This window comes from Ascaphus truei, chromosome 2, assembly GCF_040206685.1.
Source record: "Ascaphus truei isolate aAscTru1 chromosome 2, aAscTru1.hap1, whole genome shotgun sequence".
Lineage (NCBI taxonomy): Eukaryota > Metazoa > Chordata > Amphibia > Anura > Ascaphidae > Ascaphus > Ascaphus truei.
The window spans coordinates 352489896-352561984 of NC_134484.1; the positions used below are offsets into that span (position 1 = coordinate 352489896).

The 72089-nt window shown below is 48.5% G+C and overlaps 1 protein-coding gene across 4 annotated transcripts; it reads left to right on the top strand.

The window, feature by feature from the left end:
* Window positions 1-35992: 35992 nt before the first annotated feature.
* On the top strand, window positions 35993-47174 carry PRR15 (proline rich 15). Of its 4 annotated transcripts, none has more exons than XM_075586862.1 (2): window positions 35993-36067; window positions 42788-47174. In XM_075586862.1, the coding sequence occupies exon 2, from the start codon at window positions 42849-42851 to the stop codon at window positions 43251-43253; it is 405 nt and encodes a 134-aa protein (XP_075442977.1). In that variant the 5' UTR covers window positions 35993-36067; window positions 42788-42848; the 3' UTR covers window positions 43254-47174. The 4 variants fall into 4 exon arrangements, with proteins under 4 accessions (XP_075442977.1, XP_075442975.1, XP_075442973.1 ...); XM_075586860.1 differs by lacking the exon at window positions 35993-36067 and adding an exon at window positions 36098-36164; XM_075586858.1 differs by lacking the exon at window positions 35993-36067 and adding an exon at window positions 36233-36663.
* Window positions 47175-72089: the final 24915 nt, after the last annotated feature.

The window sequence follows — 72089 nt, forward strand, 5'->3', positions numbered from 1 at the left end:
TGTGCAGTTTTAATCAAAGCTGTTTTAATCAATTGTTGCACTGTTACTGCTAAGTAATTTGTGTCACGGTGAGATTATGGCAGGCTGTATAAGTCACACATAAATATATATATAACAGATGATATATATTTATCACTGGGTCTGAACTGGGGCGAGTCTTACAGTAGATATAATAAAGTATATTTATTCCTTTGGATAGGTGAACACACAAATAATACAGTAACAGACAAGAAGTACACTTACTTTGGGGTTGGGGAATGAGAAGTATATAGCATAGCAATTCTCTCGCAATCAGGTAGCCATCAGATGATAAATTGAATACAAAGGATACAGGGTGAACATAAGTTTATAAACCTTTTGTGCCCTATCCTTAACCTTGAGTACCGTGGATTGGTTTTCAATTAACTCCAGCCAGTGGTTAACGTGGGAACACTTTTTGATCCATGCCCCCCGGCTGGAGAGTACATGCGCAGTAGAGCTCTGGGGTCCCATTTCTATAACCCCTCCTCTATATCAGGAATGCCAGCTAGTCTACCAAATGGAGTACCTGGCAGGAAATCCTTTGTTGTGATGTGTGAAATGGAACACTTGAAGACTGCTCTGGTTTGAGTAGTCTCCACCCTCATGCAAACAGTGGAGGTGACAAAATCCTTTGAAATATACTCAGGCCCTAGACATTGGGTCGCCGTTCCGGCCATATGCTACCCTGGTATGCAAAGGAATTTCCTCTGAGTTTTACCCATATCTCAGAATACAGTATGTTGGATAAAACATGAACATATTAAAATATCCGGTTCCTTTGGGTCCAGCAGGTCCAAACTTCCCAGTTCTCAATGCCGGAACTGGGACACCCTATGGTCCAATTTGCGACCTGCTACAACCTGGGAAACCGGAGATACACAAATACACTTAAAACCGTTTTACATTTTAATACATAAAACTCCGCTGTAAATCAAATCACGGTTTTTCACTAAATCCCCATTGAAAACAACGGGTTCCGCCGCCATAGACTTTCAATGGCAAACCGCCGCCATTGGCGGCTATGGGAATCCCCGCCATAGACTTTCAACGGGGCGATGCCGCCATTGAAGTCAATGGGAGTTTTCCGCCGTAGCCGGTCAATGGGGTTTGGCCACCATTGAAGTCTATGGGAGAAATCCCGAACTTTCAAGGGGGTCCATACTCCGTCGGGTTGGTCCCAGAGGGTCAAGGATGGTTCTGCAGCGATGCCGGAGCAGTGGCTACAGATACCCCAAACCCTGACTCTCTGGACCCTCTGGAACCGGAGCTATGGAATACCAAATTTCTGCATTTGACACTTAGCCGTTTTCCTGAGCTGTTTCTGCCGCCGCCATTGGAACCTATGGCGCGGCCCGCTCTTCTTGGTTCAACCCTTATCGGGGGTCCAGGATACGGGGACCCGGTTGTGGTCGAGTGGGGGGAGGTCTAGGAACTAGGGACAGAAAGAATTTTATTCCTAGGGGCCCTAGAACTGTTTATTCCCATGCCACTTGTCGTTGAACTTGACTTGTAAGTGATCAAAGCTCTCCTATTGAAAATGTATCCGCTTTGCGGTTAAGCGGTTTGGACGGCAGCCAACTCGTTCCTGGAAAGCTCTCTCGAGGGTTTCTCCATTGAAGTCAATTAGCTCATTGACTTTCAATGGGAAACCGCCGCTCTCCCTCTCGGACGCCATCTGCTGGTCTTCTCAGGAACCGGACTCCCCAGCAAGATTCACCATTATGAAGCATTGAGCCCTAATGGCGGCCTATGGGAACCTGCAAAATGGTGCCTGAAAAGGCGGGAAAATTACACAAAGGGCTATAATCACTATACAATTATTAACCCTTGTGCTCCCGGATGGATCCCAGTGTGTGTGTGCTGAAGACCAGATGTTACAATAAAACAGGGGAAACAGGGGAATACACATGCACATGTCATTACAGGGGTTAAATCACCATTCTGGGTCTTAGCCCAGTTAACCCTTTGACTCCTGTGCGAGGTCAGGGGATGGCCAAATGGGGTGTAACCCCTTTAATCCCGGGCCACCCCCTTTCTCCCTCTACACTTTGCATCAACTTTTTGTCATGCTGCCCCAAAATATATTTTGACGTGTAACCACCGTGATGTTTAACTTCTTGAGTTTCACAGGGGACATCCATGCGCTACTTTGTTTGGGAATGTACTGATGTCCCCTCTAGCACTCAAAATGTCAACGCACTGCATTCATAGATATGATAGCTAGCTGTTCTACAACTGAGAGGTGTAATGTCACATAGCCTGTGAGGTGAATTTCAAGGGGCCTCTTATTAGGGAAATGTTTGCAATCAAGTGTTATCCCATCCTGTCCTTATTAGAGAACCAATAAAGATAAGGGGAGGTGGGAAGTGGGGACTATGGGTGTACCAGCACTGGCTGAACACACAATGACATCAAATACAAGGAAGAAGCCAGAGGACATAAAATCATTATAGGTGTCAGATTTAGCTAAAAAAAGTATCAATTACCCAGATGAGACCTGGTAAACATGTTACCGTAATTAGTTCACATTGGTCCTAAGGGGGATTGCCCGTTTAAGTGGTTAAAGCACTCAATGCATGGATATGATGCAATGCTATGTAATGTACTAAGCCAATTTTGGAACAGGATTGAGTGTTATTTTCCTCTTACGTGTCACTGTATCAAGGCCCTTTGCTCCGATGAAATACATTCTAACATGTGCCTTGTGCATCATATTTTACTCCGATTTGCACCGATTCTATTCACCTTTTTAGCATTAAAAAAATCTATTACGTCTGTGGTAGTAAAACTTTTCTGGATAATATTTGATACTAGATATGCATCAAATGCACCAGCATTACCAACTTTTTACATTAATCGTTCACCCCAAGAAGGATAACGTTCGACTTACTTCTATTGATGTTTTTATATTTACGTTTTTAAGGTGAACTAAGGAATAGGTACATGTGAATGTAGCACTAACGGGCAGGATGTGCATTGGCTTGGGATGTGTAATGACGACCCAGCAGCACTCATGTAAATATCATGATATTTAAAACTATTATATGTGTTGGTTGACCTTACCAAAAAAAGTGTGGCCCAGTCCCTTTTACCTTGGTATTGTTGGATGAAATAAAGAGAAACCACTTACACATGTAACATACTTACTCTTGTTTCTAAAGATGCAGACCAAGCAATATCCTACATGTGTTTTTTTTTTAAATAAATCAGTTCTGTACTATGAGAAAATACTTGTAGCGTTTTTTTAAACAACTCTGAATTACATTTTTTATTAATTATAATGTAACAAGCATTTTTTTGTTTCTATAGTAACCATTTACAAAGTCATAGCCCCTTCCTCTAGTGAAACAGGCTCTGAGGCTCTGGCACGCCCCTCTTTGAGCCCCGCCCTCTCTCTACCAGTGCACCAATTGTATCTGGTGGCTGCCTGGTCACATGATCCTCCTCACAGAACTTTGCCATATTAATATACAAATGCTTTCCACTGACTGCAGAATATTCCTCTGCAGCCATTTAGTGAACCCCCGAGCCGAATCTTCGCCGATCGATCACCGGAGAATGAATCGATCGGCAACTTGGCTAATGACTTATGATTGTGTGGATTGTATTGATGCACATATTAAAGGTAAAAAAATATAAGATAAAATGTAAAAAAAAAACAGCAGCGGGGGCTGCTGCTTTAACGTTTGCTTCCCAGCTCAAGATATTAGCTTTTCAGGCTAAGGCCGGGTCCCCAGTGGACACGGCTGCATACGCGATGACACGCGCACTGCACACAAAGCACAGCCCTCTATGGGGCAGGCCCCAATCGGCGTGCGTGCACAAGCCGCAATATGCGACCGCCTTGGCCAAAAGACAAGATTTTTGTCTTGGCACGGACACATCTCGGCGGCGGTTCAGCCAATTAGGGCGAACCAGCCGTGTGACATCATGGCCCCCTTCCCCCCCCCCCCCCCCGTTGGATCTCCTGCTCTTCACTGCAAGCACAACCGCAGACCACAGTTCGTGGCTGAAAAGGGTGCACGCCCCACCAGACGCCCTGGCGCACATGCAGCCGTGACCACTGGGTCCGTAGCCTTGGGCATGGAAAGCTTGCTGCTAATGGTGCCGGAAGGAAGTTGAGTTTGGCACAAAGACGTTTCTCAAAGTAGGTTTTGTTTAATAACACAGCGCTCTATTAGGATTAATAGTGCAGTGTTGCCTCAGTGTGATGAGACACACTGGTCTATACAAGAAATCTTTCCCAAGACACGAGTATATCTACTGTACCTGCAAAAAAACATTATCCCTATTTCATTCTCTCATTATTCTGCTCATGTGCATTGCTCTCACCTCTGTGATCATTTTCCCATACATGCTTTATCTTCTGCATTCATTTGGGGGAATGTGTATTAGGGGAATTCTTCTTTCCATTGTCAAGTCTTCACAGCTAGTAGCTAAATCGTGTATTTGGTGTCTATGGCTACAGCCCCAGTGGTCATGGCTGCATGCGCACCGGAGCGCCTGGCTGCGCATGCACTCATTTCAGCCGCGACCTGTAGTCGCAGAACAAGGGATCCGACGGGGGTGGGGAGTGGCGGGGGCGCGGCCATGATGTCACGCGGCTGGTTCGCCCTTATTGGCTGAACCGCCGCCGTGACATAGCCAATGCTCGGCCGCCTGCTGGGGATGTTGCAGGACCCCTCTGCAACATCCCCAGCAGGCCCCCTCTGCAACATCCCCAGCAGGCCCCCTCTGGAACATCCCCAGCAGGCCCCCTCTGCAACATCCCCAGCAGGCCCCCACTGCAACATCCCCAGCAGGCCCCCTCTGCAACATCCCCAGCAGGCCCCCTCTGCAACATCCCCAGCAGGCCCCCTCTGCAACATCCCCAGCAGGCCCCCTCTACAACATCCCCAGCAGGCCCCCTCTGCAACATCCCCAGCAGGCCCCCTCTGCAACATCCCCAGCAGGCCCCCTCTGCAACATCCCCAGCAGGCCCCCTCTGCAACATCCCCCGCAGGCCCCCTCTGCAACATCCGCAGCAGGCCCCCTCTGCAACATCCCCCGCAGGCCCCCTCTGCAACATCCCCAGCAGGCCCCTCTGCAACATCCCCAGCAGGCCCCCTCTGCAACATCCCCAGCAGGCCCCCTCTGCAACATCCCCCGCAGGCCCCCTCTGCAACATACGCAGCAGGCCCCCTCTGCAACATCCCCCGCAGGCCCCCTCTGCAACATCCCCAGCAGGCCCCTCTGCAACATCCCCAGCAGGCCCCCTCTGCAACATCCCCAGCAGGCCCCCTCTGCAACATCCCCCGCAGGCCCCCTCTGCAACATCCGCAGCAGGCCCCCTCTACAACATCCCCAGCAGGCCCCCTCTGCAACATCCCCAGCAGGTCCCCTCTGCAACATCCCCAGCAGGCCCCCTCTGCAACATCCCCCGCAGGCCCCCTCTGCAACATCCGCAGCAGGCCCCCTCTGCAACATCCCCAGCAGGCCCCCTCTGCAACATCCCCAGCAGGCCCCCTCTGCAACATCCCCAGCAGGCCCCCTCTACAACATCCCCAGCAGGCCCCCTCTGCAACATCCCCAGCAGGTCCCCTCTGCAACATCCCCAGCAGGCCCCCTCTGCAACATCCGCAGCAGGTCCCCTCTGGAACATCCCCAGCAGGCCCCCACTGCAACATCCCCAGCAGCCCCCTCTGCAACATCCCCAGCAGGCCCCCTCTGCAACATCCCCAGCAGGCCCCCTCTGCAACATCCCCAGCAGGCCCCCTCTACAACATCCCCAGCAGGCCCCCTCTGCAACATCCCCAGCAGGTCCCCTCTGCAACATCCCCAGCAGGCCCCCCACTGCAACATCCCCAGCAGGTCCCCTCTGCAACATCCCCAGCAGGCCCCCACTGCAACATCCCCAGCAGGCCCCCTCTGCAACATCCCCAGCAGGCCCCCTCTGCAACATCCCCCGCAGGCCCCCACTGCAACATCCCCCGCAGGCCCCCTCTGCAATATCCCCAGCAGGCCCCCTCTGCAACATCCCCCGCAGGCCCCCTCTGCAACATCCCCAGCAGGCCCCCTCTGCAACATCCCCAGCAGGCCCCCTCTGCAACATCCCCAGCAGGCCCCCTCTGCAACATCCCCAGCAGGCCCCCACTGCAACATCCCCCGCAGGCCCCCACTGCAACATCCCCAGCAGGCCCCCTCTGCAACATCCCCAGCAGGCCCCCTCTACAACATCCCCAGCAGGCCCCCACTGCAATATCCCCCGCAGGCCCCCTCTGCAACATCCCCAGCAGGCCCCCTCTGCAACATCCCCAGCAGGCTCCCTCTGCAACATCCCCAGCAGGCCCCCTCTGCAACATCCCCAGCAGGCCCCCTCTGCAACATCCCCAGCAGGCCCCCTCTACAACATCCCCAGCAGGCCCCCTCTGCAACATCCCCAGCAGGCCCCCTCTGCCACATCCCCAGCAGGCCCCCTCTGCAACATCCCCAGCAGGCCCCCTCTGCAACATCCCCAGCAGGCCCCCTCTGCAACATCCGCAGCAGGTCCCCTCTGCAACATCCCCCGCAGGCCCCCTCTGCAACATCCGCAGCAGGCCCCCTCTGCAACATCCCCAGCAGGCCCCCTCTGCAACATCCCCCGCAGGCCCCCTCTGCAACATCCCCAGCAGGCCCCCTCTGCAACATCCCCAGCAGGCCCCCTCTGCAACATCCCCAGCAGGCCCCCTCTGCAACATCCCCAGCAGGCCCCCTCTGCAACATCCCCAGCAGGCCCCCTCTGCAACATCCCCAGCAGGCCCCCTCTGCAACATCCCCAGCAGGCCCCTCTGCAACATCCCCAGCAGGCCCCCTCTGCAACATCCCCCGCAGGCCCCCTCTGCAACATCCCCCGCAGGCCCCCTCTGCAACATCCCCAGCAGGCCCCCTCTGCAACATCTCCAGCAGGTCCCCTCTGCAACATCCCCCGCAGGCCCCCTCTGCAACATCCGCAGCAGCCCCCTCTGCAACATCCCCCGCAGGCCCCCTCTGCAACATCCGCAGCAGCCCCCTCTGCAACATCCCCAGCAGGCCCCCTCTGCAACATCCGCAGCAGGCCCCCTCTGCAACATCCCCAGCAGGCCCCCTCTGCAACATCCCCAGCAGGCCCCCTCTGCAACATCCCCCGCAGGCCCCCTCTGCAACATCCGCAGCAGGCCCCCTCTGCAACATCCGCAGCAGGCCCCCTCTGCAACATCCCCAGCAGGCCCCCTCTGCAACATCCCCAGCAGGCCCCCTCTGCAACATCCCCCGCAGGTCCCCTCTGCAACATCCGCAGCAGGTCCCCTCTGCAACATCCCCCGCAGGCCCCCTCTGCAACATCCGCAGCAGGTCCCCTCTGCAACATCCCCCGCAGGCCCCCTCTGCAACATCCCCCGCAGGTCCCCTCTGCAACATCCGCAGCAGGTCCCCTCTGCAACATCCGCAGCAGGTCCCCTCTGCAACATCCCCAGCAGGCCCCCTCTGCAACATCCCCAGCAGGCCCCCTCTGCAACATCTCCCGCAGGTCCCCTCTGCAACATCCCCAGCAGGCCCCCTCTGCAACATCCCCAGCAGGCCCCCTCTGCAACATCCCCCGCAGGCCCCCACTGCAACATCCCCAGCAGGCCCCCTCTGCAACATCCCCCGCAGGCCCCCACTGCAACATCCCCAGCAGGCCCCCTCTGCAACATCCCCAGCAGGCCCCCTCTGCAACACCCCCAGCAGGTCCCCTCTGCCACATCCCCAGCAGGCCCCCTCTGCAACATCCCCAGCAGGCCCCCACTGCAACATCCCCAGCAGGTCCCCTCTGCAACATCCCCAGCAGGCTCCCTCTGCAACATCCCCCGCAGGCCCCCTCTGCAACATCCCCAGCAGGCCCCCACTGCAATATCCCCAGCAGGCCCCCTCTGCAACATCCCCCGCAGGCCCCCTCTGCAACATCCCCCGCAGGCCCCCTCTGCAACATCCCCAGCAGCCCCCCTCTGCAACATCCCCCGCAGGCCCCCTCTGCAACATCCCCCGCAGGCTCCCTCTGCAACATCCCCAGCAGGCCCCCTCTGCAACATCCCCAGCAGGCCCCCTCTGCAACATCCCCCGCAGGCCCCCTCTGCAACATCCCCAGCAGGCCCCCTCTGCAACATCCCCCGCAGGCCCCCTCTGCAACATCCCCAGCAGGCCCCCTCTGCAACATCCCCCGCAGGCCCCCTCTGCAACATCCCCCGCAGGCCCCCTCTGCAACATCCCCAGCAGGCCCCCTCTGCAACATCCCCCGCAGGCCCCCTCTGGAACATCCCCCGCAGGCCCCCTCTGCAACATCCCCAGCAGGCCCCCTCTGCCACATCCCCAGCAGGCCCCCTCTGCAACATCCCCAGCAGGCCCCCACTGCAACATCCCCAGCAGGCCCCCTCTGCAACATCCCCAGCAGGCCCCCTCTGCCACACCCCCAGCAGGTCCCCTCTGCCACATCCCCAGCAGGCCCCCTCTGCAACATCCCCAGCAGGTCCCCTCTGCAACATCCCCAGCAGGCCCCCTCTGCATCATCCCCAGCAGGCCCCCTCTGCAACATCCCCAGCAGGCCCCCTCTGCATCATCCCCAGCAGGCTCCCTCTGCAACATCCCCCGCAGGCCCCCTCTGCAACATCCCCAGCAGGCCCCCACTGCAATATCCCCAGCAGGCCCCCTCTGCAACATCCCCCGCAGGCCCCCTCTGCAACATCCCCCGCAGGCCCCCTCTGCAACATCCCCCGCAGGCTCCCTCTGCAACATCCCCAGCAGGCCCCCTCTGCAACATCCCCAGCAGGCCCCCTCTGCAACATCCCCCGCAGGCCCCCTCTGCAACATCCCCAGCAGGCCCCCTCTGCAACATCCCCCGCAGGCCCCCTCTGCAACATCCCCAGCAGGCCCCCTCTGCAACATCCCCCGCAGGCCCCCTCTGCAACATCCCCCGCAGGCCCCCTCTGCAACATCCCCAGCAGGCCCCCTCTGCAACATCCCCCGCAGGCCCCCTCTGGAACATCCCCCGCAGGCCCCCTCTGCAACATCCCCAGCAGGCCCCCTCTGCAACATCCCCAGCAGCCCCCCACTGCAACATCCCCAGCAGGCCCCCTCTGCAACATCCCCAGCAGGCCCCCTCTGCAACATCCCCAGCAGGCCCCCTCTGCAACATCCCCAGCAGGCCCCCTCTGCAACATCCCCAGCAGGCCCCCTCTGCAACATCCCCAGCAGGCCCCCTCTGCAACATCCCCCGCAGGCCCCTCTGCAACATCCCCCGCAGGCCCCCTCTGCAACATCCCCAGCAGGCTCCCTCTGGAACATCCCCAGCAGGCCCCCTCTGCAACACCCCCAGCAGCCCCCTCTGCAACATCCCCCGCAGGCCCCCTCTGCAACATCCCCAGCAGGCCCCCTCTGCAACACCCCCAGCAGCCCCCTCTGCAACATCCCCCGCAGGCCCCCTCTGCAACATCCCCAGCAGGCCCCCTCTGGAACATCCCCAGCAGGCCCCCTCTGCAACACCCCCAGCAGCCCCCTCTGCAACATCCCCCGCAGGCCCCCACTGCAACATCCCCAGCAGGCCCCCTCTGCAACATCCCCAGCAGCCCCCCACTGCAACATCCCCAGCAGGCCCCCTCTGCAACATCCCCAGCAGGCCCCCTCTGCAACATCCCCCGCAGGCCCCCTCTGCAACATCCCCAGCAGGCCCCCTCTGCAACATCCCCAGCAGGCCCCCTCTGCAACATCCCCAGCAGGCCCCCTCTGCAACATCCCCAGCAGGCCCCCACTGCAACATCCCCAGCAGGCCCCCTCTGCAACATCCCCCGCAGGCCCCCTCTGCAACATCCCCCGCAGGCCCCCTCTGCAACATCCCCAGCAGCCCCCCACTGCAACATCCCCAGCAGGCCCCCTCTGCAACATCCCCAGCAGGCCCCCTCTGCAACATCCCCAGCAGGTCCCCTCTGCAACATCCCCAGCAGGCCCCCTCTGCAACATCCCCAGCAGGCCCCCTCTGCAACATCCCCCGCAGGCCCCCTCTGCAACATCCCCAGCAGGCCCCCTCTGCAACATCCCCCGCAGGCCCCCTCTGCAACATCCCCCGCAGGCCCCCTCTGCAACATCCCCAGCAGGCCCCCTCTGCAACATCCCCCGCAGGCCCCCTCTGGAACATCCCCCGCAGGCCCCCTCTGCAACATCCCCAGCAGGCCCCCTCTGCAACATCCCCAGCAGCCCCCCACTGCAACATCCCCAGCAGGCCCCCTCTGCAACATCCCCAGCAGGCCCCCTCTGCAACATCCCCAGCAGGCCCCCTCTGCAACATCCCCAGCAGGCCCCCTCTGCAACATCCCCAGCAGGCCCCTCTGCAACATCCCCCGCAGGCCCCCTCTACAACATCCCCCGCAGGCCCCCTCTGCAACATCCCCAGCAGGCCCCCACTGGAACATCCCCAGCAGGCCCCCACTGCAACATCCCCAGCAGGCCCCCTCTGGAACATCCCCAGCAGGCCCCCACTGCAACATCCCCAGCAGGCCCCCTCTGCAACATCCCCAGCAGGCCCCCTCTGCAACATCCCCCGCAGGCCCCCTCTGCAACATCCCCAGCAGGCCCCCTCTGCAACATCCCCAGCAGGCTCCCTCTGGAACATCCCCAGCAGGCCCCCTCTGCAACACCCCCAGCAGGCCCCCTCTGCAACATCCCCCGCAGGCCCCCACTGCAACATCCCCAGCAGGCCCCCTCTGCAACATCCCCAGCAGGCCCCCTCTGCAACATCCCCAGCAGCCCCCCACTGCAACATCCCCAGCAGGCCCCCTCTGCAACATCCCCCGCAGGCCCCCACTGCAACATCCCCAGCAGGCCCCCTCTGCAACATCCCCAGCAGCCCCCCACTGCAACATCCCCAGCAGGCCCCCTCTGCAACATCCCCAGCAGGCCCCCTCTGCAACATCCCCAGCAGGTCCCCTCTGCAACATCCCCAGCAGGCCCCCTCTGCAACATCCCCCGCAGGCCCCCACTGCAACATCCCCAGCAGGCCCCCTCTGCAACATCCCCAGCAGCCCCCTCTGCAACATCCCCAGCAGGCCCCCTCTACAACATCCCCAGCAGGCCCCCTCTGCAACATCCCCAGCAGGTCCCCTCTGCAACATCCCCAGCAGGCCCCCTCTGCAACATCCCCAGCAGCCCCCCACTGCAACATCCCCAGCAGGCCCCCTCTGCAACATCCCCCGCAGGTCCCCTCTGCAACATCCCCAGCAGGCCCCCTCTGCAACATCCCCAGCAGGCCCCCTCTGCAACATCCCCAGCAGGCCCCCTCTGCAACATCCCCAGCAGGCCCCCTCTGCAACATCCCCAGCAGGCCCCCTCTGCAACATCCCCCGCAGGCCCCCTCTGCAACATCCCCAGCAGGCCCCCTCTGCAACATCCCCCGCAGGCCCCCTCTGCAACATCCCCCGCAGGCCCCCTCTGCAACATCCCCCGCAGGCCCCCTCTGCAACATCCCCCGCAGGTCCCCTCTGCAACATCCCCAGCAGGCCCCCTCTGCAACATCCCCAGCAGGCCCCCTCTGCAACATCCCCAGCAGGTCCCCTCTGCAACATCCCCAGCAGGCCCCCTCTGCAACATCCCCCGCAGGCCCCCTCTGCAACATCCCCAGCAGCCCCCTCTGCAACATCCCCAGCAGGCCCCTCTGCAACATCCCCAGCAGGCCCCCTCTGCAACATCCCCCGCAGGCCCCCTCTGCAACATCCCCCGCAGGCCCCCTCTGCAACATCCCCCGCAGGCCCCCTCTGCAACATCCCCAGCAGGCCCCCTCTGCAACATCCCCAGCAGGCCCCCTCTGCAACATCCCCAGCAGGCCCCCTCTGCAACATCCCCCGCAGGTCCCCTCTGCAACATCCCCAGCAGGCCCCCTCTGCAACATCCCCCGCAGGCCCCCTCTGCAACATCCCCAGCAGCCCCCTCTGCAACATCCCCAGCAGGCCCCTCTGCAACATCCCCAGCAGGCCCCCTCTGCAACATCCCCCGCAGGCCCCCTCTCCAACATCCCCCGCAGGCCCCCACTGCAATATCCCCAGCAGGCCCCCTCTGCAACATCCCCCGCAGGCCCCCTCTGCAACATCTCCAGCAGGCCCCCTCTGCAACATCCCCAGCAGGCCCCCTCTGCAACATCCCCAGCAGGCCCCCTCTGCAACATCCCCAGCAGCCCCCCTCTGCAACATCCCCCGCAGGCTCCCTCTGCAACATCCCCAGCAGGCCCCCTCTGCAACATCCCCAGCAGGCCCCCTCTGCAACATCCCCCGCAGGCCCCCTCTGCAACATCCCCAGCAGGCCCCCTCTGCAACATCCCCCGCAGGCCCCCTCTGCAACATCCCCAGCAGGCCCCCTCTGCAACATCCCCCGCAGGCCCCCTCTGCAACATCCCCAGCAGGCCCCCTCTGCAACATCCCCAGCAGGCCCCCTCTGGAACATCCCCCGCAGGCCCCCTCTGCAACATCCCCAGCAGGCCCCCTCTGGAACATCCCCCGCAGGCCCCCTCTGCAACATCCCCCGCAGGCCCCCTCTGGAACATCCCCCGCAGGCCCCCTCTGCAACATCCCCAGCAGGCCCCCTCTGCAACATCCCCAGCAGGCCCCCTCTGCAACATCCCCAGCAGGCCCCCTCTGCAACATCCCCAGCAGCCCCCTCTGCAACATCCCCAGCAGGCCCCCTCTGCAACATCCCCCGCAGGCCCCCTCTGCAACATCCGCAGCAGGCCCCCTCTGCAACATCCCCCGCAGGCCCCCTCTGCAACATCCCCAGCAGGCCCCCTCTGCAACATCCCCAGCAGGCCCCCTCTGCAACATCCCCAGCAGGCCCCCTCTGCAACATCCCCAGCAGGCCCCCTCTGCAACATCCCCAGCAGGCCCCCTCTGCAACATCCCCAGCAGGCCCCCTCTGCAACATCCCCAGCAGGCCCCCTCTGCAACATCCCCAGCAGGCCCCCTCTGCAACATCCCCCGCAGGCCCCCTCTGCAACATCCCCAGCAGGCCCCCTCTGCAACATCCGCAGCAGGCCCCCTCTGCAACATCCCCAGCAGGCCCCCTCTGCAACATCCCCCGCAGGCCCCCTCTGCAACATCCGCAGCAGGCCCCCTCTGCAACATCCCCCGCAGGCCCCCTCTGCAACATCCCCAGCAGGCCCCCTCTGCAACATCCCCAGCAGGCCCCCTCTGCAACATCCCCAGCAGGCCCCCTCTGCAACATCCCCAGCAGGCCCCCTCTGCAACATCCCCAGCAGGCTCCCTCTGGAACATCCCCAGCAGGCCCCCTCTGCAACATCCCCCGCAGGCCCCCACTGCAACATCCCCAGCAGGCCCCCTCTGCAACATCCCCAGCAGGCCCCCTCTGCAACATCCCCAGCAGGCCCCCTCTGCAACATCCCCCGCAGGCCCCCTCTGCAACATCCCCAGCAGGCCCCCTCTGCAACATCCCCAGCAGGCCCCCTCTGCAACATCCCCAGCAGGCCCCCTCTGCAACATCCCCAGCAGGCCCCCTCTGCAACATCCCCAGCAGGCCCCCTCTGCAACATCCCCCGCAGGCCCCCTCTGCAACATCCCCCGCAGGCCCCCTCTCCAACATCCCCCGCAGGCCCCCACTGCAACATCCCCAGCAGGCCCCCTCTGCAACATCCCCAGCAGGTCCCCTCTGCAACATCCCCAGCAGGTCCCCTCTGCAACATCCCCAGCAGGCCCCCTCTGCAACATCCCCAGCAGGCCCCCTCTGCAACATCCCCAGCAGGCCCCCTCTGCAACATCCCCAGCAGGCCCCCTCTGCAACATCCGCAGCAGGCCCCCTCTGCAACATCCCCAGCAGGCCCCCTCTGCAACATCCCCCGCAGGTCCCCTCTGCAACATCCCCCGCAGGCCCCCTCTGCAACATCCCCAGCAGGGCCCCTCTGCAACATCCCCCGCAGGTCCCCTCTGCAACATCCCCAGCAGGCCCCCTCTGCAACATCCCCAGCAGGCCCCCTCTGCAACATCCCCAGCAGGCCCCCTCTGCAACATCCCCAGCAGGCCCCCTCTGCAACATCCCCCGCAGGCCCCCTCTGCAACATCCCCAGCAGGCCCCCTCTGCAACATCCCCCGCAGGCCCCCTCTGCAACATCCCCAGCAGGCCCCCTCTGCAACATCCCCCGCAGGCCCCCTCTGCAACATCCCCCGCAGGCCCCCTCTGCAACATCCCCCGCAGGCCCCCTCTGCAACATCCCCCGCAGGTCCCCTCTGCAACATCCCCAGCAGGCCCCCCCTGCAACATCCCCCGCAGGCCCCCTCTGCAACATCCCCAGCAGGCCCCCTCTGCAACATCCCCCGCAGGCCCCCTCTGCAACATCCCCAGCAGGCCCCCTCTGCAACATCCCCCGCAGGCCCCCTCTGCAACATCCCCCGCAGGCCCCCTCTGCAACATCCCCCGCAGGCCCCCTCTGCAACATCCCCCGCAGGCCCCCTCTGCAACATCCCCAGCAGGCCCCCCCTGCAACATCCCCAGCAGGCCCCCTCTGCAACATCCCCAGCAGCCCCCTCTGCAACATCCCCAGCAGCCCCCTCTGCAACATCCCCAGCAGGCCCCCTCTGCAACAGCCCCAGCAGGCCCCCTCTGCAACATCCCCAGCAGGCCCCCTCTGCAACATCCCCAGCAGGCCCCCACTGCAACATCCCCAGCAGGCCCCCTCTGCAACATCCCCAGCAGGCCCCCTCTGCAACATCCCCCGCAGGCCCCCTCTGCAACATCCCCAGCAGGCCCCCTCTGCAACATCCCCCGCAGGCCCCCTCTGCAACATCCCCCGCAGGCCCCCTCTGCAACATCCCCCGCAGGCCCCCACTGCAACATCCCCAGCAGGCCCCCTCTGCAACATCCCCAGCAGGCCCCCACTGCAACATCCCCAGCAGGCCCCCTCTGCAACATCCCCAGCAGGCCCCCTCTGCAACATCCCCAGCAGCCCCCTCTGCAACATCCCCAGCAGGCCCCCTCTGCAACATCCCCAGCAGGCCCCCTCTGCAACATCCCCCGCAGGCCCCCTCTACAACATCCCCCGCAGGCCCCCTCTGCAACATCCCCAGCAGGCCCCCTCTGCAACATCCCCCGCAGGCCCCCTCTGCAACATCTCCAGCAGGCCCCCTCTGCAACATCCCCAGCAGGCCCCCTCTGCAACATCCCCAGCAGGTCCCCTCTGCAACATCTCCAGCAGGCCCCCTCTGCAACATCCCCCGCAGGCCCCCTCTGCAACATCTCCAGCAGGCCCCCTCTGCAACATCCCCAGCAGGCCCCCTCTGCAACATCCCCAGCAGGCCCCCTCTGCAACATCCCCCGCAGGCCCCCTCTGCAACATCCCCAGCAGGCCCCCTCTGCAACATCCCCAGCAGGCCCCCTCTGCAACATCTCCAGCAGGCCCCCTCTGCAACATCCCCCGCAGGCCCCCACTGCAACATCCCCAGCAGCCCCCCACTGCAATATCCCCAGCAGGCCCCCTCTGCAACATCCCCCGCAGGCCCCCACTGCAATATCCCCAGCAGGCCCCCTCTGCAACATCCCCCGCAGGCCCCCACTGCAATATCCCCAGCAGCCCCCCACTGCAACATCCCCAGCAGGCCCCCTCTGGAACATCCCCAGAAGACGCCCCCTCTGCAACATCCCCAGCGGGCCCCCTCTGCAACATCCCCAGCAGGCCCCCTCTGCAACATCCCCCGCAGGCCCCCACTGCAATATCCCCAGCAGCCCCCCACTGCAACATCCCCAGCAGGCCCCCTCTGGAACATCCCCAGAAGACGCCCCCTCTGCAACATCCCCAGCGGGCCCCCTCTGCAACATCCCCAGCAGGCCCCCTCTGCAACATCCCCAGCAGCCCCCTCTGCAACATCCCCAGCAGGCCCCCTCTGCAACATCCCCAGCAGCCCCCTCTGCAACATCCCCAGCAGGCCCCCTCTGCAACATCCGCAGCAGGCCCCCTCTGCAACATCCCCCGCAGGCCCCCTCTGCAACATCCGCAGCAGGCCCCCTCTGCAACATCCCCAGCAGGCCCCCTCTGCAACATCCCCAGCAGGCCCCCTCTGCAACATCCCCCGCAGGCCCCCTCTGCAACATCCCCAGCAGGCCCCCTCTGCAACATCCCCCGCAGGTCCCCTCTGCAACATCCCCAGCAGGCCCCCTCTGCAACATCCCCAGCAGGCCCCCCTGCAACATCCCCAGCAGGCCCCCTCTGCAACATCCCCAGCAGGCCCCCTCTGCAACATCCCCCGCAGGCCCCCTCTGCAACATCCCCAGCAGGCCCCCTCTGCAACATCCCCAGCAGGTCCCCTCTGCAACATCCCCCGCAGGACCCCTCTGCAACATCCCCAGCAGGCCCCCTCTGCAACATCCCCCGCAGGTCCCCTCTGCAACATCCCCAGCAGGTCCCCTCTGCAACATCCCCAGCAGGCCCCCCTGCAACATCTCCAGCAGGCCCCCTCTGCAACATCCCCAGCAGGCCCCCTCTGCAACATCCCCCGCAGGCCCCCTCTGCAACATCCCCAGCAGGCCCCCCTGCAACATCTCCAGCAGGCCCCCTCTGCAACATCCCCCGCAGGTCCCCTCTGCAACATCCCCAGCAGGCCCCCCTGCAACATCTCCAGCAGGCCCCCTCTGCAACATCCCCCGCAGGCCCCCTCTGCAACATCCCCCGCAGGTCCCCTCTGCAACATCCCCAGCAGGCCCCCCTGCAACATCTCCAGCAGGCCCCCTCTGCAACATCCCCCGCAGGCCCCCTCTGCAACATCCCCCGAAGGCCCCCTCTGCAACATCCCCAGCAGGCCCCCTCTGCAACATCCCCCGCAGGCCCCCTCTGCAACATCCCCCGCAGGACCCCTCTGCAACATCCCCAGCAGGCCCCCTCGGCAACATCCCCCGCAGGCCCCCTCTGCAACATCCCCCGCAGGCCCCCTCTGCAACATCTCCAGCAGGCCCCCTCTGCAACATCCCCCGCAGGCCCCCTCTGCAACATCCCCCGCAGGACCCCTCTGCAACATCCCCAGCAGGCCCCCTCGGCAACATCCCCCGCAGGCCCCCTCTGCAACATCCCCAGCAGGCCCCCTCTGCAACATCCCCCGCAGGCCCCCTCTGCAACATCCCCAGCAGGCCCCCTCTGCAACATCCCCAGCAGGCCCCCTCTGCAACATCCCCAGCAGGCCCCCTCTGCAACATCCCCAGCAGGCCCCCTCTGCAACATCCCCAGCAGGCCCCCTCTGCAACATCCCCAGCAGGCCCCCTCTGCAACATCCCCAGCAGGCCCCCACTGGAACATCCCCAGCAGGCCCCCTCTGCAACATCCCCAGCAGGCCCCCTCTGCAACATCTCCAGCAGGTCCCCTCTGCAACATCCCCCGCAGGCCCCCACTGCAACATCCGCAGCAGGTCCCCTCTGCAACATCCCCAGCAGGCCCCCTCTGCAACATCCGCAGCAGGCCCCCTCTGGAACATCCGCAGCAGGCCCCCTCTGCAACATCCCCAGCAGGCCCCCTCTGCAACATCCCCAGCAGCCCCCTCTGCAACATCCCCAGCAGGCCCCCTCTGCAACATCCCCAGCAGGCCCCCTCTGCAACATCCCCCGCAGGCCCCCTCTGCAACATCCCCAGCAGGCCCCCTCTGGAACATCCGCAGCAGGCCCCCTCTGCAACATCCCCAGCAGGCCCCCTCTGCAACATCCCCAGCAGGCCCCCTCTGCAACATCCCCAGCAGGCCCCCTCTGCAACATCCCCCGCAGGCCCCCTCTGCAACATCCCCCGCAGGTCCCCTCTGCAACATCCCCAGCAGGCCCCCTCTGCAACATCCCCAGCAGGCCCCTCTGCAACATCCCCAGCAGGCCCCCTCTGCAACATCCCCCGCAGGCCCCCTCTGCAACATCCCCAGCAGGCCCCCTCTGCAACATCCCCCGCAGGCCCCCTCTGCAACATCCCCAGCAGGCCCCCTCTGCAACATCCGCAGCAGGCCCCCTCTGCAACATCCCCAGCAGGCCCCCTCTGCAACATCCCCAGCAGGCCCCCTCTGCAACATCCCCAGCAGGCCCCCTCTGCAACATCCCCAGCAGGCCCCCTCTGCAACATCCCCAGCAGGCCCCCTCTGCAACATCCCCAGCAGGCCCCCTCTGCAACATCCCCCGCAGGTCCCCTCTGCAACATCTCCAGCAGGCCCCCTCTGCAACATCCCCAGCAGGCCCCCTCTGCAACATCCCCAGCAGGCCCCCTCTGCAACATCCCCAGCAGGCCCTCTCTGCAACATCCCCAGCAGGCCCCCTCTGCAACATCCCCAGCAGGCCCCCTCTGCAACATCCCCAGCAGGCCCCCTCTGCAACATCCCCCGCAGGCCCCCTCTGCAACATCCCCAGCAGGCCCCCTCTGCAACATCCCCAGCAGGCCCCCTCTGCAACATCCCCAGCAGGCCCCCTCTGCAACATCCCCAGCAGGCTCCCTCTGGAACATCCGCAGCAGGTCCCCTCTGCAACATCCCCCGCAGGCCCCCTCTGCAACATCCCCAGCAGGCCCCCTCTGCAACATCCCCAGCAGGCCCCCTCTGCAACATCCCCAGCAGGCCCCCTCTGCAACATCCCCAGCAGGCCCCCTCTGCAACATCCCCAGCAGGCCCCCTCTGCAACATCCCCCGCAGGCCCCCTCTGCAACATCCCCAGCAGGCCCCCTCTGCAACATCCCCAGCAGGCCCCCTCTGCAACATCCCCAGCAGGCCCCCTCTGCAACATCCCCAGCAGGCCCCCTCTGCAACATCCCCAGCAGGTCCCCTCTGCAACATCCCCCGCAGGCCCCCTCTGCAACATCCCCAGCAGGCCCCCTCTGGAACATCCGCAGCAGGCCCCCTCTGGAACATCCGCAGCAGGTCCCCTCTGCAACATCCCCCGCAGGCCCCCTCTGCAACATCCCCAGCAGGCCCCCTCTGCAACATCCCCAGCAGGCCCCCTCTGCAACATCCCCAGCAGGCCCCCACTGGAACATCCCCAGCAGGCCCCCTCTGTGGATGAGGATCATGTTAGTGTTTCCGGCAGGGGTGTCCGGACCCCTTTACTCACTGGGCTCAGGACAGGGGTCCCAAACAGAAGGCCCTGTTGACGGCCCTGAGTAGGTCATATATTTTGTTCAACAATCAACTTTATTAATGGTTTTTTTTTGCACATTAAGAAATATTAAGGAATGCCAGGAACACGGAAAGAGGAAGCTAAGTCCCAGCTAAGGCAGCAGGAAATAAAACAAAAATACTTTGTGGACACCCATTTAATTACAAAAGATAGACTGACAAGTATTCCAATCTGAGGTAATAGCCATTTGCTGCTTATCATGGACTGAAGCTCTAAATAGCCCAATGCTACATCCAACATGACAGAAATACACAGTAAAATACTTATATATTCTCTTGAAAAAGGGTAATTACACCTGTTAGAGGTATATTAGTATTTTATCTGGTAGTGTTAGGACTTGCGAACAGGTGTCTGCCTTGACGTGGCTCGCAAGCTTACAATGCTTTGGCCAAAGGGTTAAACTAAATTACCCTTTTTCAAGAGAATATATAAGTATTTTACTGTGTATTTCTGTAATGTTGGATGTAGCATTTGGCTTCTCTGTCATCTGTTGTATACATATGCCACGCTCAATAGCACTCCATTTTGACACTTAAATACATACATATACATATTTTGTGGGGGCTGAGGGGTTCCCAAAAAGAGCTTGCTGGGGTTTTGTGTTCTGTTAACCTATTCTCAGCTGTTTAGCTGTTGGAGGTTAGTGGCTCTCATGCCCAGGTTTTAAGACCGCCCCTCCCCCCTTCCCTAGTTTGCAGGTCCTTTCACTCTGCTGGATATAGATCCAATGTGGTCTTTCTCCCTCCTAAAAGAGGTAAATGAGAATTTTAATCCTAATAGAGTTATATTAGTATTTTATCTGGTAGTGTTAGGACTTGTGAACGGGTATCTGCCTTGTCGTGGCTCGCAAGCTTACAACGCTTTGGCCAAAAGGTTAAACTAAATTACCCTTTTTCAAGAGAATATATAAGTATTTTACTGTGTATTTCTGTCATGTTGGATGTAGCATTGGGCTTCTCTGTCGTCTGTTGTATACATATGCCACGATCAATAGCACTCCATTTTGCCACCTAAATACATACATATATTTTGTGGGGGCTGATGGGTTCCCAAAAAAAGCTTGCTGGGGTTTTGCGTTCAGCTAATATTCTGCAAGATATTCATCCTTGGCATCTACTGTTCCCAAGAAATATGACCACACTATTAGAACTCAAACTTTCATTAGCACTGAAAAGTTTCATACTGGAGCAACTTGTGAGTTAGAGTTATGAATGTCTGAAAAGAGGACCGGCAGTGCTGAACTACCTGTGACGATATCTGCACACATGCATATTCTGACCAATATAAAAATATGTATGCATAAGCAGTCAAAGAAATGACTGCAAGCTACTGGAATGGTTTACAATACATTTACATGCTGTGTCAATAGGAAACAAATTTACCCACACCCCTGGGCTTGGTGCCTTTACACTAAGGCATGGATTTCTAAGGTGCTGCTGAGATGAGAGGGAAGGGACAAGTCACTAAAGAATGCTGTTCTCTCAAGATTCAACTCACCCATTTCCCAATCTGGGTCATGAGTGATTTTGTTAAGTAGAGTGCAATATTTATAAGTCATGAGATGTCCTGGTCCTCTTACACAAGGCAAAGCCATGCAACCCACCAGTTATGGATGATTTGGACGTAACGCTAACCTTGCAATGTTTCTGTAGCTCCAAACATTGCCAACGATGGCTTTAACTCATTGTATATCATAATCTAACAGGGGATATATGTGTGAAAACCCTCTTTGCAAAGACAAATGGAGATTCCCCCTGAATTGTAGTGTGTGTATGTGATGGAGTTATGGGGAATCAACGTGCTAAAATCTCCAGGCCCAATTTGAAAGATCTTTGTATGGAAATGTAATGTTTGGCCAGAAGCAATGTCTTCAGGGTTGATTAATAATCAAGATCAGGGCTGCCGACAGATTTCATGGGGCCCAGGACTAGAGGTTAGACCGGGGCCCCTCCCACGTGTCGGCGGCCTTGCGAGCTGCCACCGTTCACACCCTTGTGAGCCACCTCCTCTATTTTCCCCTCTCCACGTGTATTTCTCACACTCTCCCCCATCCCCCAACCTCCTCTCTCCGCTATCACTTAATTACCCCCCTTTCAGTCAATTCTGCTCCCTCAATCTCCCCCACAATAATTACCCCCACTCCCACACATGCAAAATGCAACACACATACCAAACATTACACACACACAAAATGCAACACACAAATGCATTGCCTACTGCAAAAGTATAAAACTTGCAAAAACTCAAACAGCTGAACTTGTCTTTTCTTATGTATTAGTAATGGGTCTCAACTGCAGCGTGGAAGAGCAGACATGAGCCGGTTACCCCCTCCCACTTTCGTCACTCCTTTTCAAAACTCACCCAATCCTCCTTTTCATTTTATTACATACAGTCATACGAACTTTCCCCTCACAATGAGCTGTGCTGGAAGGTGAGCACTACATTCTTTCATGTGCATGTGAAATGTTAATAATACAGCATTTGTTTACAGTGAATTATATATGAATAAATTGCATATACTTCTTGAAAGACTGCGGCATTCTAAAACCATAAAACCATAAAACAATATAAACAATATTTATAGGATTAACAAAGAGTGGTAGCCACCCACAGATAAGAATAGTCATGAAGTGCTCCCAGGTTGAGACACAACAAATATTTTGCTCTTCTTGTCCTTCCAGTTCTCTTAATTCCATATAATATTATTTATAAATTTTAACCCTTGGCATAAACTCTGGGTCAGATTGAAAATGAGGATGGTTTACATACCATTAAAACCCAACGACCTCGGAAGCACATATATTTTCCACAACATACTCATCACTGATATGGAACATAAGTGTTGCCAGGGCTGCCAACAGGGGTTGGGAGAGTCAGGACTACGGCTGCGGGTGTCCAGCCTCCCCCCTCCTACCTTCTGTAGCAGGCTTCTCTCTCCCCATGCAGTGAGCCTCCTGTGCAGGCCCTGCACACGATCCCAATGTTGGGCCCACCTTGAAGTTGGGCCACCTGACCGGTGCGGTACCAGAGCCTCCCTTCTAAGTGTGTTTGTATGTTGAATGGTGGGAGGGAGGGTTATTATGTGAATAGAGGGAGCAGGCTTATTATGTGAATGGGGAGAGGAGAGGATTCTTATGTGACTGGGAGAGGGTGGGATTGGTTATGTGTATTGGGGGAGAGAGGTGGGAGAGAGAGAGAGAGGAGGGGTGTGAGTGAGGTGAGGGAGAGAGAGGTGGGACGTGAGGGACAGAGCAGTGGGGGCATGAGGGAAATAGAGGTGGGGGCGTGAGAGAGAGCGAGAGAGAGTTGGGGCTGAGGGAGAGGGAGTGAGAGAGGAAGGAGGGTGAGAATGAGAGGGAGTGCAGAGATGGGTTATGAGAGATAGAGGGGGGCCTCCCAAGGCTGCCTACACTTGGGAGGGGCCCAGTGGAAAATATAGTTCTGGGTCCCGGGAAAGCTGTCTGCGGCCCTGGGTGTCAGAAAACATCTACCAAATGTCCTGTGTAAACCTTGGTCTGCAGAAAAGCATAAATAGGTCACTGTAATTATCATAGAAGGCTTGTTAAAAGCACCCAAACTCTATGTTTGTAACTGTCTAAACCAGGCCTGCACAACTTGTAAAGCGAGAAGGGCCGAACTGCTCCAAGGAAAACAGATTCGGGCCGCACGGGTAAAATCATCATCATCATCCTCCTCATCATCATCATATCTCCCCCAGCACCTCTCATCATCATCATCATCCTCATATCTCCTCCAGCCCCCCTCATCATCATACTCATATCTCCTCCAGCCCCCCTCATCATCATCAACATCCTCATAACTCCTCCAGCACCCCTCATCAATCTCTCCCAGTACCCCTCCTCATCCTCATATATCTGACCCAGCACCCCATCATCCTATCTCCCCCAGCACCCCTCATCATCCTCATATCTCCCCCAGCACCCCTCATCATCTTCATATATCTCCCCCTGTACCCCTCATCATCAACCTTTGCGAGACTTACCCTCTATCTCACACCCCCATCTCTCCCCCTCACCCATACACAAGACTCCCCCTCCACATAACACACAATAAACCCCTGCGGACCACACACATCCCACCCCCCTGCACCTCACCCCCCCTGCACCTCGCCTCACTCTCCCCCCTGCATCTCAATCACATCCCTCCCCTGCACCTCACATCACCCCCCTGCACCTCACATCACCTCCCCCCCTGCACCACACCTCACATCACCCCACTACACCTCCCCCCCTGCACTTCACCTCCCCGCCCTGCACCTCACCTCACTCACTCTCCTGCACCTTACCTCCCCCCCTGCACCTCACCTCACTCACCTCCCTCCCTGCACCTCACCTCACTCCCCTGCACCTCACCTCCCCCCCCCTGCACCTCATCTCCTCCCCCTGCACCTCACCTCCCCCCCCCTGCACCTCACCTCCCCCCCCTGCACCTCACGGCGGCAGAGCAGGCAGGACTAGCACACTCGTGCAGTCCTGAGAGCAGACTCGAGGAGGAGGAGTGGGAGAGCGGCTCGCGGGCGGGAGAGAAGGGGGAGAGCGGACAGTGCCCCCCCTTTCCTTGGCAGTTCTGCCAGCTAGCTGTATTTGGATGTTACTTTCCTTACAGTTTTACTCCCAGTGCAGATGGAATGGATACATTATGTTGCCTTTTTTCCTTCCAGTCTGTCACACCCCTGGTTGCCCTGGCAACATCTCCAGTCCTCCAAGTTAATGGGCTTTCTCATTCCCCCCCTGTCCCTGCTGACAGTTAGTTTAGCCTGACCCCTATCCCTGTGTCACAAGCAGTACCCACTGTCTTTACTTCCTGACATTGGCAGAGTGAGTACATTTATGTTACACCCTTATGGCAAGGCCAATTCTTTTCACCTGCCCTTAATTACGAAGCACCTATAGAGAAGCACTCTCACAACACCATTGCATCCACAAGTGCCTGTATATACTGCTCCTTTCCTAATAAAGTGAAGAAAATATAACAGGACTTGGTTTGCTTTGGAAAGGGGGCTGAGTTGAAGCTATCTGGGTTCATTCATACCCTTGACATGACCCTGGGTCCAGAATAGTGAAAAGAAGACCGTGTGTCTTGGGGACACACATAGGAACTGCCACTCACAACCCTTATGCTATACAGAATAGGCTCTGCACTCCAGACAGAGCAGCAGGCTTTATACCAATGAGCACAGACCTTCTACAGCAAAAGCCTTACAAACAGCAAGCAGTTTACACTGCACACAGCCTGCAGCAGTACATCATGCAGCTCACACTGCACACATGTAGGAAATTGCTTGGTCTGCAGCTTAAAGGGGAGTTGCAATGAGCTTGCTATCAAGAGAGATCATTTTTTTTTGGACTGCAATCCATGTTATTGATATTTATTTATTTTTTGCCCCCCCCCCCCCCCCCCCTCCTGGGAGAACTTGGGTAGGCTACAGCTGATGTAGTGCTGAATACCTGCGAGGGCACAGGAGATGAGTTGCCCGCGATAGTGTGGGGGCAAAAGACAGTCTTTTAGGGGATCTGCTGGTTCTTCTCCTCTTGGTGTCAGCGCCTCCAAACATAGTGGGTTCAGCAGAGCTGAAGGCAGTCCTACCATGACAACCTTTTACCCACAATACCTCTGTCACTCAGGAAGTCAGCATGAGGAGGGGGAAAACCCCATTGGATAGCCTGTCACTGTCTACATCTTATTAGAACTTACGTGACAGGGATTGTAGAGAGATAACTGGACCAACCATGGCTATACTATATTGCATGATGATCCTGAATATACCACATACCACGACTGATACAGGATCACATTAGTCCAATATATGCAGATGTCTTTGTTCAGATACTTACATAAAATGGGCCTGTGAATGGGGATTTCTAGTCAAAATCTGATATATGAAGGCTATATTGGCACATCCATAACTTTGTGTAAAGTTACATACAGTACTGATGATCAGTTACACGCAAATTTGCATCACTCCTCGAAGTGTATCCTCAGAGCTAATGCACATTGCTTTTTTCCATTAAAGAGCTGATATTATGGATTTCTTGGGCCAACATACATTTTTTTGATCACCATCAGCAAAGAATTATCCAAGTAAGAAGGATACGAGAAAACACTTATTGGGTTTCCTCATAAGGAAGTATTGCAGAAGGTTTTCATTTCTCGTCATCACAGAAAATGCTCATATTATATTGCCAACTTTCACAGGCCAAAATCAACATTGGGAGTGTTGTTCCACCCAATACCAAATTACTTGTTGCCTTTCATTTTGCGTCTACTGGGTACATCCAAAGCTATACACAAAACCTGCAGATTGAATTTAGAAGACTTCTATTTGACAACTACATAAATAAGCCTTGATGGATTTTCTGAGACAGATTAATCTATTTATTGTTTTTTATTTATCTGCTCATACACGGTTTCATTTAGACATACAAAATCTTAGCATGCTCAAACCCCAGTCAAAAGTATTATCATTTTCTATACTGAATTGTGCCAACTACAGTGTAACTGGGAAAAGGGACCTCAAATTTACAGCAGTAAACAAAGAAGCCCGAATGCACATCCAATATGACACATTATTTGATTCATTTCTATATGTTTTTTTTCTTCTCAGAAATATTGGTAATTTAGTTAATTCTTTCGACCAAAACATGTTACGCCTGCGCCCACGTCAAGGCAGACCCTATCAACAGGTACCTACACTACCAATTCTATACTGCGTCCTTTGTATTTACTCCACTGCATAGAGAAAAGCGGAGCCTAAGTGGTTACAATTTAGGAGCCCTATGTGTGCTATGTATGAGCTACAGTGCAGATGAACTGGTTAAAAGAAAATAGTAGTGCCCTAATACAGGGGGGCGCAAACTTTTTTCCCTGCACCCCCCTGCCGGCGGTTCCCTCCTCTCCGCACCTCCCCCACCCCCGCTTACCTCGGCTCCGTCGGCATGACGTCGTGTTGCCAGAGCAACGTGACGTCACATGACCTTGCGGCGTCATTTGACGTCGCGTTGCCATGGCGACACGTCTAAGAAGCAGCCGGAGCCAAGGTAAGTCAGAGGTAAGCCTCTGTAAACCCCGTGTCCCCCCCCTTGCAGTCAGTCTCGCGCCCCCCAGTTTGCACACCACTGCCCTACGACATAAAAAAAATTACAATTCTATGAAAGTGCAAGAAAAAAATATATATACTTCCCAAGCTTATAACAACCCTTTTCCAGGGGGAAGAAATCTCTCAATGACGACTACAACTATGCATGTGTACGTGGACCTGCTAATTAAATAGGGGTGGGATGGGTGGGCTTATACTAAAAGGGTCACAGGCTTAACATTTTTTGGCCAAAGGATTGAACTAAATGAATGACCCATAATTCTGAAAAGAAAAAAAAACATATAGAAATTAATCAAATAATTTGCCATATTGGGTGTGCATTGTGGCTGCTTTGTTTACTGTTGCATATTTCAGGTCACGTTCCCAGTAGTAATGCAGTTGACAGAATATATATTACTGTAGGATTGGGTTTTGAGCTCGCTAAGATGGTGTATGTCTAACTGTAAATTGTTAGAAGGTATGTGGCCCCGTCTCTTAGTTTATGCTCACCCATCCCACCTCTATTAAATCAGCAGGTCCAAGTACACACAGGTAACTGTAGTAATTGCCCCCAGGAGAAAGGTTGTTATAACCTTTGCTGCCAGTAATAAGCTTAGGATGTGTGTGTGTGTGTGTGTGTGTGTGTGCGTGTGTGCGTGTGTGTGTGTGTGTATACATATATATATATAAAGTATAGATATATAAAGTATATACTGTATCTATATATATACAGTGTTCGACAAACCTATACATTTTCTCGCCCCGGGCGAGTGGATTTAACCCCCGGGCGAGTAAATATTGGCCCAAGCAGCACACGTTTGGTACTAGGTGGCGAGTAGATTTTTTTGTGTGGTGAGTAGATTTTTTGGTGATTTGTCAACCACTGTGTATATATATATATATATATATATATATATATATATATATATATATATATATATATATATATATATATATATATATACACACACACACACAGTTGTGTGAAAAATAAAGTACACGCTCTTTGAATTCTATGGTTTTACATATCAGAACATAGTAACAATCATCTGTTCCTTAGCAGGTCTTAAAATTAGGTAAATACAACCTCAGATGAACAACAACACATGACATATTACACCGTGTCATGATTTAATTAACAAAAATAAAGCCAAAATGGATAAGCCATGTGTGAAAAACTAAGTACACCTTATGATTCAATAGCTTGTAGAACCACCTTTAGCAGCAATAACTTGAAGTAATAGTTTTCTGTATGACTTTATCAGTCTCTCACATCGTTGTGGAGGAATTTTGGCCCACTCTTCTTTACAATGTTGCTTCAGTTCATTGAGGTTTGTGGGCATTTGTTTATGCACAGCTCTCTTAAGGTCCCACCACAGCATTTCAATCGGGTTGAGGTCTGGACTTTGACTGGGCCATTGCAATACCTTGATTCTTTTCTTTTTCAGCCAGTCTGTTGTAGATTTGCTGGTGTGCTTGGGATCATTGTCCTGTTGCATGACCCAATTTCGGCCAAGCTTTAGCTGTCGGACAGATGGCCTCACATTTGACTCTAGAATACTTTGGTATACAGAGGAGTTCATGGTCGACTCAATGACTGCAAGGTTCCCAGGTCCTGTGCCTGCAAAACAAGCCCAAATCATCACCCCTCCACCACCGTGCTTGACAGTTGGTATGAGGTGTTTGTGCTGATATGCTGTGTTTGGTTTGTGCTGTGCATTATGGCCAAACATCTCCACTTTGGTCTCTTCTGTCCAAAGGACATTGTTCCAGAAGTCTTGTGGTTTGTTCAGATACAACTTTGCAAACCTAAGCCGTGCTGCCATGTTCTTTTTAGAGAGAAGAGGCTTTCTCCTGGCAACCCTTCCCAACAAACCATACTTGTTCAGTCTTTTTTTATAATTGTACTGTCATGAACTTTAACATTTAACATGCTAACTGAGGCCTGTAGAGTCTGAGATGTAACTTTTTTTTGCAATTTCTCTGAGCATTGCACGGTCTGACCTTGGGGTGAATTTGCTGGGACGTCCACTCCTGGGAAGATTGGCAACTGTCTTGAATGTTTTCCACTTTTGAATAATCTTTCTCACTGTAGAATGATGGACTTTAAATTGTTTGGAAATGGCCTTATAACCCTTCCTAGATTGATGGGCAGCAACAATTGCTTCTCTAAGATCATTGCTGATGTCTTTCTTCCTTGGCATTGTGTTAACACACACACCTGAATGCTTCAGACCAACAAACTTCTAAAACTTCAGCTTTATAGAGGTGGTCACACTTGCTGATGATCAATTAATCAAGGACATTTGATTAGCAGCACCTGTCTGCTACTTAGCATCTTAATTCCTATGGAAGCAGTCAGGGTGTACTTAGTTTTTCACGCATAGATTCTCCATTTTGGCTTTATTTTTGTTAAATAAATCATGACACAGAGTAATTTGTCATGTGTTGTTCATCTGAGGTTCTATTTACCTAATTTTAAGAGCTGCTAAGGAACAAATGATTGTTATGTCCTGATATGTAAAACCATAGAATTCAAAGAGGGTACACTTTCTTTTTCACACAACTACAGTATATATATATATATACAGTGTTCGACAAATCTATACATCTGCATGCCCCGGGCGAGTGGATTTAACATCGTGGCGAGCTCCTATTGGCCCAAGCAGCACACGTGTAGTACTAGGTGGCGAGTAGATTTTTTGGTGATTTGTCGACCACTGTATATATGTATATATATATATATACCATACTGAGTTAAGTTATGGTGAGTAAAAAAAAGTGACAAAAACCCTCCACAGCAAAGCAAATATGCAAATGTAAATACAACTGTATTCTCATCTGCATGTCTTAGGCAGGTCTGCAACCCCGCCTTTCACCATTATCACCCAGCACACAGCACTTCCACTGCAGCAAGGGATTCTGGGGAATGACATGCAAATGAGCACACAGTATATATATATATATATATATATATATATATTCTTAAACTTTTTTTTTCAATATTTCTTAGGGCACTCCTGATTTTTTTAACGACACTGTAGCTCGCACATATAGCACGTCTAAATTGTCACCCTTAGGCACTGCACACATGTCACACATCCCATCCTATTGACTATCATTGTTTTGTTTCTGCTCTTCTCTATGCAGTGGAGGAAATACAAAGAACACAGTATAAAACTGGTAGTGTACGTACTGTAACTGCAGATAGGATCTACCTTGACGTGGGTGCAGGACTAACATGTTTTGGCAAAAAGAGTGAACTAAATGACCCCTACTATGAGAATAAAAAAACCTATACAAAGTAATCAAATAATGTGTCCCATTGGATGGGTGTTGGGGCTTCTTTGTTTACATACACAGTTTCATGGAATTGTAATCATATGTTTGCTTTCTGTCATAGGTGACAGTGGATATCCACTGGCACCATAGCTAATGACACCTGTCCTGATTACAATTAATTCAGCTCAGCAGCATCCTGGCTAGTTGTCCCAAATTAGGTGGGAGACTAATGATTCTAGGGGGGAAAAGCATTTTTTCGAAAGTTTTTATTTTTATTTTCAAATATAATCGGGGGGGGGGGGGGGGTGGGGAGATACATTGGGTGACCAGTCATCCCGGTTTTGCCGGGACAGTCCTGGTTTTTTCTCTCCTGTCCGTTGCCGATCCGTCCCGGAAATGTCCCGGTTTTTGGCCCTGGTCCCGGTATGCGGCTAGGCGGTGGCGGTGAGGAGGATGCGGCGGCCAGTAAGTATTTTCTATGTACTGTACTGTATAATGGAATGTATGCTGCCGGGGGATTGGCTGAAGGAGGAGGCCTGGGGCGGGGCTTATAATGCCGGCCGGGCCGCAGGGGATTGGATGCAAGTCAGAGGGTGCCAGGGGCAGGGCTTCCGCTTTGCGCAGAGCACACGGTGAGTGTGTGTCTTCCCGCTCCTGGCTCCTCTGGGGGCTGCGCGGGTTGTACCTTTGCCTCTCCTGGCACTCCCTTCCCCCCCCCGTCCCCTTGGTGCGGGAGATGGGCGCCGGGGCGGGCAGTGGTGGCTGTGCGGTGTCCCCCGGCTCCCAATGGCTGCCTGCCCGGGGTGATAGGAGGTGGTAGCGGCAGGGGGGGGGGGAGGAGGAGTTGTACCTTTACCTCCGGTGTTCCACCTTTTGCCTCCTGTCCTCCTAGTGCTCCCTTCCCCCCGGAGGTGGTCGCTGGCGGGCGGTGGGTGCAGGGGGAGGCGGGGAGCCGCCAGTGGGTGTATCAGTGTGTGTGTGTATCAGTGTGTGTGTGTGTGTGTATTAGTGTGTATCTGTGTGTGTGTTTGTATCAGTGTGTATGTGTGTATCAGTGGCAGTGTGTGTATCAGTGGCAGTGTGTGTGTATCAGTGGCAGTGTGTGTGTATCAGTGGCAGTGTGTGTGTGTGTGAGTGTGTGTGTCTGTATCAATGTGTGTATCAGTATCAGTGTGTGTGTCAGTATCAGTGTGTGTGTCAGTGGCTGTGTGTGTGTCAGTGGCTGTGTGTGTATCAGTGGCTGTGTGTATCAGTGGCTGTGTGTGTGTATCAGTGGCTGTGTGTGTATCAGTGGCTGTGTGTGTGTGTGTGGCTGTGTGTCTGTGCAGGCCAGCAGTTGCTGTGTGTCTGTGGAGGTCTGTCTGTGTGGGTGTCTGTGTGAGTGTCTGTAGGTCAGTGGCTGTGTGCGTCTGTGCAGGTCAGAGAGAATGGGGGGGAGAGAGATGGGTGGGGGAGAGAATAGAGGGGATTGAGAGAATGGGGGGGGGGGAGAAAATGGGGGGAGGGTGAGAGAAAATGGGGGGGGGGGGGAAGTAGAGAGAGAATGGGGGGCAGGGCTGCCAACAAGGGGGGTCTGCCGGGGTTGGCGTCCCGGGCCCGGTGAGTCAGGCCCACCCAAGTGTCAGTCAGTCACCCACTCTCTCTTTGTCACCCTCTCTCTCTGTCACGCTCTCTCTCTGTGTCACCCCCTCTCTGTGTCACCCTCTCTCACCCTCCCTCTGTGTCACCCTCTCTCTCTGTGTCACCCCCTCTCTCTGTGTCACCCTCTCTGTCACCCCCTCTCTCTGTGCCACCCTCTCTTTCTGTGTCACCCTCTCTCTGTCACCCTCTCTCTCTCTCTGTCACCCTCTCTCTCTCTCTGATATAATTTCTGTTGGTGGCCCTGCTGGGGGAGAAGGTAGAGAGAGAGTGGGAAGGGGTAGAATGAATAATACAGCATCAATGGTGGCACTATTAGATAAATATCATTATAATATTCATTTTTAGTAATGTTATTTGTTGTATTAATAATTTTTTTGTGTCCCGGTTTTTCATTTTCAAAATCTGGTCACCCTAGAGATACAGAATAAAAAAGGGACAGGGTGGGTGGGGAAGAACAGAACCAACAAAATCAACAATACACTTCAAAGGTATATTAACTTTAACAATTCTAATAAAAAAACAACAACAGAAGTATATAGGGGAGGGATAGGGAAGGCAAGAGACACTAGTGGTAACCTTAATAATTTTCCATAATCATTGGTATAGAATGGTTTAACTTTTGAACAATTTTTCCATTATAGAAACATTTTTTAATTTGTAATATCTTCACATTTGTTTAGATTGGTATATCTTGTAATGTCTGCTATATCTTTTGGAAAGGTCTTTAACCATGGATTTCAGATTTTTTCGAATTTCTAAAAAATACATTTTTGAAAAATATTTTCTGGCACAAAACAGTTCCCTCAACCCCACGTTCCCGCCAAAAAGTTGCCCCACTACGAGACAGTATCTGCAAGAAGAGGAGTACTGGGGAGAATCATATGACTGATTTAGGACAATGGATGGCTCTCACTGAGGGGCACATGCTGTTCAAAAAATCACCTTATGGGGTTATGTTATCAGCTTTTTTATAGGAGGAAGTCAGGTGCAATGCCAATTGGAATGGAAAATATGGTAATTGCTGTGAAAGTATAGCAAAGATAAATACTGTACACCAATAAAGAAAAAAATAGCTTATACTTATACAGATGCCCTCATGTTAAAAGGAGAAGACTCGCTGCGATCCAAATGCATTGTTCAGAACAGAAGAGTAGAGTAGAAATTCTACAGATTTAGCAAAATACACATTTATTTAGCCAGAATTATCCAATGTTTCGGACGACTAGGCAGCCTTTGGCAAGGAATGGCATTCCTTGGCCGAAACGTTGGATAATTCTGGCAAAATCAATTTGTAATTGGCTGTGAAATAACAGTACAGCCAGTCCTCGGTTATCCAACGGAATCCGTTCTGGAAGTAGCGTTGGATAGTGAAACCGTTGTAAAGTGAGTCCCATGTTAATCAGTGGCGGTGAGCGTTGGATAACGCATTCCGGTCTTCGAAAAACGGTCCTTATGGTTGCATTGTAAAGCATTGGATATGCCATTCGTTGTAAAGTGAAACGTTGGATAACGAGGACTACCTGTGTAAAGAATCCACCAAATAGAAGCAAGGCAAAGGTGATGATTTCTCAAGTTTTACATGTTAGGAGATCTGAGGCTCATTAAACACACCTTGGTAGTGAATAGTGATAGTTTTTAATTGACCGCCATCACATTAAGGTAGTGGAAACAAAAGAAAACAGCGCACAACGCCAAATAGTGAAGCAAATTCAACAATATATTATAGAATTAAAAAGGGGGTAATATATCTGCGTACATGAAAAAAGTTGGTAAAAGGCATGTAGTGTGTATCACACTGTTTACCACTCGGCAGCTGTTAGCTGTAGATTCAGGTGCTTGCTTCCCTCTGCTGCTGCAGCTCAGTTGATTCTGGGGCAGGACGTCAGTCTTTTCACTCCCAAGGGGATTTCCCTTCATGCAGCCAGGTTCAGCAGCTGGTACTGGGGCTCGGTGAAATCGCTCCTGCTTCCTGGCCGATATGAAGCTGCTCCTGTACCTCGGCAGGTGTATCCTCTGCACAGAGGTTAAAACGCAGCTTGCTGGGGTGCCCTCAGCGTGCCACGGTGCCGCTCGGTCGCGGGACGCTGTGTAATGACGTCACTATCTACACAGCAGTGGTGGATTCAATAGGGAAGTTTGAACAGTCTTACAAAGTCTCTCACAAGTGTCCAAAACAGCACACAGGATGAAATAAAAACAGGACAGGCCAACACATAGACAAAGGCCAATGTAAGCAGATATAAGGCAATAGAATGTTACATCCAACTAGTTTCGTAGAATTAACTACTTCTTCAGGGAATAATTAGGCCATTACCCAGAGGTCTTAAATACCTCTCATAGATACCTTATTGGTCAACCAATTAGGGATAGACCAATCATCTATAATAGGTAATGGTCTGCGTGATAGGGAAGATGTGTAGTTTACTTTTAAAACAACAACTTTATTAACAAAAAAAAAAAAAACAATACCTATTTAATATAAACTTACATATAGACAAAACCTAGCATAAATAATTAAAAACATGCTGGAATAAAAGAAACACAATATTAGTCGACTTAAAATAGACACCATCATTACTTGCATAAAAAGATGTAACTAGAAAAAAGCGTAGGATAAAGAAAGGAAAACAGAGATACAGAGATAAATGATACATCCCCTAGGTACAGAGGGGTGGTGAGCTAAAGATTCAATAAAGTGCCCAAATATCCACATCCTCATTTAACCCCTTAGGGGACATAGTATCTAACTTATGTATCCAATATGTCTCTTTAGAAGACAATGTTTTAACTCTGTCCCCTCCTCTTCTATTTACAGGAATCAACTGAATCCCCTTAAAAGTGAGACTTGACGGATCTTTATTATGGTGTATCAGGAAGTGTCTAGATACACTATGTTTTTCAAAACCATTTTTAATATTTCTGACATGTTCCTGAATCCGAACTTTAAGGCTGCGTTTGGTTCTGCCTACATATTGATACCCACACGCACATTCCAATAGGTATACAATATGTGTAGAGGTACATAGAATAAAGTCATCAATATTAAAAACTTCCTTCGTTACTTGTGAATAAAAAGTGTGTTTGTCAGGATGTTGGTATTTACAAATCGTGCAATTACCACAGATATAGTTGCCTTTTGGTTTAGGCCCTAGCCAGTTCTTTTTCGATGTAGTATTGCTCTTACTTATAAAAACATCACTAGGAGCTAACAAGTTTTTGATATTTTTTGCTCTCCTGTAAATAAACCGTGGTTTAACGTCAAGATGTGATCCCAAAATGGGATCATTGCACAATATACCCCAGTGTTTGTTAAAAACCTTTTCAATGTCTCTATGAACCGAATTAAAGTCTGTAATGAAAGCCACATTAAGAGTGTCCTTTTTTGTGTTTTGACCTTCTTTATTTTTAATCGTGGATCTATTTTGAACTAACATATCCTTACGATCCATATTACGTACCCTTATGATCTCTCTTTCTAGAAGTTCCTTAGGATATCCCCTCTCTCTAAATCTCCAAAATAATTTGTTAGCCTGTTGGTTGAAAACCTCTAAACTACTACAGTTACGTCTGAGTCTCACAAATTGCCCCCCTGGTATGTTGTTTATCCATGTCTTTTTGTGATTACTATTCGCCATCAGCACATTGCTGGTATCCACCTCCTTAAAGAAGGTCTCAGTCTCCACGGTGCCATCCATTTTTGAAGTTAATCTTAAGTCCAAAAAATCTATCTGGGTGGCATCCACCTTGTGTGTGAACTCAAGGTTGTAGTCATTCCTATTAAGGTTGGCTACAAATGCACTGGCTGAATCGTAATCACCATCCCACACACACAGGATGTCGTCTATGTAGCGTCTCCACACAACGACATTCCTGTGGTATGGTTGGTCGGGCATGATAAACTGAGACTCCCACCTTCCCACGTACAGGTTTGCGAAGCTGGGGGCAAACCTAGTACCCATTGCAGTTCCGCAAACCTGTAGGTAGAAAGTGGAGAGAAACAGAAAATAATTATGTTTCAATATGAAACTGATACTCTAGAATAAATTCCCTATTTAATGGATGCAGATCAGAGTCTGATTCCAGAAAGGAATTAACAGCATCCAACCCTTTCTGGTGAGGTATATTAGTATACAGGGATTTTATGTCACATAGGTAGTTAGGTAGTAGCGCACAGTTTTGTTTTTTGTGTTTACATTAAGGTAGTACATGTATTTTATTTCTCCCGTTCTTCACATTTTACACTGACATCCTAACATCAGAAACTGATGGAGTCTACAAAATGAATGGATTATTTCACTAGATCTATTGTATGTCTTTATTTATATTGCGCTTCACAGTAGTAATACGCGATAATCATATAAATAACAGGTCATGTGAATAAGATCTATGCATAGTTAGCACTCCATGTACTCTATAGATTTGGCCCTGAGCAACACAGATACTAGTTAAAGCAGCAATTGTCTTTATTTTTCATTGTTACAACTTCACAAAAAGGGAAAGAGGGAAGAGGGGGGTGACAGTGAAGGGGACACATACTTGGAATACCAAGTCTGGAGAAAGTGTTTTGTTTTTTTTCTGAATTGGTTTCGGTGTATTTGTGGTTTTTACATTCCTGTATGTCACTGCAGATCAGGCTTCCCCTGCTCTCACCTCTCTGTAACCTGGCCACCCTCACCCTGACGGACATCGGCCTCTTCCAATGAGCAGGGTCGTAACGTCTCACCCTGCCAATCAGTCGACGTGGGGGCGGGCTCTGCGCCTTCTGTGCACCTGCCACCCGCTCCGCCTCCCCCCCCCCCCACCTTACACCTGGGTACGGGGCGGGTCTGCAGACGGGGTAGGCTCATGTACAGGGTGGCACCTCTATTCTGATCGGAAGCACCGACGTCTCAGGTAAAAAAAAACAAAACACGAATAACAATAAAAAGAATGCATCTTGCTTCGGTGGCATCATTTCAAAAACACTGGCCGCCCAATAGGAGTGCAGCAGGTAGGGCTTTGCAACGCATGACTCAGGATCGGTGCGCGCGAGTGCGAGGTTGGCAGGTCCAGGGTTCTATGTGGCCTCGCGCTGTGTACCTGAGGGCTGAGTGACGTGTGCGCGAGGCCTGTGTGACGTGTGCGCGAGGCGCCCCCTCCCCGCTGCCTGTGCAGCACCTGCAGGTAGCACACACACCGCAGCGCGGAGTACAGTACCTGCTGCTACCTGTCTGCTCGGGGACTTCGTGAGCAGCGCAGCACTGTCACATCTCTTTGCACAGGGACCCACCTGCTGCGCTTGTCTTCCATCTCCTCCAGTGAGAAGAATGAGCTGGAATAACAACTTGCTGATAACTCTTTTCTCTCCCTACCTGGCCCTTTGATCAGCTGGATTTGCATGTATTTTGTTCTGGCTGCTGCTGCTCCTGCTACTTGTCTGTTGTTTTTCTAACCTCTCCTGGGAAAGGAGAAGTTGATCTCAAAGGCGCTTGTTGCTGAGACACACACAGGTGAGGATCAGCCTTTGGGGAAGCACTGGGTGCCATCACTGAATGTGCGGAGAGGTGGCCACATTAGTCCTCAAGTTTGTGGGGTGGCAAATTAAGTGGATCATTTAAAGATCATTCTGCAGTAGCAGCATCAAAGCAGCACTGAGCTGTAAAACAGAGCCTACAACGAGTTATCCTTGATCTCCTGCAAGGTAGCACAATAAATGCACAGGGCAGGTGCATGATGTAGGGGAGGAAAGAGTTACGTGGTATGCAGAGCTGTCATTCTACTGCTTTCTTTAGCCCCCTTTTTTCCTAAATGGGACTGCTAGGCATTGCAAAACAGGGCAGGCTAATCTGGCAACAAAAGTGTTATGTTTTAAGTTTACAAAACTATAACTATATCCTAAGCTTAAAAAGGTGTGTGTGTGTGTGTGTGTGTGTGTGTGTGTGTGTGTGTGTGTGTGTGTGTGTGTGTGTGTGTGTGTGTGTGTGTGTGTGTGTGTGTGTGTGTGTGTGTGTGTGTGTGTGTGTGTGTGTATGGAGATGTGTGTGTGTGTGTGTATATATATATACACACACACACACACACACACACACACGTAGCAGACCGTATTACCCCTGTTAACACAAAATAACATGCACAATATTAAAGTATGCATTATCTGAGCCATTGTTTTCAATGGCATTACTGTTCATAAACGCACCAGCATTACCGCATTGCATTACATACACACATACACACATACACACACACACACACACACTAGTTTTATTTATGTATATATTTATTTGTGTGTGTATGTATATATGTGTGTGTGGGTATGTATGTATGTATGTATATATATATATATATATATAATAGTTTTTTGTTTTGTTTTTTTTAGTACATATACTGTAATAAAGCCCAAAAGAGCAATATTGAACACGTAATTGATCAAAACACGTTTGCTTTTAATTTACATATCCAGTGCTGATAATATGGCTCTTTTCGGCTTTTTTCTCTTTATCTTGATATTGTTTTACTGAGCACGGTATAGTATTTAGGACTACTTACCCCTTAAATGCTTTTTTACACACACGCACACACACGCAAGTACAATTTCTTCCTTTGAGTTTGTAATCCATTTTTTTTAGTACCTTGGTAATAGGCACTTAATCTTGTACAAGAATCTGTATATTTCCGATATCACCTTCTTGTGCATGCACAAACACTTTTTGTTGCGCTGCAAAACTAAATGTTCCACATGTACAGTAGAATTGTTGCCTTACACACAGTGGCAGTTACTGTAGTCATGAAACTGAGTTTTTATCAGAGCACTATCGCATCGAAACTCCCTATGTATTTAAAGGGAGTTTCTATGCTAGTGTCCCCATCAGCACTATCGCAGTTTAACAATTAACCCCCAGTGAGCGACACATTGCTCGTGGAATCTCTCGGCTGTGGTACCGTTCTATTCATACAAATATTTACTGACGGGCAACATCTGTAAAATCGATGTAATCAGGTTACTGTTTAATGACATTTTAAGAGCATGATTGGTGCTATGACTTATTTGCTTCTAGCTGTTTCCGTGAGTAAATTGTAATATTTTAATTGCAGGCTACCTGCTAGTGAACATGAAACAATTCAGAGAAAAGTGCTACTAATTAACAGAGTTCCTGTAAGTTTATATAAATAAATGACCGGTGCCTGACTTTAAAGCAGGTGTCCAAGCTGCCGGTGTAATTTATTTTTATTTTCTTCCCTTTTAATATGGGCATCAATACAATCAACACAATGAGAAGTAATTAGCTAAGTTGCCAATCGATCCGTTCTCCTGTGATCGATCGGCGAAGATTTGGCTCCGGGGTTCACTAAATGACTACAGAGGAGTATTGACCCATTATCTGTGACTTTGTAAATGGTTGCTATAGAAACAAAAAAAAGTGTGTTACATTATAATACATTAAAAATGTAATTCAGAGTTGTTGTAAAAAAATGCTAGAAGTAGTTTCTCATTGTAAATAACTGATTTATTAAAAAAAAAACACATGTAGGGTATTGCTTGGTCTGCAGGTTTAACATTAGCAAACAGCTGCTTTAAAAGAAACGTGTTGAAGCATGAGAGTCCGCCTTTGGTAATAAAATAACGTTGGCATAAAGACCCCTGTTCAATATGATGTAAAGGGGTCTGCCCTTTTCTCAGGAAGATGTGAGCTTCCTTCATTTGAATGGGACTTGAATCTTCCTGAGACAGGGGAAGATGACTTCACAGCGTGCTGAACAGGGGCCTAACAGGCTACCTGTTCCGATGTACTAATAGTGTGATTGGTGAATAATAAATAGATCTCCAAGCTGAATACACAACGTCGGTAATATTAGTGTTGGTAATCGCCCTCATAATTCAAATAATGACCGCATTCAGAAGCTCACACATTCAGTGGTGGTACCAATAGTATTCTTTTTATGGGGGGAAAAATCTGGTCTTAGAAATTTATAATATTTTAATAACATATTAGAAGAAAATTGTAGCAGTTTACATGTATGCAATGTAAAGTGACCACTACCTATTCCTCAACAAACCTAGCCAGTCATTTTATAGCAAAAGAGTTCTCTTAGCCATATTTGGTCTGGGTTGCAAATAAAATACCTTTTATTTATCCAGTTTCTAAAAGTAACTCGTGGGTGCATTTTTATGTCTCCCATATATCACCAAAACCTGTTCTCGCTTTAAGTGAGCCTTGGGATTAAAAGAGAGGAAGTTCATAAAACGTTCAATGATATGCATTGTGATGGGGGAATAAGAAGTTAAATTATACACTTGTCATCATTAATATAGAGACCATTGCAAACAGGGATTCTGGGTAATGATGACAATGAAATACTCCCACCCTAATCCGATTGGCTCTTGAACTCCAGTAGTTTGAAAGTTCAATACACAACAGTTGCAGAGAGTGAGCAGACGAAGAAAAATGATGAACCGCTTGGTCCAATAAGCGGTAACTTCCATGCTAAACTCCCCCTCCAGCAATATTATAATATAAACAAGACATGGCCAAGATAATTGCCAATTGGCTATTATAAAAAAAATATATCCGATGCCTGTGCATTAAAAAAAAAATTCAAAAATACCTTTTCTGTAAGAGTTACATTTATTCTTTCAATTATGCTTTTGCCAACTATCCCTTTAGACAGGGGAAAAAAATGTATTACCCTGGATAGGGATCTGGCATATATGTGCAAAAAGTAATTAAAACATTCAATACCATCTGTATTATCCTTCTTTGCCGCTTCATGTTTTCGTGTACTATGGGATGAGAAGATTTCTGGTTTTCACAATATTATACGTTCCTCTAGATTCATCTATATAGTTTTATCAACTGCGACACTGAATGCCATAATAAAGGAGACTGAAAAGAAAGATATACAGTATATCAATGTATATAGGTATAGTGTTGTATACACACACAGGCTGCACCTCTTCTTAACATTATGATGACTGAATAGATGATCCTTCACAAACTGCTGCTTAAAAAATATGCTGTTTTTATTTGTTCCAAAAATACTTAAAATCACATACAAAAATCACATCTAGCACAAGGTGCGGTAGAGACACTGAAACTGGTTGGAGCTTTTTTTCCTTGTGCTAGATGTGATTTTAACTATTTTTGGAACTACAGTAACAAAACAAGCATATCTGTTAAGCAGCACTTTGTGAAAGATCATTTATTCGGTCATCATGATGTTCAGAAGAGGTACAGATCAGTGCCGTCTTAACGCATGGGCACGCTGGGCAGTTGCCCGGGGGCCCCACGAGCATAGGGGCCCCATGCTAATCTATGCACAGACCAGAATTTAACACTAATTTTCCGATCTCCCGCTAGCTCGGTAGAAGGAGAAAAATGACGACTTGTAGCGGAGAGTTGGCAGGGCCCAGTGCACTGCTTTGCCCTATAATGCTGTTAAGACGGCCCTGGTACAGCTTGTGTGTGTATAACCATATTCCTGCTATGATGTCATTCTTTTCAGTCTTTTTTGTTGTTATGGAAGTATAATGCGTGGTGCTAATAACGGGGAGCGCGTTCACCCGGGGCTCCTGTGTGTGTCCTGCTATGCGCGCGACAACAGGGAGGGACTTAGTGTTCTCTCTTCCCCTCTCCTCTGTGGTGGTGCGTGCGCACCAGGATGATGTGGATGACAGCGCTGACGGGCGCGCGCGCTTCCGGCACGCTCCCCCGTCCCTAAGACACGGTCCATGGTCACCATGGTGAGGAAGCCTTTGCTGGCTCTGCGCAAGCGCGTTTTAGCTTGGGTCTTTCCTCTCTGCTGGGCCGGGATTGCGTGTGGGAGGCGGGCGCTGCGTGTGGGGGCGCGTGTGCGCGCTCTGGTGACCCCACACCAGAATTTCATCGCCCAGATTATAGGGAGAATCCCAGATAAGGTTTAGGATTGCTAAAACAATTATTTTTTACTCTTTAAATATGTTAATGATGATGGGATGTGTATGCCTTGATAAAGTGCTCTGTGTAGCAAGAAACATGTTGGTAGGGTAATGCCTTGCTTTGCCTTTTTTCCTTCCATGACTATTACATTTTTTTTTATGGATAACGCACTTTATTCCTAAATTCTCTTGTTTGGATGATTCCGGTTGTGCTCTGCCATTTCTCTCCTATTTTTTTTGTTATGGCAATATAGTGTCGCAGTTGATAAAAAGTATACAGACGAATCCAAACGAGGAAAAAAAAAAATTGTGAATGCCAGAACCTGCAAATGATAATACAGACGTTAGTCATGTGAGTCACTAAATGTTTTAATGATTTTTGTACATATATGCCAGATCCTTATCTATGATCACACAAATTATGCTATTTTTTTTTTGATCATAAAAAAAAATCACAGGTTTCTCCCTCCCCTCCCCACCATTTATTTAACCAATATTAATATGGTTTATGCCCCAAAAAAGTTATTACTACAATGTGCTCCCCTTTGCTTTCATAATACTAGCAATGGGAACTAATATCCTAATTAAAACATGTGACGTTGCTGGCCCCTCTGACACTCAAGGGGTTCAAATGTGTGCATAGCGTTTGTGTCATGCAAGCTCAATGCATTCACTTCAGTGGACAGACCTTGTCTCGGTTCAAAACGAAATAGTTTTGCCTTGCTGGGTGTTGTTCAGTCAGCACTGTGTTACTAAGTAAACCAAACATATACTGTAGTCGAAACTAAAATTAGGTGCGTGTATCTGTCCATCTCTGTATCTATGTGTTCCTCCAGGGAATTTACACAACACGCCCTTGCAGCTCAGCACTATGATTAGAAATGTCAGAGCCATGCAATCGGTATTCCTTTGCCTCTCACAAGTACTCCGACCAGATTCAGGCAGAAAAGAACTGCCCCATATACAAAGCTTTTATGACTCGAGCTAAATACCCACCAAAAGCACTTACTGTAGGACTAGTTACCGAGAGTGTTGGATGACAGGGAAAAGTCTGCAGATTGGCAAATGATTAATACATTTTTAAGATGGTGATTAACAAATGCATGAAGGAAAATGGAGGTTCTCCCCCAAATAATCGCCTTAAACATAAAACACATTCTGGTGTAATTGCTATTCTTTTTACACAGTAAAAGTTTGTAGTAGGAATATTGGTCCGTGAAGTAAAAATATCCCACTTTTCTGTCAACTGCTTTCTCAAATGGGGGGCTAATGGTGTTTTTTTTATGTAGATTTTGTTACTGGATGAACTTTTGGGACCTCATCTCATCCCATTTTGAGATGTCATAAATAATATCATGTTACTGAAAATGTAACTATGCTATTTTATATAATCGAACATTAAAATGTGAGCAACAGTGGGTGGGTAGCAATGTTTGTCCTTTCTTCCATATAGTACCAAAGGAGGGAGAGGGAGTAGGTGATATGATGCCTTTTTATTGGAGCAACTAGTAGTTATGTTACAAGCTTTCAAACCTCTTGGGGTGCTACATCGGGTTACCCTCTCCCTCCTATGTTATTAAAATTATTATTGTTATTAAAATTTAAAATTCTTGAGACACCATGCAATAACTATAAAGAAGTATAGCGATCACAAAACAATTAGGATAAATCAATCCCTGCTAGGAGAGCTTACATTCTAACTACTGCTGCTTTTGTTGTAGGCTGGAGGAACAACTGGGCATCTCTGGACTCGTCTAGCTTGTGTGTACATTGAGGGGCATCATGGCAGAGAGCGCCACTGGGAAGAACAGCAGTAACGGCTGGTGGAAGTCACTAACTGTTCGTAAAAAGCCCAAGGAGCTTTCGGCTTATGGAGGTCCAGGCTCTGCTGAAGCAACAGAGGACAGAACATACTCTGGGGCACGGGCAGTTGGAAGTGTGTCTTTGGGCTCCTCCCTTGGATCGAGAGAGAACCAGCACCCAAACTCCATGCCCAGCGGAGGCACAGAACTCAATAGCAGTGATGTTAAGGCAGACAAGACATTCAACGAGAAGACTGGCCGTAGGAACCTCAAGATCTCCCGTTCTGGACGCTTTAAGGAGAAGAGGAAGGTGCGTGCCAGTTTACCAGAAAGCCCCAATTTCTTTGAGGAGAACCCAGCTCATGCAAATGATGAGCGGCAGTGAGGAGTAGAGAGAGGCTGCAGAAAGGGCTAGACCAAAGACGAGCTGACACCAATGCCACTTACAGGACCACTGACATCCAGGGGATGGGCTACCTACCATTGGGTAATTTTCACCTTTTGGGCCACTTAGACCCAAAGGTAGGAAACCACTGCATTGCAACCAAACTCGTGAATGCCATCTGAATCTTCAGGATGACTTATCAGCAACCCAACGTCCGAGTGCCTTGCTCATGGCTCCCAAACTTTGTGATTTACTACGTCAGGAGACTGAAGCACAAATCAGATGTTCCAGTGATTGAACGCACTAGATCCTAAGAGTCAAACCACGTTTCTTGAAGACAATCTATGTCACTGTAATTATGGGTAAAAGAGGGACAAAACTAATTTGAACTTTTCAGAAAGCAAAGTAACGCCTCCACAGCGAGGAGGGAATAAAAAAATGATAATTGTGGCAAGGATTGAAGTGTTCTAACAATTTTTAGGGTGATTGCTTGCACCATGCAATATTACACCTTTTGGGATGGATACATTTATCAATGAAGTGATAAATCTTTGGGGGGAAAAAGGAAAACCGTGAAAGATTCTGATTGAAAAAAAACTAATTTGCTAGGATTATTTTTGTTTTTCAGATTTTAAATTCCCTTAAATGAAGACTATATTTCTTAATATGCACAAAATTGGTGTCAATTTTACAGATTGTCCATATTTCATGATTGAAGAATACTTTTTAAATATTTATTTCTTGAAATAGAAAGGGATTTCTAGTTCCACAGTGAATTTGTACAGTTTAACAAAGAGAAACTATTTCTGGATGTGGTAAAGTGAAGTGAGCCCTGCTTGTAGTTTTTATGGATAGGGTAGTGGAATTCATTGCTTGACAAGCTAATGGCCAGAATAATTTTTGTTCTGATTCAGAACTTTTGTAAAGAATCACTCTCCTCAAATGCACTTTAAACTGGAATATGTTAGTAGTTTTCTAGTTGTGTAATTAGCGAGAGGCTGCTTTTGTATGTTAAAAAAAAAACGTTTTGATCAAACATTTTGTAATTGGCATCCTTTTAAGATAATGAAGGTGAACATTGTAATGCAACAGTTTCTTTGAATATTAAAATATTGCAAAAAAACACAGAACAATAGATGCTAGAGTACATATTTATTTCTTATGTCATTGTCCTCACATGCCATGAAATAATTTGCCCATGATATCTTATAAAGGTGCATTCTAATCATATTAAATATTTCAGCGTTGATGGCCCCAATTAGCAAAATATGTTGAATTTGCAGAAAGTGGAAGTGCTCAGTAATGCAAAACCTCAATCACTACCATATTTACAGCTGTTTCATACAGTAGTGTTTACAATTTCTCCATAGTCTACTCTAAGCACATCACCCAGCTTGTGGAATATGCAGTAATATAATGATTGCGTAAGGAGCTAGTCACAGAATCGTACTTACAGTATTAGGTCACAATGCAACAGTGATTGCATAGATTGCAGTTCTTTTGGGCCCATACAATTATTCTACCACAATAGTGCTCTGAAATGTAAAACTATGAGGAAATATATCAGTAAAGTACTGATGTAGCTGATGTTATTACCCACGTTAACGCAGAATAAGGCAAGAACTAACACAGTAAATATTGTGTGCGTTAAGGAGGTAACGCACACGTAATCGTTGCTTTCAATAGTGCTGGCGGTACAACTTGCACTAATAACGCTGTAGCCTTAACAGTTGTAATAACGTCTGCTTCACCATAACGTCATTAAAATGAAAGAATAAGAAATAATAATGGCTGAACCAAGTTTAAATTCTAGTGCAGGAGTAGCCAATTCCAGTTCTCAAGGGCCACCAACAGGTCAGGTTTTCATGGTATCCTTCAGCACAGGTGCTGCAATCAGTGGCTCAGTCGATGACTGACTGAGCCAATGATTGAGCCACCTGTGCTGAAGCAGGGATATCCTTAAAACCTGACCTGTTGGTGAGCATTGAGGATCGGGGTTGGCCACCCCTGGCCACACTCATGCAATAGCTTTTTAGTGCAAACGCTCATTTTATCACAGAAAACATCTCTCAGCCATAAGGTTTGGTATTTTTCTATCTTATATTCACTTAAGCTGGCTTGTTCACTGTACTGTGAAGCTGCTTCTCTGTGCTGGGGGCAATTTTAGTCAAATTTCTTTGAATGGAGAAAGCCTTTTCTCCTGCACTAGGAAGTGGCTTTGCAGCATAACAAGGGACTTCTAGACTTGATCAGTTTTGTAAAAAAAAAAAATGTGAACGTTTAAATGGCCACGGGTAAGTCAATACACCAAAAACACTAGTTTCTAGAGAACTGTGACGTTTTGGGGGTGCTGCCAGTTTTAGGACAATTGTAATCTAAATGTGTACTCGGAGTTAGATTTTTATTTGAAGAAGACCCAGATAAAGAGGAGTTGAGTTCAGAAGGGAGGAGGCGTAGGCTGTTTCTTTTAATGGGCCTTTAGAAAGTATGGCCATTGTGGGCAAGTGTTTATTCATTGGGATATTACCATTCTATTAAAAGGGGAAGGCATCAAACAAAATAGACAGAGGAACTAGCAATTCTCCAAGTGGATTATCCAGTGGTTTCCTACCTTTGTGTAGCTATGCATATGGGGATATACTTTAGTCTAAGAAAAATTGCACTTGTACCCTTTGAGTCAGTGCTACTGAAAGAAGACAACACTTAATTTACTCATACTGTATGGACACACATTGCATCTGCTTTGTCCTATGGATCATTATGTCCGGGTGGTGGGTGGGGGGGGGGGGGAGGTTGGGGTTTCTCTTGGAGCACAGTGAAGACATAGGGAATAACAATATTTATATCCCAGGGAATCCCCCAGATTAAGATACATGTATCGGTTTTAGCTCTGGCAGACATTGCAGTTTTACATTCTCTCTCTCTCTCTAAAGAGAATCTCCTTTTAGTGAATAGAAGTTAAATAAGGTAAGCAATGCCTTTTTAACATGTACACCATTTTTTTTAGACGGGGCAGAAGAGACATTTACCCCACTCTCATGGATTGCTGCGAATGACCATTAAGATCTTTGGGTGGCTGTGTGTTCAGATCATGCTTTATTCACATATTTTCCTTTTTGTTAACAGCAATCGGATAGCTACTGAAACCGTGTCTAGATAATCACATTCTTCTGCTTTCTTTGTTCTGTGCAGATATTTTTAATAAAACAGAACAAGAAACACCCATTAAGTCCTTAAAGCAGGGGATGCATCTTATTCACCTCTCTATGAAAAGAAATTCACTGCAAAAAAAAAAAATGGTCAAGTGCTTCTTTATTTATTCTCCCACGGCTAATAATTTTTAATGAGTCTCAGAAATGTATTAACAAAAGTGTTCCTGTTTGTCTTTAGTATTCCTTTCCAAGCAGAGTCAAAAGTTCCGCCCTACTTTCAATAAACCACAAAACCGTCATTGTATGAGCCGGGAGACATTGAACTCACTGGGTCTACCTATTTTAAGCCCTTAGTCTGTGAGAATAAGATTTTTGGGAGGAGTTGAAATTCAAGTTTATGGATGTAATTCAATACCTCCCCTGACTTTTCGAAACTGTGGTTGCCTTATTATTACGTTTGTGAATGTATATATGCCTTGTAATCTGTGTACCACATACCAACTTGAGTGGATAATTACCAAAGTTTCCCTACAGCTTTGCACTAAAGCAGCCATTGCACATGAATTTTATTAGTTTTAATGACCATGTTTATTTAGTTAAAATATGATTTATTACGGAAGATGCCTTGAATGTGTCTTGGTTTTATAGTGCAGATTTCATGGGTTTCAATAAACAATATGCCCCTCTACTGTATGTTCATACTGTAGTTAAAACTGGATATCTTGTTGGGTTTTTTTTGCACAGTAATAAAGTATGTTTGCAAATCTTCTGCAGGTGATACAATAGTTTTTGTAATATTTAATAAGGTATAGATACTTTTCTAAATATTGCCTGTTTCAAGGTGCCTTTCTTTGATAACCTAAATTGTTTTCCTACAAAACACCTTTAGTCTTCCTTTTTCATACTCAACACATAAGCCATTGTGAAATTCTCATCCCTTTTAAAAAAAAATATACTGATCCAAAACATTATTTTTTATGACAATTGTGATTTTCTTAGAACGACTTAATACCAGAACACTGACCACTGTGAATCAGTCAGATCTAAGGGTCAGATTCAATAAAGTCAGTTAACATTTCTTCGTGCAAGGGAAACTTTCTTTAAAAACATTAAGATACCTAAAATAAGTCAAGAAGATATCGACAGACTAAACTCTCCAATCACCCAAAAAGAGATAAAAGACACAATCCAAAATCTTAAAAATTGCGAGGCCCCAGGCCTGGACGGGATGTCAGGAGAATGCTATAAAATTCTGAAAGAGGATCTGATAGAACCGCTACAACAAATACAGTATATCACAAGGCACGCAAAGAAGCCACGTTTATGAAAACAAGCGAAATGGCCCATTTTATGATAATACACAAACAGGGCAAAGATCCCCTGAGACCAGAATCGTACAGACCAATCTCACTGATTAACCAGGACGCCAAAATATATACCAAAATTATGGCAGATAGGCTAGCGAACATTCTCCCGTCCTTGATACACCCTGATCAATCGGGATTTGTCAAGGGAAGATCCGCAGTTAAAAATATCAGAAAAGTCCTAGCGGCAATAGAATGGGTCCGACTACACAAATTAGGGAATACAGCATCCGTGATTATTGATGCTGAGAAAGCATTTGACAACATAATGTGGAACCATGTATTCTTCGTGCTAGACAAATTTGGACTAAGAGGAAATTTTAGCAACATGATAAAGGCAATGTACAATACCCCAAAGGCTAGAATAATAGCAGCGGGACATCTATCAGACCCATTCCAACTATATAGAGGGACACGTCAAGGGTGCCCGCTGTCACCCCTGCTTTTTAATCTAGCAATAGAACCTCTGGCAATATACCTGAGGCAAATGGAGGAATTTAAGGGGATCATGATAAACAAAACTGAAACTATCAATGTTTGCAGATGACATATTAATGTTCATGACTAACCCTGATGAATCAATCAAAAAGGTATTATAGCCAATAGAGACATTTGGGTCGTTTGCCGGCTTTAAAATAAATATATCTAAAACATTGCTTCGTGTTCACTAAAATGTACCACTTCGCAGTGATAAGTCATTTTTCTTCACCAGAATCAATAAACATTTATTTATATATATATATATATACACATTTGTGAAGTGTAATGTTCTCAATCACCTATTTCAGAGAGTTATCTTCAGCAATAAGTGATAAATACCTCCCAGAGTAATAAATATGTCGAGAGTAAAGTTCTCAAGAAATACTCAACATGATTGTGAATGCAGAGAGCCATTTTCCATTAGCACAGAGATAGTGGGGAACAAACATGAAGTTGGGGGTTATGTGAGAAAGCAAATTTTATTTGGACCTGTGGATTTTTCATTTTTTCTTCTTTTAAAGGAACAGCTCTCCTTACTTCCCCAACCCCTCCCCGTTTTCTTTTTACATGTATAGAAAGCAGGGGTTCCCAGGAGCTGAATCGTATTCATTTCAGCTCTAGTGACCCCCTTGTTCCTGAGATACTTACAAGGGAAGGTGCCGTCGGTACTGTTCATCCCCTCCGGGGTAAACAAAATGGATGATGTTTAAATCTCTTGTGTTATGCATGCCAATAGGGAACCTCTACATCTTCTGTCACGCCTCCCTATTGGCCTGTGTGATGCAGTGATTTACACTTCTATGAAATACCAACAGCACCTTCTCCGGTAAGTATTTTGGGAAATAGGGGGTCCTCGGATCTTAAATTAACGTGCTTCAGCTCAGGTGATCCCCTGCTTCTTATAAATGTTAAAAAAGGGGGGGGGGCGGCAGAGGAGAACTGCTTTAAGTTACTATTTGGGATGCTTTCAGTTGTCTACGTCTGTAAGTGGGGTCTCCTGAGAAATATTTGGTAATGGGGGACATTTTCCCACTTTCCTTTTCATTACTCAAAAAAGGATAATAGATAAAAAAAAATTACTGTAATGCTATAAATTGTGTGTGTATGTGCCTTACTACTGCAATAGTGTATTCGTGTACTGTACATAGGATATGGAGACTGGAGGTCTGCACACACTTAATACAGGTATGTTTCCAAATGGTTCTGCAGCTCTCTAAAAGGTTAACAAAAAAACAGTGACCTAGGCAGCTTCACAGGTCAATTTGCCACAGTGAGGGAGGTGAAGAACATTTGAGATACATTTCTCAAGTAGCCCAGCAATAATCACTCTTCAGAATTTATTGAATAGCATAGGCATACTTCATTGGAAGAAAAATTATCTTTTACATATAGATTTGCATATTTGAGAACCCTTTCTCATTCCCCTCTTCGCAGTCATTTCACCCTGACTTCATTCACTGCCACCTCGTCGTGAAAATGCCAATGTTGAATACAGTGAAACTTTTCTCAGCATTTTGTTTAGTGATGAAATGTACCTTTGGGCCACTCTTTGGACTCAATAGAATCTGGCCCGAAGACTAATTACCATAGCTAGTAAAAATAACTTTGGGAATATTTGTTCTTTTGCATTTTGTACTCTGGCTAATGGGACTAAACTCCAAAAGGTATTGAATATATGTAACCCTCCTTGCCCGGCTCTTAAGGAGTTTACGTCATGATACACTGAGCACAGCCATGTAAATAGTCTATCATACCTTTTGGAGGGTGCTGGATCCGTGCAGGGTGGGTGTAGATATGCAGATGTTAGACTGAAGAGCGCCAGGAACTTATATATGACAAACAGAGAGTTTTATTTACATTAATTGATAATGCGTCACACACAACTCCACATGGACATTAACGGGTGTCAAACAATATACTGTAATTACTCTGTGCTGTTTCCCTTGCTGGCTCTCACTTCTACACTATTGAGGTACTTATACTTGTGTCCTTTAGTAATGTCAGATTGTAGATCTCTTGTATAGCTTCCTCAATGTTCATGTATCTGGGGGGGGACACTGTCTTCTCTGGATCAGTATCACTTTACTGTGGACGACGCTCTTCTATACTTAACAGATCAGGAGTTTACTGGGGACTTATCAGTGGGACAACACCATATCTTCAGGGATCGGTATACCGTCACTGTGCAGCTTCAAGCACATTCATACCTGTTGGATCGGGCCGCTACTAGGAACCTTCTGGTGGGTCCAACTACGTGCCAGAGTTTCTACTCTAGGAACTCCCTGCCGAGCACTTGCCTGCTCTTCTGGTCAGAGAACAAACTCTCTGGTCATTACTATGAGTTCGATCTATAAAGGGCATGTTCCCTAACTGAAAACACAGGTGACAGGACATAACTTACAGTGAGGCCCTCTCCAACTGCTACTTCTGAGAAACATGATTCTAAAACACTGGGGGTTGCTATATATAATATATATATACTTCCTTCTCCCTATGGTGACATCACTGGCCCCAACACCTACTTAGTACTACTGAGGTCCTACTGGGGAGTGGCTATCCTTTCTGCAAGTCATCCTGCATCACATGATGGGGAGGGAAGAAACTCTGTGACCCCCACACAGTTAACCCTCTACGGTCCTTAACCCCTTAACTATTCATAGTCCCTGGCATGGTGGCTACACACCTGTATATGCAAAATGATGCCGTCATAAAATACTATGTTTTTTCTTTTTATTGCAACTTCATTATATTTTACCATATGGTACTTCAATATCAAGGGGTAAGTTGAGCTGCTTCTATATATATTTTAATAGATGCTATTGGCCCCATGACTGTCAGGGTTCTCAAGTAAAGATAAATGTGATTAACACTAACAATTATCTCCTTTTTAAAATTACTCTCTGGGATCTTTTTAAAGGAGAAATTCGACCTGTTTTTATTGGGGGGTTTTCCCCTTAATTTTTTAATACAGGTTTGAAGCAGGAGGTGTCTGGAGCGGAACCCCGTTAATTTCAGCTCCGGGATTGGGTTGCCAGGTGTCCGGTATTGAACCGGACTGTCCTGTATTTTGACACACTGTGCATTAAAAAATGAGTTAATACCAGACATGTATGTGTACGATATTACCTCTCTGGACATAGTGACCTGACCTGCTTGGAGCCATGGATATTTCAGAGCAGAGAGAGTGCAGGGCTGTTGCTAGGGGGCTGGGCAGTATCCTCCATCCTGATAGGCTGTTGCTGGGTAATGCAGCCAATCAGGTGGGGCCAAGGTGGAGGAAATAGCATGGAGCAGAGAGAGGCGAGTCTCTCTGAGCGTGTGAGTCTGTCTCTGTTTGTGAGTCTACCAGTCTGTCTGTGTATTTGTTCTGGTGTGTGTGTGTTTTTTTTTTTTCTGTGGGGGGACGGAGAGAAAATGAGAGGGATGGGGGGAGAGAAGATAGAAGAGATAAAATGAGATCGAGGGGACGGGGTCAGGGGCTGAGAGAAGGGGGGGATGAGTGAGGGTAGGGGTGAGAGTATGAGTGCAGGTACTGTATGTTATTTATAAATTATCTGACCGTTACGTCATTTTTTCACTCAAAGTGTAGACTAATTTGCACCAGATTTTTTTAATGACATAGAATAGTAAATGGTGCAAATTGGTACAAACTTGGAGTGAAATGTATAAAAAAAAAATGACGTAACGGTCTGTATTCTGTAGCCACAGGGTATATGCTACTGTAGATATAATTATGGCCAGATAGCTGAACTCATCCCTCTTTGAAAGCACAAGTCCTTTTGTCTTTTCTGAACGTTATTGAGGGAGTTACAGAAATGAAAGGTTCTTGTGGGTGTTGTGTGGGTAGAGAGTGCTTCTCTATGTGAAGTGCGTCTGTATCAAGGGACGGTCACACGGATTGCTTTGCAAGGGAGTAGGTAAGAATGGTAGTACTCACTCAGTAGTTGGATAAGAAAAGGAAGTGTGTAATGTTTGTCACACAGGAATAGGGACAGGGCTAAGCTACCTGTGAAAACAGACAGGGGAGTATGGAAAAGTCCATTTAGCCAGGGGAATTAAAGGGGTTGTCACGGCAACCAACTTCTAGCAGGCGGGAGAATTGGGAAGTATCTAAATGTATCCATTCCCACCTGCACTAGGAGAGAAGCTGCAGGGAAAGCTTACATCCAAATAAAGGCTAGCAGGCAGAGCTGCAAAAAGGGGGGGGGGGGGGAGGAAACAGGGGGAAACAGAAATAGACAATCCTGTTTTATAATTTATAAATAACATACCTCCCCACCAACTTTTCTCGAGCGCGTCGATCCTTTCACCTTTTCACATTCTGTCCAGTATTTTTGGAGAAGCCACTGGCAACCCTATCCGGGAACCCCCTGCTTCCGGACATACTTGCCTTCAAAGGGGCTGCCGGTATTTCTGCAGTTCTCAGCTTCCTCGTCACATGGGCCAATAGGAAGTTGTACCGGGTGACATCACAGCTTCATATTGACCCGCAGGCTTTGCAAAGCAGCCATATAGTGAACCCTGGAGTGGCTATAGACACCCCCTATGGAGGTAAGTGCCTCCGGAAGCAGTGGTCCCCAGAGCTGAAATCAATGGGTTTTATCAACACCTTGCTTCAATTCTGTATTTTTTTTTAAAATGGCTTAGATTGCTTTTTTAGGTGTTGGAATGCCTTTTACAAATATATAGAATTGAAAATAAAAGATCGATAATATATCTTTTTCAGTACTGACTTCTTTTTAATTAATTTATGATTTTCGAAGATGGCCGAATTTTAATAAAGCTCCCCCGGCATGTTGCCAAATTCAATACCATCTGGGTATTTAGGCTGGTAAAAACACAGGCTGGCACTAATTAAACACAGGGGATAGCGTAACAGACTTATTTTAGGTCTAAAAGCAGCTGACAACTATATCCCAGTAAGTCCCAGTTGTAACCAAGATGGCCAAGTGAAAGGCATGGAAGACCAGATGATGGCGTGGACTGTGGATCACATGTCAGTGGGGTGACGGGAGGCAGAGGAGCGGCGGGCAGACAGCCATCTCTCAACAGTACCATCGCACGCAGACCACTGAAAAGATACAGCAAAGAAAATCAGATGCCGTAAGTAAAAGACCTGGACTGTAACAAACTCACAGCAAAAGCTAAACCATAACAAAAATACACAGACAAGCACACCAAACCAAATAGAGACACTCTACCAATTAAAGTTGTGGGCTAAAGATAAAAGGAAATATCAGAATATAAGAATTAAAGAACATACGGCAGTGCTGAGTTTTATAGAGCTATAAAAACCGCCCTGGCTCTGTTTGCCGGGGCCTACACTTAGGGTAGGGGTTTCTCAGAGCTTGTTGGGTATCAGTGTGTTCATTAACTGTGTGCAGCTGGTCTCGGCTGCTTTTGCGAGGGTAGTAGCCCCTCCCCCCCCAAGGTTTAAGCTTGCCCCACCCCACTTTCCAAGTTGGCAGGTCAGTTTCATTTTGCCAGGTTACGACAGATCCAATGTGATCATTCTTCCTGTAATTATACATGTTAATAAGAATTTTAACCCAGGGAGTGTTAGGACCTGCTACGGTTATGCCTTGAAAGTGGCAGCAGGCTTAAGTCGCTTTGGACAAAGGGTTAAACTAAATGACCCTTTTTTCAAGAGAATATATAGGTATTGCACTGTGTATTTTTGTCACATTGGAAGTAGCTTTGGGCATCTTTGTCTGTTTTTTGTTGTATACATTTAGTCACGCCCACTAGCTCTCCTTTTGACACTTATACAAATATAGTACATATATATATATATATCTTATATACTATATTAGTGAAAGCACTGTATGCCTGTCTGGATGTCCTGTGTCCCTAGGGGAAATCTCATTGGTCCCTTGGCCCACCCGCCCCCGCACACCTCTCATTGGCCTGACACACACACACACACACACACACTCTCTCCCCCCCCCTCTCACCCCTGTGGACTTGCCCCCCCCCCCAACTGTCACTCCTCTGGCCCTCAATGGCTGGCCGCCCTTGACCACCCACCCTCTCACCCCTTCTCCCTTCCCGGCGCTGGCCTGCAACAACAGAGGCGCCCCTATCACCATTACGGCCCCTTTGCTACGCCCTTACCCCACGCGGCACTTTCCGCCGCGGGTCCTCTAAAACGAGCATGCTGCCGGCGGGTAGGGGTGGTTTCGGGGAGAAGAGGGGTCTAGCGGCCAGAAGGGGTCTAGCAGTCAGGTTCCCCGCTTCGGGTCCGGCCGGCGGCCGCGCACGGTAGGGCGGAGGTACAGCCACTGGTGTGCCACGTGGTGCTCCCCGCAGGGGGAGCACAGGCACTTGCGTGCTCCGAGCGTTAGGCCCGCCCGGTCCCGAGGCGGGGAAGTGGAGCGGCCAGCGATGCGGCACCCCCCCCCCCAACAACACCCTCTATCAGCACACGTACCCCACATCGCCGCCACCAGACAGCAGAAACAGAACACTATCACCACACCTCCTGCCACCACTCTGCGGGACCTCACAAACAGCCCGCTCACCCGCCCCCCCTCCCCTCTCTTTCTCCCCCCCTCCCCTCTCTTTCTCCCCCTCCTCCCCTCTCTTTCTCCCCCCTCTCTTTCTCCCCCCCTCTCTTTCTCCCCCCTCTCTTTCTCCCCCCCTCTCTTTCTCCCCCCCCTCTCTTTCTCCCCCCCCTCTCTTTCCCCCCCCCCCTCCCTCTCTTTCCCTCTTTCCCTCCCCTCCCCCCCTCCCTCTCTTTCCCCCCCTCCCTCTCTCCCCCCCCATCCCTCTCTTTCCCCCCTCCCTCTCTTTCCCCCTCCCTCTCTTTCCCCCCCCCTCCCTCTCTTTCCCCCCCTCCCTTTCTTCCCCCCCTCCCTCTCTTTCCCCCCCCTCCCTCTCTTTCCCCCCCCTCCCTCTCTTTCCCCCCCCTCCCTCTCTTTCCCCCCCTCCCCTCTCTTTCCCCCCCCTCCCTCTCTTTCCCCCCCCCCTCCCTCTCTTTCCCCCCCCTCCCTCTCTTTCCCCCCCCCTCCCTCTCTTTCCCCCCCTCCCTCTCTTTCCCCCCCCCTCCCTCTGTTTCCCCCCCTCCCTCTCTTTCCCCCCCTCCCTCTCTTTCTCCCCCCCTCCCCTCTCTTTCTCCCCCCCCGCCCCTCTCTTTCTCCCCCCCTCCCCTCTCTTTCTCCCCCCCTCCCCTCTCTTTCTCCCCTCTCCCCTGTCTTTCCCCCCCCCCCTCCCCTCTCTTTCTCCCCTCTCTCTTTCTCCCCCCTCCCCTCTATTTCTCCCCCCCTCCCCTCTATTTCTCCCCCCCTCCCCTCTCTTTCTCCCCCCCCTCCCCTCTCTTTCTCCCCCCCTCCCCTCTCTTTCTCCCCCCCTCCCCTCTCTTTCTCCCCTCTCCCCTCTCTTTCTCCCCCCCCTCTCCTCTCTTTCTCCCCCCCTCCCCTCTCTTTCCCCCCCCTCCCCTCTCTTTCCCCCCCACCCCTCTCTTTCCCCCCCCTCCCCTCTCTTCCCCCCCTCCCCTCTCTTCCCCCCCTCCCCTCTCTTCCCCCCCCTCCCCTCTCTTCCCCCCCTCCCCTCTCTTCCCCCCTCTCTTTCCCCCCCCACACCAACCCACCTCTTTTCCCCCCACACCAACCCACCTCTTTTCCCCCCACACCAACCCACCTCTTCCCCCCCCCCCCACACCACCCCACTTCTTCCCCCCCCCACACCACCCCACCTCTTATCCCTCCCCACACCACCCCACCTCTTTCCCACACCACCTCTTTCCCCACACAACACCACCTCTTTCCCACACCACACCACCCCACCTCTTCTCCCCCCCACACCACCCCACCTCTTCTCCCCCCCCCACACCACCCCACCTCACAATTTTTTAACAACAACTACATCATATCATTTCACGCATTTACATCCCAGGCAACACCGGGTATATCGGCTAGTATATATATATATATATATATATATATATATATATATATATATATATATATATAAAATGTGGTAATGGTAGGTGTTTCTCAGAGCTTGTTGGGTATCAGTGTGTTCAGGACCTACACTTTCCTATTTCCATTTAAAATGTAAAGACAAGGCAAGCATTTTGGGGGGAGATCACAGCTGGCCAAGGGATGTATTTGTGATAGTTCACAGATGTAAACTACACCATTTAGACTAAAGTTATATGTAGAAAATAAAACTCATAAGAAGTAACCTAATTAAAAACATAGATCAACAAATGGATACATTTTGTAGACAAAATTCCACTGGCTAAAAAACAAAAAAAATGCTGAGAGAGGAAATAAAAAAAAACTACAAAAGATAAATACACCGCAATCACCTGAAATATCTGAAGCTGAACGCTGCAACAGTAAGCTGGCAGAGAGTCAGAACCCTACAATCCCCCCTGCTGCTGAGACCGCTAAAGAGGCAATGAAATAAATCTTGACACTCTTTGATGAGTACATTTCAGATATCAAGAAGGTCATACAAGAAGCCATGATGGAAATAAATTCACATACACGGACTTTGATGATGCGGAAAACAGAACACAAGAATGTGAATCAAAGGTCCAACATTTACAAGATTCACTCAGGGCACGAAAGAAAACAATCCAAGTATGGAAAGCTAAAATAGAGGATCTACAAAACAGAAGTCGCAGAAACAACTTGCAAGTAATTGGAAGCAAAGAAACTTTAAGTGGTTAAGGCCTTGTACAAATGCTCTGAGAGGTGCTACCACAGACATTAAGGGGAGATAGTCAGGGATCAAGCAAAATGATAGAAAAAGCACACAGGATTGGCCCTTACCATTCACAAAGTCAGGATCAGGACAAAACCAAAACTTGTCACCCTGAAATGTCTAATAAAACAAAAATATTGGATGCATTTAGGGATACCACAGATTTACAATACCAAGACAATACACTTCTATTGTTTCAGGAGTTCTCTGCCCAAGTGACAATGTAAAGACGTGAATTGTCTCCAATCAGTAAAGAACTCTTTCAAAAAGAAAGGAGTTTGCCCTCTTTTATCCAGCCAAACAAAGAATAGGAGACTCCGAATCTGTGACTCACCATAAACAGCTCAAATGTATTTCAAATTAAGCTTAATGCCATCTTAAAAGAATCTTTATCTTACAAAAAATTAGGTTTCCTATAAAAAACGCAAATTGGCACAAAATGTGCGATTATTGTCCCAAAGTCCACATTTGGTTGCTGTTTGCAGCAAATTAATTAAGTTTGATTGTTCTGTCTGTCTCTATCTTTTACTGAACATGTACGAGCCAAAATGATATTGTCAAATCCACCTTAATTACTGTCGAACAAGAGGGACTTTAGCCTGGAAGGGGGCCTGTAACAGGGGAGTAATCCCTGTTCAAGTAATGTGCCTTTAATCTAGCAGTGTGGGGGTTAACTGCTGGTAGTCAATTAATAAACACCACCTGCCTGATCTAGTTTGCTTACAAAAGCCTGTCTGTTGAGACAGGAAGTGACTCCTTAGCTCTGAATGAGAGCTGACCTTTGGAGAGACAGAGGTGTGTTCTTGAGACTCCCAGGAGAGACTGAACAAGAGAACACACATCTCTGGAGCTGACCTGTCTTGAGCTCTGCCCCAGCATAGCTGATTGCAAGACACCAAATAAGACTTCTAAACCTGGATGCTGATATTTTCGGTGCACGCACGGGTGCGGTTCCAGGAGAGCAGAGAAGCTTACTCTACAGCAAGAAACAGATAAGACTTTCATAATTAAGAGACTGCTTATATCTGCTTATTTCATGCTATATGTTTGGGGCTGGGAGAAATGCTTAACTAACGGAGATGTGAATTAATTGCATAGGATTTCACTATAAATACTCCCAAGTGAATAGAAGCTTTGATCCCCCCCCCCCCCTGGGTTTGGATGATTTCCTGATGAAAAGAAAAAGGCACAATAAAGCCTATTATAATTTCACCTTATAAAGTCTCCAATTGTGTACCTCTGTGAACGTCCGTCTACAGGGCCCTTCTATAAACAAAAACTAACATCCTCCATGAACTGGTCAATAGGCTAAATATTACCTGGGGTTCTAAATGTACAGCCTCATATAACACACTGTACCAGGCCAACTATCCCTACATATACTTCCCCATTCAAAACTAGAAGTTGAGTTAGCAAAAGTGGTATCTACACCTTTGGCAAAATCATAGGAATGCAATGATGAGGGTAGCATTATTATTAGGAATATAGGGAAAGAGTTATGGGGGTATTTTATACTCTCGGATTAATTTGGGTTTAAAATCATTCTCTCTCTCCCAGCCATAAATGTCATCAAAGATTGATAAGACAGACCCACAAAAAAGGTTGACCTGTCTTTGTGACAGGGGCAAAGTTTTGAGTATAAAAATAATTAATTTGTGTAAGAAAAAGGGATAATTAATCTGAGAGGGATTACATAGTAGATGAGGTTGAAAACATACATATGTCCATCAAGTTCAACCTATGCTAAATTTAGATGACAGATACTTTATCCTATATTTGTATTTACAGTATATTGATCCAGACGAGGGCAAACAAAAGACACCAGTGAAATATCAACCAATGATTTCTCATAAGGGGAAAAATATAAATTCCAAATAATGGCAATCCGGTTACTCCCTGGATCAACATCCTTCCCATGTATACTTATTTGGTATATCCCTGTCTACCTTTCCTTTCTAAAAAGATGTCCAACCTTTTTTTGAAGATATCTATTGTATCTGCCATCACAGACTCCATTGGGTAATGAATTCCACATTGTAACTGCCCTTACTATAAAGAACCCTTTCCAGGCCGCTGGATGTTGTGAGACTTGAGGCCGTCGCAGAGGAGCGGCTCGTGGTGTGACCGGGGGGAGCGGGGTTGGTGGTGGGGGAGAGGTGAGGCCTGCGGCGGAGGTGTATGGGTGTGGGGGGAGAGGTGAGGAGTGTGGGTTCGCCAAGTTGTTCTCGCAATGTGAGGGGTGAGGGGTGGGGTGAGGGGGGCGGGAGGTGCGTCCGTGGCCAATGACACAGGGGGAACACAGAGCCAATCACACAGGGGGAAGACATACACACACAAACATCATTTGAGACTTATAGATATAGATACAAAGAACTTTACATGACACATAGACCAGCAACTAGTTCCTGATATAGATTTGGCAGGTCTCCGGCACATGTCCCTCAAAGAAATTCCAAGAGATGTGAAGGAAAATCCTCTATTATTCAATACATACAAAGCATGGTTTAGATCGGGCAAAATGACCCAAGTGAGAAGGGATATGGCTTTACATTTACTTTTTGTGAAAAATATGCAATTTCAAGGAGGCAAGCAGGCAGAAAACCCATTCTCACTCTGGAGTTCAAAAGTTATTCGGAGTATCAAAGATATTATACACGAGTTCGATAAAACTACCGGTTCTTACACATTTAGACAGCTTAAATATGACTACAATTTGCCAAACATGCATATCTACAGGCAAGACACTAGACAAATAAAATACTTCGTTAACTACCACAAGAGGAAACCGATAACGCCTTAGATGCACGCATATTTAGGCTGAAGGGGCATAGAGTATCCACATCTTCCTTTTATAACTGGATAAGGAGATCATTTCAGTACAACCAAGGTAGGTATGGGATGTGCAGTTGGTTGAAAGACTATCCAGAAGTTACTGTGGAAGCCTTACCAAAACATTCAGAGAACAATAGATTTGTCCAAGTTATAGCTGTGGCGGTGATCCTTCAGCAATGGATAAGCCAAAGTCCTCCAATGGTTGAAATGTAGAAAGAGAAAATGCTAGTTTTATTCGGCATGAAATGGAAAGAGACAAGTCTGGACAAATAAAATCGAGTGGGCATTTTTTTCAATCTATGGGAATCTTTTATTAACACTTTGCCTCTATCCCTGAGCACAAACCATACATGACACATTTAAATACAACTCCTGATTTGCTTCAAGGTCCCTCTTCCGAAAACTACAAATTACAGTACAAAATGAACCAGGAAAACATCCAACTATAGAAAAAAATAAAATTATGAATATTAGTAAGAGGTTATAAATTAGAATAATGAAATAAGTAAATATAAGAAATCTGCATGACAAAACAATGGCAGATATCATAGTCTTCTTTTTAAAAAAAATAAGATATATAGTACGGACAGTTAGGAGAGTTAATGTTAAAGAATTATTACCTATTATTTAGTAGGTAGTAATTTTAGTGTTGCGGTTGGTACAGTATATATTAAATACTTTGTAAAACATTCTCAGAATCTTAGTGCAGAACACAATGGAAAATGAAAAGTAGGGGAAATTTATGTGGAGTATAGATATAAGATTCAAGGGTATAGTTGTCATAGAACAATGTTTGGAATTTGATTTACCTTTGACATGTTTGTAACTTCTGATATGAATCATAATGTTGACATTTTACATTGTATAACAAAATCCATAAATACAAAATTGACCATTTTAAAATATATTATATTTACTTAGATTATTGCTGTCTTACCTAACTGTAACCCTTATCCCCCCCCCCCCCTAGACTCAACTGATGTATCTAGGGTGCGTGAGGGCAGATTACATGGTGATGGGTGGTGCATACCTGTTTGGAACAGGAGGGCCTGAGCTTCCCGCGATGTTATGGGGGAGACAGGACCAGGCTTCTGAGGTATTGGCCTCCATGTGGTCTTAATGGTGCAGCGCCTCCATCTCCTATAATTCCCAGGGATATGGGAAGAGACCCTTATAGGAGAACCCCCTTGGTCCCGGGGTGAACACTCCAGAATCACACGGCCCAATGTTGAAAGCAACAGAGTCTTTATTGTACTCACTGTTGGCAGGGCTGTAATAGCAGCAAAGCAATACAGATACACGATATGCCTCCTCCTCCTCTCCCACCAGCTCGTTCTCCGCAGGAGGGTCTAAAGGGTATCTTTCTCCCTGCCTCCACCCGCAGCCAAGGGCGCTACGGGTGGGGCTAGCTCTTCCCTCACCCCCTAAGCAGGGTGAGAGGCATGGATCCACCTCTGAACTACTAGGCCCTACTCCTCGGGAACCTAACTACACTCTCTCTCTTACTATCTGACTGTCAAGCCAGACACTCCAACCTCTCATCGGACCTCCTGAACCGAACTCTCTCAGGCTTAGGACTGAACTCTCTCAGGCTTAGGACTGAACTCTCTCAGGCTTAGGACTGAACTGACTGACTGCAGAGCACACAGGAACCGCTACTATGTTTGGTCAGCCCCGCCCCTCGTGACATCAACAAGACCTCCCCTCTGCACAGACCGGCAGCAGAGACAGGCTTGTATTAATCACACAGGCAGGGCTTTGCAAGGTGGGAAAACCCATGATTACTACTGGGGCCTGCCTTTAACAGGGCTTACCACAGTAGTAGGAAGATTTAGTAGCCGGTGCTGTTTACAGGGGGCTACATAACATATGTGCAAAAAATAGTTTGTTTATACATGGTTTAATCATTTTTATATACATTTACATGCATATAAGTATATGTATACATTTTACAAGTATTGATAATGTTTCTTTATATTGTATTATTTTAAAATCTTTTGTATTTTTTTTATTTAATAAATGATGTAACTAAAAACAAACACATGAGCTGGGTATGCATATAGCACACACAGACATATATTTGTGAAAAGAAATAAAGGGCGCTAATGTGAAAAATCTACAATTATGATATAAAAGTGTATACTATATGTTGTTTTAACTTCAAAGTGAATAAATGTTGGGTTGTGTTCTGCAGCCGAGGTGAAGGGGGTCTCTAGCCCCCTTAAGAAAAAATATGGATTTATTTCAGTTCAGCTACTACTCAATAATTCTATGGACATTACTATCCACAGGATATCATCTCACCTTTGCATAGTATTCTTGGAGTATGACTGCAAAATTCTAGTCATATCAGGTATTGATTAAGCTTAATCAAGGCTCAGGTTCAGTTGGAATATATGTGTGACTATTGATTTAATATATTTTTAATTTATTTTATTGTATTTTAATAAATGTCAATTTATATGCATATATAAGTTTCACTGTTTTGTCCTTAGGATTCTCTGTTCATCCAATTTGCTAAAATAACCACAGCTGCTGGTTTTTAAGTTCATGCGCTAAGGTTTTTTCCGTTTCACAGAAATATATATGCCATAAGACACCTTGTGGTGTAGGAAGACACTTTATAGCCTGTTCACTTGATTGAGAGGTGTCTTCCGGCACTGGAAGGCATTTTACGGAATAGCAACATTTAGTAAATATGGGCTGTAAGCCCAATAACCATAATTACACGGATGTCAATCAAAAACAAGCTCTGAGATCTTCCTATTGGCATTAGATAAGAGGAGACGAATGGCCCCAGGTTGTCTCTCAGTCTCCAGGACAACAGGACAGTAAAGGTGTTTCCAATTACTTGGCACCTAGAAGAACAATGCACAATCAGACCTAAAGTTTCCAAGTGGCTTGAATAACATTTACATAGCACAGTACGTACAGTACCGCAGACATGTCTACGTTTTTTGTATCCTTATTCCTGGCGTGTCTTGTTGTAGTTACAAACAGGAAGTTATAGAAAGGGTAGTCACTCATTCCTGAAGTTTCTATGCTGCAATATTGAGACAAAGAGACAGTACAAGGTATATCATACAAAAAAAAATACTAGTGCTCTTCAGGTGCTGTTTTTTATTTACCTCTTGCCCAGTTTTGCAGCTTGGAAAATTTGATAAATAACATCCTAAGGGGCTGATTCAATAAAGTACCAGTGACTTGAATGGGAATTTTCAGCCAATCGCAGCACAATGGCCCGCTTCAGGGTTAACAAAACAACTCCTTGATTAAGCACCCTGTTAGGTGCGAAATGCGTTGGCGGTCTGTTAGCCTCCTTTTTACATAACAATACATTTTTCATTTTATACGCAGCAGCATCATTAACCCAAGTTTTCTAGCTTTACACTGCCTCATTGCTTTCGTTTGGTGATTTTTCTTCTTACGTTTAACTAAACACCCTCTACACCTATTGAGTGAAATAATGAAGTTAAAACAAATAAGTCTGTTTGGGAAGTTGGGGGAGTACAGCCCTAGCGTATATCATGGTGGCAGTGGTAGAAGTGCGATTGTACCACTTTTAATTTTAAACCCAAACTATTACTCCTTTTTTAAAATAATAACAGAATTCCATGAAGAATACTCTCCATTTGTCCTTTTAGAATAATTATACTATGAACTATTTAAAATAATTTAACCTAGCTCCATCTATTTATATATAATAGCCTATTTAAACCCCTTCTGTACCAAAGGAGACCATGGCACATTGGAAATCAACTTTACCTGCAGTGACTTTGTCCTTTAAAGTGCAACTAACATCATCATGGTAATGAGGATATGATGGGGTGAGTATCCGCACACCAATTCTACTCAGTCAAAGGCAATACAGTATAGGTTTGGTGCACCAATGCACAGAGTAGTTTGCCTGCAATGGATGCAATTTAAAGAAACAGTGGGGTACTCCCCTCACAAGACTGTTGTACTTTAGATTCACTTTTGACAAACACCCACTGCTTCTTTAAATTGATATGTAGGGGGTGACTATTTTATAACAACCTCATCCACTGAGATTACAATCTCAAACATATGTGGAGAGCCAAGACAAATAAATGCAGTGGTTAGCATCGTAAACTCCTCTGCTGCAATAGGAGAGCATAATACATTAGTTTGAGGGCCCCTTGGCACGAAAGGAGTTCAATATAGGTTAGGAGGGTCTGGAGCTACAAGAGTGAAGGAGGGGAGGCAAAGTACCAGGGACAGAGGAGAATCAGTAAGCCAGTTCCTGTTGTGAGCTGTGGAAAGATGAGCCTCGTTCAAATAGGATAGGCCACCTGGTAATACAGAGCAGAAGAAAGGGTGCAGCAATGACAGGACTATTGGGCTATTGGAATGTATCTGTGCTGAGCTAGCAAAAGCGGTTATTGAAAGAATTATTGTGCAGTCACAGCTAAGTATATCTTGGCTCCAGACACAATTTAGGCAACTGTTTTCACAACTGCAATTGTGCAATCATCTTTTTGAAAATATATGCCTCATTTGTCTTGGTCACGGTGTATAAAAAATAACGCAAGCCGTTTGAAGCACTATCTCCTGTTTTAGGAGCCTATTTAGATTTCTTGTATTATTTAATGGCTAAAAAATATTTGCAACAGGACATTTTTCAAATACTGTATGTTTTGATGGTCTATTTATAGTCGCAATCCTTGTACAACTATAAATGTTGAAGAATTGAAACAAATGTAGCTCATAGTTAATACACGAGAAGCACTTTTCCTGAGAAATGTATGATAATAAGTAAAGTAAAAGCCTATGGAATCTTTACTTTCCTCAAATTTGAAGGTCTGATCCCTGTATAAAGGATTTTTAAAATACATATTTTGATAAATTAGACTAGTACCTAAGCCTCATGTATGCTTTGTGTTTGGGGAAAGCTCTCAGTAGCCTTTGGCCAGGAACCAAAGAAAATGGACCCTCCCTGGGGATTACATTGGAATATATAGGGGATTCTCATGGCACATTAGGAGCCCACCTGTCCCCACCCCCCGCCCCTTCCCAAATAATGAAAGACACGTTCTGTTTGGGGAAAAACAAGGCCACAGCTTTATTTATATTTTAACCTGAGTTTTACCAACTCTTCTTTACCACCTGCCAGGCAGCCCGACTGTAATACAGAGCCCCCAACGGCATTCCCATGGCTCGTGACTGCAAACTGTAGTACAGAGCCCCCAACGTCATCACTGTGGCTCGTGACTGCCACTGCTCACCATACCAGGTTTAGCTTAATTATTCCAACCAGCCCCAATGAGGGCGCCATTATATGAGGTATTCTTATACCTCTTAGTCTCACCAAGCCTGGCAGGCCCACCACCCACCTACTACTGTGACAAATCCTATATGAAATATATATTAGTATAAAACTCCTTTTTTTTATTATCATTAATTTAATTACATTTTTTATTTCTTTTCATTCAAAACAGTAACATCATAACAATCAAAGACAAACATAGGGAGGGTGGGTGGGAAGCTTCACTCTCCGGCGGGCCGCATGGTAAGAAGCCCACCAACCAGGCCACCTTATACATATAAGCTCCCTTCCGTATTACATCACTAGCTCCTCCCTCCGGCCTTAACTTCTGCTCTCCTCTCTACCGAACCCTTCCTATTCCTCCATCTCTTGCTTTTCAATCCTTTGAGGCGCACACTGTCCAGATCTTCTCTCCTCTCCCTGTCCATGTGGCGGTCATCTATCGCCCACCTACCTCTACTCATCCCCCTTCTGCCTTTCTCTCTCACTTTGAATCCTGGCTCTCTTTCTTTTTCTCCTCAGACTCCCCTGTTCTTCTCCTTGGGGACTTCAATTGCCACATTGATGACCCCTCTCTCCCTTGGGTTTCCCGCTTTCTCTCTCTAACCTCTTATTTTGGCCTTCAACAGTGGACTGCAGCCAGCACCCACAAGGATGGCCACTACTTAGACCTGGTTTTCACTAAAAACTTCTCTCTCTCCGATTTCTCCATTTCCCCTTTTCCTCTGACCATCACCTCATCTCATTCTCTCTATCTCTCTTCTCCCCTTCTCCACCTCTATCTACCCCCCGGTTCTGCAGAAACCTGCACTCTATTCACTTACCTGACTTTGAGTCCACTTCACACTCCTCCCTCTCCTCTCTCAGCTCTGCTACAGACCCTGACAACCTGGTCAGGGACTCCAACTTTGCCTTGTCCTCCTCTCTTGATCTACATGCAGTGTTTGGTCTGAGGAAGGGACTGCTTGTCCTGAAACGTTACTATTGTTAGCTCTGATGCATCAATACATTTGAAATCATTTGATTCCACTACAATTTGTGTGTGTCTTCCTTTCTCCTATCTTGCTATTACTTTGGATCCAGCTTTGGGACGCCAGGATCAACGGAAGGTGAGCACCAAATGTAAACTCCTTAAAAAAAAATTCTTTAAAACTGGTGTGCCACCTATAATCTCCTTTGTATTGATCTACATGCCCTGCTTTCTCTCTGCCACCTCGCCCTTCTAACCCTAGACCCTGGCTAAATTCCCACACGCGCATGCTGCGTTCCTCCACTCGTTCCTCTGAACGCCTCTGGAGGAAATCTCATACTCTCGCAGACTTCCTTCACTACAAATTCATGCTATCCTGTTTCAACTCTGTCCTCTAGCAAGCTAAACAAGCCTACTTTTCTTCACTAATCAACTTGCACAAGTCTAACCCATGCCGTCTGTTCTCTGTCTTTGATACTCTACTCAAACCACCCTCAGCTGCCTCTCCTTCCTCCATCTCAGCTCAGGACTTTGCTTACTATTTTAAGGAAAAGGTGGAATCCATACGTCCAGGTGGAATCCATATGTCAGAACATCCCCTCTGTTTCTTCCTCCCATCCTACACCTCTTCCTAACGCTCCTCCTGCCTTCCTTGACTTTGTTTCCACTGTTTCAGAGGAGGATGAGTCGCTGTTGATCGCCTCTTCTCCCTCTACCACTTGCTCTCTTGACCCCATTCCCTCCCATCTCCTAAAAACCTCTTGATCATACTATAATCCCTACGCTCACACACATTTTTAACTCCTCCCTCTGCTCTGGAACCTTTCCATCCTCCTTCAAACATGCAACAGTTATACCATTACTCAAAAACAGCAAGCATGACCCTATCTGTCTTTCTAACTATGGACCTGTCTCCCTCCTGCCTTTTGCCTCTAAACTCCTTGAACGTCTTGTATTCTCTCGCTTCCTCCATTTCTCAACACCTATTGTCTCCTAGACCCTCTACAATCTGGCTTCCGCACTGCTCACTCCACGGAAATAGCCCTCACTAAAATAACTGACGACCTCCATGCTGCCAAAGACAGAGGTCATTACACTCTGCTCATATTACTCGACCTCTCTGCAGCATTTTACACCATGGACCACCCTCTTCTCCTTCACATTCTCCATACTCTTGGTATTCAGAACAAAGCTCTATCCTGGATCTCATCCTACCTCTCCCATCGTACTTTCAGTGTCTCTTCTGCTAACACCTCCTCCTCCCCTATTGATCTCTCTGTGGGGGTACCCCAGGGCTCTGTCCTGGGACCTCTTCTCTTTTCTCTGCACACACTCTCTCTAGGTGATCTAATAACATCTTTTGGGTTTAAATATCACCTCTATTCTGACGACACATCTTTCGACCTTACACCTGCTGTACAAACCAAAGTTTCTGAATGTCTCTCTGCTATATCATCCTGGATGGCCCTCCGCCGCCTTAAGCTTAACATGGCTAAAACAGAGCTCCTCATACTTCCTCTCAAACCTGGCCCTACTACCTCCTTCCACATTACTGTTGGAAGTACGATCATTCACCCAGTAGCCCAAGCACGCTGCCTAGGGGTCACACTCTCGACTCCTCTCTCACATTCGCCCCTCACATTCAAAACATTTCTAAAACCTGTGGCTTTTCCCTCCGCAATATAACAAAGATACGCCCTTTCCTCTGTTGTTCGACTGCTAAAACTCTGACTCAGGCCTTATTCTCTCCTGTCTCGACTACTGTAACCTCCTGCTGTCCGGCATTCCTGCCTCTCATCTGTCTCCCCTACAATCTATCCTAAACGCTGCTGCCAAAATCACTCTACTCTTTCCTAGATCTGTCTCAGCATCTCCCCTCATGAAATCCCTCTCCTGGCTTCCGATCAAATCCCGCATCTCACACTCCATTCTTCTCCTCACTTTTAAAGCTTTACATTCTTCTGCCCCTCCTTACATCTCATCCCTAATTTCTCGCTATGCACCATCCCGACTCTTGCGTTCTTCTCTAGGATGTCTTCTTTCTACCCCCTTTGTATCTAAAGCCCTCTCCCACTTTAAACCTTTTTCACTGACTGCCCCACACCTCTGGAATGCCCTTCCCCTCAATACCCAACTAGCACCCTCTCTATCCACACCCGCAATGAGCCCCCTGCCGTAGTGCAGGGGGACAACTTTGGCTTTATACATTCTTCATAAGGAATAGCTCCAAAATGAGAGGACCAAATATGCACTCTATCAAAGCAAAAAATCCCATTATATCCTATGGCACCTTTTTCTCTGTTCATTAATGGGTATAATTTGCTTGCTTAGGGGGAGATTTACTTAGGTCAGTTGCGGGTTATCGCACTCGATCTGGATTTGATTAACATCAAATGTATTCAAGTCAACTGCAGTTAAAATCAGGTGTGTTAACCCGCAACGGACTTGTAAGAAATCGGGGAAACGTCCCTTGCAGCGTGTTCCCTCCTTACCTCCCGAAAGTACCGCAGCTGTCGCTGCCTCCGCTACCCTCTCCGCCCGTGCGCGCACCCCCATTCCAGTTACAGAGCGTGAGCGTACCCGCTTCTCTTCTACTGCTGCCACGGAGCTTGACTCCGCCCCCTCTGAAGCATCGCGTCTTCCTATCGCGCTGCGCGCATGCAAGACGTTGTGCAACAATCCCCAGCTACGTGTCAAGCACTAATTGCCCCTCATCTCCGGTGAACCTATCCCAGTCTCCCCTGGGGCCGAGCCTCTCCTCCGCCCCTCTGCTATTGGTTTCCTGTTCCTATTTAAATCCTGTTCCTGCACTCAGTCAGTGCTCAACAATTCCTTGTAGCTCAGTGCTGTCTGGTCTTGTGCTTGGTTCTCGCTCTTAGCTTTTCAGTCTCCACGTTCCTGACCCAGTCTGCGCACCTCCTCTGGATCTCGACCTTGGCTACCCCTCCATATATATTTTGTAATGATTTTGTTTTAAACATCACCCCCCCTGCATCTCACACCCCCCCTCCTGCATCTCACATCATCCCCCCTTGCATCTCACATCATCCCCCACTGATCAATCGATCTCTCTCCCCCTCTCTCCTCTCCCCCTCTCTCCTCTCCCCCTTCTCTACCTTTCTCCCTTCTCTCTTTCCTCTTCCTCTCTCCTTCTCCCTCCTTCTCTCTCTCCCCTCTCTCCCTCCTTCTATCCTCTTCCTTTCTCCCTCCTTCTCTCTCCTCTACCTCTCTCCTCTACCTCTCTCCCTCCTTCTCTCTCCTGTCCCTCCTTCTCTGTCCTCTCTCCTCTCCCCTCCCCTCTCTCTCCTCTCCCCCCTTCTCTCGTCTCCCCCCTCCTGTCTCCTCTCCTTCTCTCTCCTCTTCCTTTCTCCCTCTACCTCGCTCCTCTACCTTTCTCTCTCCCCCTCTCCCCTCCCCCCCTCTCTCTCCCCTCTCCCTCATTCTCTCTCCTCTCCCCCTCTCCCTCCTCTCTCCTCTTCCTTTCTCCCTCTACATCTCTCCTCTACATCTCTCCCTCCATCTCTATCCTCTCCCCTCTCTCTTCTATCCCCACTCTTCTCTCCCCCACTCTCCTCATCCCCTTTTCGCCTCTCTCTCCCCCTCTCTCCCTCTCTCCTCTCCTCCCCTCTCCTCTCTCCTTACTTCTCTCTCCTGTCCCTCCTCTGTCCTCTCTCCGCTCCCCTTCCCCTCTCTCCTCTCCCTCACCTCCTTCTCTCTCCTCTTCTTTTCTTCCTCTACATCTCTCCTTCTTCTCTCTCTTCTATCCCCTCTCTCCTCTCTCCCTTTCTCCTATCCCCCTTCTCTCCTCTCTCCCTCCTTCTCTCTCTACCACTCTCCTCTCCTTCCCTCTCCTCTCTCCCTCCTTCTCTTTCTTGTCCCTCCTCTGTCCCCTCTCCTCTCCCCTTCCCCTCTCTCCCTCCTCAATCCTCTGCCCCTCTCTCCTCTCTCTCCCATCCTTCTCTCTTCTTCCTTTCTCCCTCTACCTCTGTCCCTCCTTCTCTCTCCTCTCCCCCTCTTTCTCTCTCCTCACCCTCCTCTCTCCTTTCCACCTCCTCTCCCCCTCTCTTCCCTCCCCATCCTCTCCTCTCCCTCCTCTCCCCCTCCTGTCCCCCTCTCTCCCCTCCCCATCCTCTACCCCTTCTCTTCTCTCCTCCTCCTCCCCCTCCTCCCCCTCTCTCACACACACACTCACCGTCTGACACACACACACACACACAGTCTGTCTGTGTGTTGAGCAGAAGAAGCAGCATCTCCCCCCCTCCCCCCCTCCCTCCCGTAACTCACATGAAAAGTTTACAGAAGAATCCGACAGCACAGATCACCCTCCCCTCTCAGCTCACAGGCAGGAGGCAGCGAGGACTGCATGTGCGCTCCTAGGAGGGAGGAGAGCGGAGGGAGGAGAGCCAGGGGCAGCAGTGAGTGCGGGCCAGGCGGAACCCCTGGGACTGCTCCACGGAGCCCCAGGGTTCCACGGAGCCCCAGTTGTGAATCACTGCTCTAACCATTGATTGGCATAGTGGTACATTTTACCATATAATATGGGCATGATAAGCCACTACAGCAGTCAATGGTCATTCTAATAAAAAAAGCATGAAAGCCAAAAATACACAATTATAAAATATATACACAAGCACCTAAACACCCCAATTCAAAAAATAAAAGCACCAGCCAACCAATTAAATAAATAAAAGCACTAGCCAACCAGCCAATTAAATAAATAAAAGCACTAGTCAACCAATCAATTAAATAAATAAAAGCACTAACCAACAAAACAATTCATTAATGTTAAACACTGGCCAACAAAACAAATAATTAATTCAAAACAGTAGCCAAAAAATCAATTTATTAATTAATAAAACCACTAGGGAACACCAACAAAAGAAATAATTTGTTGTAATAATGTAATAATAATAATAATGTAATAATGTTGTAGCCAACAAAAGAAATAATTAAATAAAAACACTAAACAATCGGAAATTGAAATAAAAACAAGCCATCCCAATTACAAACAATTTAAGCCAAACAATAAACAGAAAAATAAAATACAACAATCAATAGAAAAAAAGCATTTGCCAAAAAATGCATTGTATTTATCTGTACCCTAAATGGCCACAGATAAATACATTATCAGTCAATGGGCAATGAAAAACATAAAAATAAAAAAATACAGTAAAAAAACCTGGAAAAAAAGTCATTTACTGTACAGTACATACATTCAATATTTTTCTTACCTTTAGAAGTGTTGCCCCTCTGAATCCCTGCGTTTCTGCAAGCTCTCATACCGCGACATCATCAAAGTCAATCCTACGCCATCCACCTTGAAGATCCGGAACAGGTAACAAAATTCTTCTTTCTTTTATCTTCTATCACCTTCTTCTATCTTCTTCTGTCATTATTTCTTTTTTTTCTTTATTGTTCTATCTTCTTTCTCCATCTGTTAATCCAACCCCATGGTAAGTCCCAATGGATGTTGTCTCGTTGTCTTCTTCCTGTTAAATGAGGCGTCAGGCCTTATATAAGGCCTCTGAAGTCACATTTTCAGGTCAGATGGTACAGCTCCAATCTGATTGGATGCTGTATCATGTGCCAACTCTTTTTTTGTTTTGTTAAGGATGACATCATCTCAAAGGGAGGTACATCACATCCTCAAAACCACATGGCTATATCACATGGTATTACAGCCAATGGCATTGAAGACATTGGTTGCTGTACAATGTCATAGGTTACATTAGTTCAAAAGGATGTGACATCCCTTTACGGGATCTCTGGAGACCCCCTGCTCATGTACACTAGTAATCAATTTTTTATTAAAAAACATTAATCTCGGGCGAGATTTGTGCTGGGAGAGGCGGCTCTCTCTGAGCAGCTCTCTCTGCAGCAGAAAGAACTTGCCGGGTAAGCCCATTTCAGAGAAGTGATCTTCACACCACTGGCTACTCGCCCATTTTGGGAATTTTGCTATCAAACCTTTTTCACTGACTGCCCCACACCTCTGGAATGCCCTTCCCCTCAGTACCCGACTAGCACCCTTTCTATGCA

Bases quoted from the DNA above. Each gene is read 5' to 3' on its own strand.
- PRR15 (XM_075586862.1), top strand. From the start codon at position 42,849: ATGGCAGAGAGCGCCACTGGGAAGAACAGCAGTAACGGCTGGTGGAAG.